Source organism: Sphaeramia orbicularis, chromosome 9, assembly GCF_902148855.1.
Source record: "Sphaeramia orbicularis chromosome 9, fSphaOr1.1, whole genome shotgun sequence".
In the NCBI taxonomy this organism is placed as follows: domain Eukaryota; kingdom Metazoa; phylum Chordata; class Actinopteri; order Kurtiformes; family Apogonidae; genus Sphaeramia; species Sphaeramia orbicularis.
The window spans coordinates 47,105,332-47,177,420 of record NC_043965.1 but is presented as its reverse complement, the minus strand read 5'-3'; the positions used below and the strand labels follow the sequence as shown (position 1 = coordinate 47,177,420).

The window sequence follows — 72,089 nt, the reverse complement described above, 5'->3', positions numbered from 1 at the left end:
AGCACAGACAGATACGATGAAGAAAAATTAAAAAGAAAATGGAGCTATTCATAACATACAAAATGCAATATATCAGGAAGAGTTTGACAGGATGTTTTCTAAAACATTCATGAGGACTCAAGCATGAACTAAAATGTTTCAGGAGGCCAAACGTTGCGGTTACTTTTACAGAACATGAATTTGGACATGTTCATTATGATGCACAGTGGGACAATCTGAATGAAGGTTCTTCATGTTTCTTACTGTTTTGACATGTTTGTATTCTTACACATTTATATGTTAGGGTTGTAAAAAAAATATACACAAATGTGTATTTTCCTTGATAACCATGCAGGTATACTCAAATCACACACAAATTGTAATATTGTCCATAATATTCACAATATGACTTCTTCACCAAATTGTTCAGAGCTTCAAGAGTTTAACAAATTAACAGTAAAACCATAATTAACGTTATAACGTCAACATGTGTAATGTGTGTGTGCAAGGTTTTTGAGTGCTTTTTGTACGATGCGGTTTTTATTTCTATATTCTGTACTCTGTTATATTTATTATCAATGTTGTACACTTTTCTTTGTATGTATTTGTTTTATTTATGTAAAGTATCTAAGTGCTATAGAAATCAAATGTATTATTATTATGATTATTATTGTTGTTATTAGGACCTGACTACTGGCCATGCAATGGTCTGCAAACACTCTATTGTATTTGCTTCATTTATTATTATTATTTTGGACATTCCTCTGCATTTTGGAGGGCCCAGACATGTGCAAAAAGTTTTTTTTTTTTTTTTTTTTCAAAATCATTAGTGGTGCCAAAGAAAAAGATACAGTATTTTACAATGGCCCCGAAAGACCACTACTCCTGGCAACACACTCTAAATGGAATGAAATCTGGCACACACTTATATCTCAGTGAGATCTACAAAAAAAGTCTATAGGCCGATGATGCCAGACCAACAGGAAGTCTGGCATTTAAATTTTGGTGATTTCTTCAAAGTGTATTTGATCAGACTCCTTCTAGGGGTTTAACTCAATGGATTCCAAACTTGGTCAGTTAAGTCTTAAGAGGTGGTAGATGAAAAGTTCCATAAAAATTTGGTGGGTGACCATCGACGCGGTCCGGGCGGGGTGGCATCTCGCCATGAAAAACAAAACTGTTATAACTCAGCCATTTTTCATTGTTATCATTATTGTTAGAAATGCATCTATTATAGTTATGATGTGTCCTCTATCCTTCTCAGTTATAAGAACCTGCATACCCAGTTTTCAGTTTGACTTGAAACAGCTGGAAAGAGTGATTTTAAGCATTCGTATATTCCTTATATGAATGCATATTTCCCATCATGAAATATATATTTACCTATATGTATGTATATTTCCCTATATGAATGTATATTCCTCTATATGAATGTATATTCCTCTATATGAATGTATATTTCCCTATATGAATGTATTCTCTATATGAATGTATTCTCTATATGCATCTTTGAATACTTAGAAAAGCGCTATATAAAACCAAAGTATTATTATTATTATTATTATTATTATTATTATTATTATTATTATTATTATTTCCCTATATGAATGTATATTTCCCTATATGAATGTATTCTCTATATGAATGTATATTTCTCTATATGAATGTGTGTTTCCTTATATAAATGTATATTTCCTTGTATGAATGTATATTTCTCTATATTAATGTATATTTCCCTATATGAATGTATAGTTCTCTATATGAATGTATAGTTCTCTATATGAATGTATGTTTCCCTATATGAATGTATTCTCTATATGAATGTATGTTTCCTTATATAAATGTATATTTCCTTATATGAATTTATTTTCTATATGAATGTATGCTGACTGGATTATGTTGAGTGCTTTTCGATTTGTGAAATGAAATTAAACTGGAGAGGTTAATACAGAATACCTGTGTGAATGACTGCAGCTTTCTTAAACTGAAAAAAGGTGTGAGTGTAGAGGAAAGTACTGCTGAAGCTTATGTATTTATGTATTTTTTTTCTTGTTGCTTTTATGCTTCTAATGAGCTGTTACATCTCAAGGGGCTTATCCTGCTATTGAAGGAAATAAATCTTGTATAATGTATGTTTGGAATTCAGAATGAGTTGAACTTCCTTTCACTACTGTGCAGAGGAGCAGTTTTTATTATAATCAGTCTGTTTTGGTCCAGGCCAAGGTGACAAAAAAACCCAGTACATTTAGCCTCACATGAACAGACATGGCATACAAACCAGCCATATGGTTATAGACAAGGATAGACTGATTAGTCCAAACATGTACCTATAAAGAGATGCCATCAGTAAATAAATGTCAGGATGAGTTTTATAGACACTGGCGTAGTACCCAGGGAGCATTTCCTGGGAAATGAGTGTGTTTGCAGGTTCCAGCACCGTCATAAATTATCGCTAAAGTTCAAAACAAAACCATTATTCTTGTAGAAAAAATCACAATCTTAATGGTTTTCTGTGGTTTGAACGGAGACATTTTTATATTAACAGATGTTTAATGTGATTTTCGTTGTTGTTGTTGTGGGAGTGTTTTTCCTTTAAGTACATCAGGATCCTTTTGGCAGTGGCAGAGGACATAAAGTGTAATCCTCTAATGACAGTCGGAGCGGCAGGGCTTGGCTCACACATGACTGTGAAGAGGTAGAAGCTCCAGCAGATCCTGTTAGCTTCCATTTGCTTACTGCTGCTGAGCCAGCAGACTGAGCCCAATGATAAGGGACCAGTATCCAGTCTAATCCTTCTGTTTCCCTGCCTTCTCTGTCTACTCTATCTCACAATAAACCACGACCAGTTGATCTGCCGTCGCCCCTGGCTGTGAGAAGAAGCCAATCAAATGTTCCTTTGGGTCCGATGTGATGCACCATTTATTGTCTTCCACATAATTCTTGTTTCTTACAGAAACGCAAGCGGCAAAAAAGTGTCAATGTCTTGATTTTTTTCCTCCTTCAGTCTGTTTTTTGCCGTCTCCCCTGGCTTCACAGAAGGTTTGGAAAAGACAGCTTTACTAAAGCCTTCCCTTGGTGTATCTGACATTATGTGGCAAAGCAGAGATCGCAATCGTAGCAACATCATCTGAACCCCCACACACTGCTGGGACCGGACCCATGCTGATGTTTTGAAGAAATAATACATACAGAATATGAAATGTTATGGGAATGTGGCATTCTTTATTTATGAGTTGTAGGTTATATGCAGCCAGGTTTATTTGGGACATTTTTTGGTGCTTTAATAAAGCGTCGTTATACCCTGGTATCTTCATGTCATCTCACTGTTAAATTCACCTTGAATAAAAATGAGCTGAGCTCTGCTAAAACACTTTAGAGAACATATTTTTGTTTCTCCTTTGAAAAAGTTTTTTCCCCTCTGTTTATTGTTCTTCATTTGACTGCTGCTACGAGCCGTTTCATGTGCATCAGCATTTGAATTTCCACTCAAAGGAGCACCTCCGTCTGAACCAGAAACTCTGCAGGAAGCTCTGCAGAGGAAGGCGAACGACCCAGAAACAGACCCACGCTGGTGTGTGTGTGCATGTGCGTGTGTGTGTGTGCGTGTGTGTGTGTGTGTGTGTGTGTGTGTGAGTGGGTAACAATGGAATGACGTACAGTGGATGATTTAATTCCAAGCTTTTTATTCATATTCATACAGTACAAAGAACTTAGGACAAAGACTCATTTGGAACATAAATGATGGACATTCCCAGGCAGTACTGTTGAGAATGAAAACACCTTCACCTGAAGCACAAAAGAACCGCTGGTGTTCCTGTGACACAAACAATTAAAAATATGATCATGTTCATGCATTGTATAAAAAAATAATTTTCAACAACAAATGAAATAAACTCAAATAATTACTGAAATCCTCAAAGCAGCTCAAGACGCACAATGTAGAAGAGAAAAACTTCAATTATCCAGATTCAGATTAAGAGGTGAAAGCATTCACATTACAAGACAAACAAAGACAGAAAGAATACTGTGAATGAGGCTGAAGACTGGAGATGGATGGGATGTTAGAAGTCCATCAGGTCAGTCCAGGTACAATAAATGTTTAATTCAGATTTTTTTATGTTTGCACTTAAGAAACAACCAGTGTTTTGTAGACATGCCCTGTCCACACAGCCTTTGTTTTACATCCTATCTCTGTCCACAGTCCAGTGGAGAAATGAGTCCAAACCATCTGTAAACCAGTGTTTCTGTTGGACGTCAAACTGCAGACGCTGTGGACGGTGATGAACGGAGCAGAAACCAAGACTTTAATCTGTCATGAAGGTGAGCAGCTACAAGTTCAGTTCAAAACTGAAGTTAGCTTAAGAGTTAGCTCAGGTCAACACTGGTCTGTTCATGATCCACTGGATCTGCTGCAGGTCTGATCTGTTCATGATCTACTGGATCTACTGCAGGACTGGTCTGTTCATGATCTACTGGATCTACTGCAGGACTGGTCTGTTCATGATCCACTGGATCTGCTGCAGGACTGGTCTGTTCATGATCTACTGGATCTACTGCAGGACTGGTCTGTTCATGATCCACTGGATCTGCTGCAGGACTGGTCTGTTCATGATCTACTGGATCTACTGCAGGACTGGTCTGTTCATGATCTACTGGATCTACTGCAGGACTGGTCTGTTCATGATCTACTGGATCTACTGCAGGTCTGGTGTGGTCATGATCTACTGGATCTACTGCAGGTCTGGTGTGGTCATGATCTACTGGATCTACTGCAGGTCTGGTGTGGTCGTGATCTACTGGATCTACTGCAGGTCTGGTGTGGTCGTGATCTACTGGATCTCCTGCAGGACTGATCTGTTTATGATCAGGTTATGCACTGGTTCATGCATCTAGCGTTTGACGTTTCAGGTGCAGTTCCATTACACAGACAATGGACTGTGGCACCACCCTTTTCTAATCTCTTTGTTCTCTCTACTCACACAGTCCTGAGTTGTTGTTTTTGTTTTGTTTTGTTTTTAAATATCTTTTTTGTGACTTAAAATACTCTTCATTTGAGGATGAGAGGGCCAAACATAGACAAAGTTATCCATTTTCAAATGGTCACATTAATGTGGATGGGGAATGATTATTTGTATTTGTCATCATTTTATTGTTGTAGTGTGGACAGATGTAGGTTGTTATATGAAGAACATAATATACAGAGTTCTTAAAAAAAAAAAAAAAAAATAGAGGAGGAATCCTTATTAACCCTTAAAGACCAACAACTATTTGTGTCTCAGTTTCCAAATGTTTTTTTTTCTCTTCCAAGTTATTTATCACCATTTATTATAATATTGTATGCTATATTTTTCAGTGAAAATCAGATATTTTCCTTATTGAATATTTTAATTTAATATATTTAATTAACTGATTATGTAGATGTCCAGAATAAATTCACAAGTTATTGGATCAAATCTGAAACAAATGAGGAAAAAGTGACTTTTTCAACAAAATGTATCATTAACTACATCCGCTGTCAATTGATAACATAAGACAAATTATTATTAGTTATTAAATTATTAATATAATATAAAGCATTAAATAAATAATATAATAATTCCCATATTTCATCATAAGTATAGTAGTCAGTAGTGCTAATTAGTAATAATAATAACAGTACAGATTTCTGAGATGAGTGTCAGGATGTTCTGGTGGGGTCAGTGTGACAGATCTGAAGGGTCTGGGGAGGACCAGAGCAGATGGTTTTCTGCTTGGGTGAGGGGCAACCCCCCACCCCCACCCCCTGACCACCACCACCGCCCTTGTCTCTGACCTGGTGTCATCCTTCACAGCTGAAGGCCAGTGATTTTTCACCCTGGAACAGAACCCCAGCAGGATGAGAGAACAGAGAACAGATGCATTTGACTTAGAACGGACTAGAGGCATTATTATGGTTCTAAGATGGTGGTAAGGCTGTTGAATAAAGGCTGTTGAATACTAAGGCTGTTGAATATTAAGGCTGTTGAATGGTAAGGCTGTTGAATGGTAATACTGTTGAATATTAAGGCTGTTGAATAAACGCTGTTGAATATTAAGGGTTTTGAATTGTAAGGCTGTTGAATGGTAAGACTGTTGAATATTAAGGCTGTTGAATGGTAATGCTGTTGAATATTAAGGGTTTTGAATGGTAATGCTGTTGAATATTCATGCTGTTGAATGATAAGACTGTTGAATATTAAGTCTGTTGAATGGTAATACTGTTGAATAAAGGCTGTTGAATACTAAGGCTGTTGAAAACTAAGGCTGTTGAATGGTAAGACTGTTGAATGGTAAGGCTGTTGAATTGTAAGGCTGTTGAATGCTAATGCTGTTGAATATTAAGGGTTTTGAATGGTAATGCTGTTGAATATTCATGCTGTTGAATGGTAAGGCTGTTGAATATTAAGTCTGTTGAATGGTAAGGCTGTTGAATGGTAATACTGTTGAATATTAACGCTGTTGAATAAACGCTGTTGAATGGTAAGGCTGTTGAATGGTAAGATTGTTGAATATTAAGGCTGTTGAATTGTAAGGCTGTTGAATGGTAAGACTGTTGAATATTAAGTCTGTTGAATGGTAATGCTGTTGAATATTAAGGCTGTTGAATAAAGGCTGTTGAATGGTAATGCTGTTGAATATTAAGGCTGTTGAATGGTAATGCTGTTGAATAAAGGCTGTTGAATGGTAATGCTGTTGAATATTAAGGGTTTTGAATGGTAATACTGTTGAATATTAAAGCTGTTGAATGGTAAGGCTGTTGAATATTTAGGCTGTTGAATGGTAATACTGTTAAATATTAAGGCTGTTGAATAAAGGCTGTTGAATGGTAATGCTGTTGAATATTAAGGCTGTTGAATGGTAATGCTGTTGAATGCCTCTGAGGGTGTTTTACTCTAAACTTGAACTTGTCGACACTAGAACTCAGTCTGATTTGCTTGTTGGATTTCCTCTACTCCCTTACACCTCAGAAACATCTTTACTCCACCGCACTTGTCTGATAGCTTTAGTTTATTTTAATTTGCAGTTTTTCATTCCTGTGAAAACCAGTAATTTACAAATAAACTGATTTTTAAGGTTTGAGAGAAATGCAAGGATTATAAATATTGCTTTATGGATTAACTGTAAAACTTTCTTGTTTTCTTAAATAAAGACTTTAACCCTTTAACATGTGGATTTATACACAGGTATATTTAAAAAACAAAAAAACACCTTATTTTTTCTTTCGAGCAGATGCTAAATTAAGTGGAGGTATATTTGACTATAGTACATAAAATAGAAATTTGGGTATTGATGCAAATGTGTGATAACAGTCATAATGGTCAATAGTAAATGGAGATTGTTTTATTATTGCTACTAAATTATTTTCAATGTCCTGACTAGATACGAATAAAATATGCCCGAACCATCACTGGGGGGAAACAGGCTATCTCAGATGAATCCGTAATGAGAAGAACTTCATGCAAATTTTTGACAGTGGACATTAAGGTATTATACAGATTTCATGAAAAGACTTTTTAGAGGTACACACGCTGAACCTGGCTTTTCCATGAGCATTGCACCAGATGCAGAGTGAATGCATACATGTACATAGTGTTACTGCCAGGTCTGCATTTGTAGGTTTTTCTGTCTCGCTGTTTATAATGTAAATGTTTGGGGTATCGTGTAATTTCAGTTTTGCTTTAATGTAGATGTTACTGTATTTTATGAAATAGTGCATGGACTCACCCTTGAACAACACCTTTCTGCACTGAAAGGACTCCAAGTGATTTACAATGAGTCACATTCAGCCATTGGAACAAACACACACATTCACACACCAGTCAAACAGGAACTGGTTCAAGGACGCGTTGACACATGATGAACCACCTGCTCCAGCTAGTGAGTAAAAGCCTCCATCTGTCTGTCCATCCATCCATCCGTCCATCCATCCGTCCATCCATCCATCTGTCCGTCCATCCATCCATCTATCCGTCCGACCATCCATCCATCTGTCCGTCCATCCATCTGTCCGTCCGTCCGTCCATCCATCTGTCCGTCCATCCATCCATCCATCCATCCATCCACCCATCCATCCACCCATCCGTCCATCCATTCGTCCATCCATCCATCGTCCATCCATCCATCTGTACATACATCCATCCCTCCATTCATCTATCCGTTCGTCCATCCATTAATTCATCTGTCCATCCGTCCGTCCGTCCATCCATCCATCCATCCGTCTGTCCATCCGTCCATCCATCCATCTGTCTGTCCATCCATCCGTACGTCCATCCGTCTGTCCATCCATCCATCCATCCCTCATCCGTCCATCCATCCATCCATCCATCCATCCATTCATGCTTCCATCCATACATCCATTCTCCATCCATCCATTCATCCATTCATCCATCCATCCGTACATGCATCCATCCATCTGTCCATCCATCCATCCGTCCGTCCATCCATTCATCCATCCATCCGTCCATCCGTCTGTCCATCCATTCATCTGTCCATCCGTCCGTCCATCCATCCATCCATCCATCCATCCATCCATCTGTCCATCCGTCCATCCGTCCGTCTGTCCATCCATCCATCCATAGTATCACTCCCCAAATATCAAATACAATAGAGAACAGGGAACATTTTACTGCAGACTGACTACTTTGATTTTTCCTACATTCACAGAATTAATCCTTGTTCTTCTAGTGAATTACAGCTGCAGCTATCTATTATGTACATAATGGATTAATCTATCAATTATTTTCTTCAATCTGATTAAATGATTACTGGAATAGTTGAAAAAAATAGTAAGAATGTGAAACAGACATGTGAAAATGACAAAAAACTTGTACAATAAACCAGAACCAGAAACAGCAACCACATAAAGTATAAAAGTAAAAGGAGATATAAAAAATAAATATAGAAAAAACAACAGTATAAAAGTATATATAAAATATTTCTACATATAAACAACACCAAACCAGTCCAATGACATCTATAAACAATCTGTCAGGTCACTCTTCAGCACATTTGGATCCAACTGACTAACTTAAACCAACTGAACATGGAACTAACATACAACTGTGTGTTGATCCTGCGTCACAATAAGCATCCGTATGAAACACAACAGTGGAACCAATGTTTAACAGCAAAGAAATTAAGGAAACGAAGAAGGAAAATTGTAACTGAATAATGCTTTTTTTTGTTTCAGCTCCATGGGGAGGTATTTTCACAGTATGTGCTTCCATTTTTTTTTTTTTACAATAAGGATCTCATTATTTCTTGCACTATTGAACCCAGATGAAGACGTCGTCCCACTCCCACGGTCAGCCTTATCAGTTTGTACTGTATGCATCCAGAGTTTACATCTAGGTTGCATCACAGTTTCAAAGGTTTGTTTCATGGACATGGGCGTTGGGAAAGTGTAAGTAAAGCTGCCTTAATTGGACCACTCGAAGGCATAAAAAATGAAAGAGTTTTTTCCTGGTATTGTTTACAAGAATTGTCACGTTAGAGAAACAATAGGACCGAACGATGATCTCATAGTCTGTGTACTGAAAAAGAGATGACTTTACCGCGGAAGGATCAAATATTTATGATGCATTTGGAATAAATCCCATCATGTAGTCGCCTCTGCAATTTCCTTTGAATGTGGAACAGTGTGTGTGTGTGTGCGTGCGTGCGTGCGTGCATGTGTGTGTGTGTGTGCGCATGCGTGTGTGCGTGCATGCGTGTATCCAAACCTCAGTAGTGGAAGTGACAGTGTGAGCAGAGTGAACTGTGTGTGTGGAAGTGTAAACTGCAGCAGACACACACACACACCTACACACACACACACACACACACCTACACACACACACGCACACACACACACACACACACACACACACATTTCAGACTTCATGTGTTGGATTGTGCCTGTATTTTGTAAGGTTTCTCTACTGACACCTAAAGGCTAGTGATAATATAATAGTGTTGGAATAAAAAATTTAAAATATCCTGACATAATTAGAAACGGAATACAGACACGGTGCATAAATCTTAGTGCACAAGTGCCAAACATGCGGCTCGGGGGCCAAATCTGGCCCGCCAAAGGTTTTATTCCGGCCCGTGGGATGAAAGTGCAAAAATGAACCTGAACAGTCCAGGTTGTCCAAATCATTTAGGTTCAGGTTCCACATAAAGACCAATGTGATCGACAGCAAAAATAACAACACAATAACCCATAAATAATGACAACTACAAATTTCTTGGTGAAAAATTATGTGGAAAAAATTTAAGTGAAAAAAAATAATTTTATAGTGTGCAAATATTAACATTTATGAAGTTATTTTTTCACAATAAAATGCAAATAAATACATAAATAAAAACAAAGATGAACAACCCGAAATGTGCAATTTGAACAATATTCTGCCTTTTACTAAATGTTTTGTGCATTTATGGATCCACTGTGATCAGGAGTTGTGTTAATAATAAATGATGTAATATTGTAGAAATTGTTCAAATTTTAGTTCCAAACTCCAAAATTTTATCAATATTCTGCCTGTTACCAAATGTTTATGTAACACTGTGTGTAAATGTACATGTATAAATAATAAATTGAGGCATAATATTGTTAAAATTGCACAAATTTTTCAAATTAAATTTCTGTTTTTTCAGGTTAATCGCATTTTTTTTTAGTAAAATGTAAATATTTTCATAATTTAATTGGGTTTTTTTGTACTAAAACAAAAAGAAAAACTTGGATTTGTCATTATTATAGGTTATTGAGTCATTATTTTACTGGTCTGGCCCACTTGAGTTGAAATTGGGCTAAATATGGAACTGAACCAAAATGAGTCTGACACCCCTGTCTTAGTGTGTGTGTGTGTGTTGGGGGGGGGGGGGGGGGGGGGCACAGACCTGTGGCCCCTCTGAATAACACCACTTTTTGCAGGGTCTTTGCCGCTGTTGCATTCGTATCTCACTTTCTCTCTATAAATAGGGAGCTTTCACCTTTCCTCACACCCTTTTCTCCTGTGTGCACTGTTAACCTGATGTAATCTGACAACTCTAAAGGTCCTCAGAATCTAGACATGAAATGATTAATCAGTTAATTGACTTGAACTGATTTAAAAAATTATTCGATTACAATTTTTATGAAGCTTCATTTCATTTTTACTGAAGCTTCATTTCCTTAATTTCTCTGCTGTTAAACATTGGTTCCACTGTTGTGTTTCACACGGATGCTTATTGTGATGCACATGATACCAGGATCAAAACACAATATTGTTTCTTGTATATTTTTGCGTATAATTTCATTTTATTGTTGTTGTTACTTCTGTTCATCTATAGATATTTTATATATGTTTATACTGTTGTTATTGTTGTTGATAGATAGATAGATAGATAGATAGATAGATAGATAGATAGATAGATAGATAGATAGATAGATAGATAGATAGATAGAAAAATTAAAAAAAAAATAAAAAAAAAAATATATATATATATATATATATATATATATATATATATATATATATATACCTTTACTTTTTTCCTTTTTGTGGTTGTTTCAGCTGGTTCTGAAATAAAGGACAAGTTGTTTTTCATTTTCAGATGTGTATTCCACATACATTCATTTACTTTCATTCAACTATTCAAATAATCATTTAATCAAATTGAATTAAATCAAATAATTGACAGACATAATCAGTATCTGCAGCTCTATTACAACCTGAAATGCTTAACATCTAAAATCCAATTATACTTGAAAAGAATCCATTGTCATAATATATTAACCAGATATATTAACCAGACTTAAACACATTTTGGTGATTGTGTTGCATGTGCTTTGTATAGAATGCTCATATTACCCATGTTTTTAAATCTGTGTTGGCTCTGAACCAGCGTAAGGCCAAAACCCAGCCAAGAAATAGAACACGGTGCCTGACTTTTCAAGTGTTTGAAGGTTAATTATTCAAGACTTCCCTCTCCACACAACAAGCCAAGAACAGCAGGGAGCCACGGTGTGCTGCAGCTTTTTCTTAATTCCCTCAGAGAGTGTCGGAAGTTTAAAACCAACGTTCGACATATAATTGAAATGCACATGCTGTCTGAAGTCTTGCACCTTCCAGCAGAAAGCAAATATAGGACAAACAGAACCTGAGATGCTCTGTTGACAAGGGAAGTAATCAGGGATATGATTTCAATCAACAGGACAAATCTGTCTTTTGATATTATCATTATGCATGCACCTGTCAATAATTTCCTACACTGCATTTGCTATTAAACAATTAATATGTATGTATGCATGTGTGTATATGTGTGTGTATGTATGTATGTATGTATGTATGTATGTATGTATGTATATATATATATATATATGTGTGTGTGTGTGTGTGTGTGTGTGTGTGTGTATGTATGTATGTATGTATGTATATATGTGTGTATGTCTGCATGTGTGTATGTGTGTGTATGTATGTATGTATATATGTATGTATGTATGTAAGTATGTGTGTATGTATGCATGTGTGTATGTGTGTGTATGTATGTATGTATATATGTATGTATGTATGTAAGTATGTGTGTACATACGCATGTGTGTGTGTGGGGGGGTATGTATGTATGTATGTATGTATGTATGTGTGTGTGTGTATGTATGTATGTATGCGCGTATGTGTGTATGCATGTGTGTATGTTTGTGTGTATATATGTATTTATCTATGTATGCATGTGTGTACGTGACTTTGTATGTATGTATGTATGTATGTGTGTGTAGGTATGTATATATGCATGTATGTGTGTATGTGTATGTATATATGTGTGTGTAGGTATGTATATATGTATGTATGTGTGTATATATATATATATATATATATATATATATATATATATATATATATATATATATAAATATGTGTGTGTGTGTGTGTGTGTGTGTGTGTGTGTGTGTGTGCAGGGTGGGGGGTCAACCCCCCTCTGGTTTTTACATCCCTATTTCTGCTGAATGAACACTGTCAATGATCCCAAACCAGTTGAAATACCAGTCAGGTTGTGACTGACTTGTCTTCCACCTATAGCCTACACTGTCTGCATTGACTTTCACCTGAACTGAACTGTCTGCGGTTTCAGAATCCACCAACGTCCCCATGCACATGAATAATATAATATGTAGAATAATTGCTGCTTGTGCTGCGCTAAACCCCTCCATGGCCATCAGACGAAGACCAGCACAGGCTGTTTGGGATGACAAACTGTCACCGTTCAAAAAAAACTGTTGTTGCTGAGGTATCAGACATCCCTTTGCTTCTGAAAGAGTTTGGAGAATATAAATGCCTCAGAGTCCAAGGAAACAATCACTGCAAAGTGTTTTCTTCCATCTCCACGCTCCCTGTGTCAACAGCAGAGTGTGAACGTGGTTTTAGTGCATGAATCACATCCTCACTGATGAGCCCAACAGAAGGAACATGTCCACACTCAACAGTCTTCTCTTCATCTCTGTTAATGGACCAGACGTGTGTTCGTTACCTGCTCAGAAGTTCCCTTTGACTCTTAGAACTGCTGCTATTGATTATTTTTGTAATCAGTTAATCTATCGATTATGTTCTTCAATGCGATTTGATTAAGTGATTATTTGAATCGGCAAAAAAAGAGTAAAAATGTGAAACAGACATTTGTAAAAATGACAAACAACTTGTCCTTTATTCCAGAACCAGAAACAACAACAACCACAAAAAACATAAAAGTAAAAGGATATATAAAAAAATATCTATAGATATAAGCGACACCAAACCAGTCCAATGACATCTGTAAACAATCTGTCAGGTCAGTTTTCAACACATTTGGATCCAACTTACTAACTTCTACCAACTGAACATGGAACTACCATACAACTGTGTGTTGATCCTAGTATCATGTGCATCACAATAAGTGTCCGTGTGAAACACAACAGTGGAACCAATGTTTAACAGCAGAGAAATTAAGGAAACGGAGCTTTGATTCAGGAACATTGAAATGAGATAAATTTTTATAGTCAATTTGAGTTGAGAAATCGATTAATCGTTGCAGCTCTAATGTCTCCATCTACTTCTTTTAACATCCTACCACTTTTAATTGTGCCTCATGGAACCTTATTTCAGAAAAATCTTTTCCTGCCAATAACTAGACAGAATAGTAGTTATTTTTGTCAGTTTAGTCGAGTCAAGAAAGTCAGGGTTTGTTGTAAAACTGAGGATGTATCACACTGAAAATGCAGAAATAGAAAGGCTGCACATCTACATTAGCTGCGTTTCCATAACCCTCAGAAATGCGGAAAAATGTAAATTTTGCAACAGAAAACTGATAATGGAAACACCAAAATGTCACAAATACTGTCAAAGATCGCAAAAAAGTTTTTACGCTCTCATGAGGCGGTTTTTGAGATGTTTGGATACAGAAGTATAGCACAGAAGTGTAATGGAAACACATGTTGCACATTTTCACCCATCTGTGCACGGTGGTTTTGCTCAGGCCAAACGTCCCCCTGTGACCCTGTACTCAGAACAGGTGGTTCTACACTAACAGTCAATAGCAACTTTGAGGTAGAAATGTCTGCATATTTCTACTTGTAGGGGGGCTGTAATTATTCATTGTGGATTTATCGATGACTCAGTGCTCGGGTAGTTGAGATAATGATGAGTTGTCATGTTGTCACGGTTCATTGCACATGGGTTGGTCTCTTTGCAAAAGTGGACCAAATACACATTGAGCAATACCCAGTGGGTAGGTGCACAATTTGAGGATTGGTTTTGAAGGTCTATATAAAGGCCCAAAAAAGCCCACCATTGTTAGTCCAGTGAACGGCATCATGCCACGTCTGTCACGTGAACAACGTCTCCGGGCACTGGGTATGGTGGAGGCTGGTTTGAGCTCCAGTGATATAGCCAGGCGTATGCATGGGCTGTTCCCAACCCACAATCACAAACCTGGTTGAACGCCACGACACCACAGGCTCTGTTGACGACAGACCGCGTCCAGGGTGAGAGAGAGAGAGAGACAACTCCTGACCAGGACCACTACTGTTGTGACTTTGTGTTTGGCAGGTGCCATTTTCTTTTGTTAACTTTTTTGTTTTGAAATTATTCTTGAAACTTTAAATTTTTGTTTCTGTATGCCAATATCCTAAACAAATGATTCATATGAAAAAATTACAGTTTAGGGTTTCAAAATAAAAAAGTATGTCGAAAAATATTGTCTCAAAGTTTTCATTGACTGTGAGTGCAGTTAGGATCAGACAATAGACACTGGCTTTTGTGGAGGAACTGCTTCCAGAGGGCAGGACAGGTCTGGTGCCACCAGAAGTTCAATAACATCACACAGTTCATTAAAGGTTATCCAGGTCATTTGGAAATTCTGGATCCACAACTCTTTGGTGAATTCCTGATGTACAATTCTATCCCATAAATCCATTCTGCGTGGCTGCTACCATAAATAAGGACTTTGCCTTTGGACGATTCTACGTTCCCTTCTTCTTTAGTTGAAGACAGTCACTGCAACAGTAGTAGTTGAACCCACACTAGAGTGGAAACACTATGGAGGTTTGGAAGGAAACTCAGTGAGTCCATCTTCCTTAAACGAGCGTCTTGCAAGAACTATACAGTATTTTATGAGAATTACACGAGATGGGACTTTACTAGAATCATGCATCAGAAGCCAAACACTCTTCAATGGAAACACCTACCTTGTGACCTGCTCTAAATACCTTGGTCTCTGGCTGGACTCGTCCCTCTCCTTCACCACCCACATTAAGCACCTGCAGTCAAAAGTCAAAGCTTACTTGAGCTTTCTGTACCGGAATAAGACCTCCTTCACCCGTTCAGCCAAACGCACACTTGTTAAAATGACCATCCTGCCCATATTTGATTATGGTGACACCATCTATAGGACGGCTTCTCATTCCACCCTCAGCAAACTTGACCCTCTCCACCATTCTGCAATCCGTTTCACCACAGGTGCTCCTTTCTCAACTCACCACTGTGACCTGTATAACCTAGTTAACTGGACCTCCCTCCACACCAGACAACTCCGCCACTGGTTCCAGCTCATTTACAAAACCTTACTCAGAAAACCCCCACTTTACCTCTCCTCCCTTCTGCACCTCTCCCATTCTACACTCAATCTTAGGTCCAGTAATCTCACCAAACTCACTATCCCCAAAGCCCGCACTGTTTTCGGTCGCAGCGCCTTCTGATTTACTGCAGCTAACAACTGCAACACTCTACAAAACACCTTCAAACTCACTGTCCTCACATCTGTCACTGTTTTTAAGCAAAACCTGGAGCAAATTTTAGTTGATTGTTGCACTTGTTGAGTATTTTGTCTTTTCCATGTCTCACTGTTATTGTTGTAATGTATTTATTTATTAACTGTTTGTTTCTGTAATTGTTTAACCTTGTTTTTACTTTTAGCCCCCTCACCCCCTACCATTCAAGGAGCCATTGCTCTTTGATCAGGCTGCATTTGTAAATAAGAATCTGTTCTTAACTTCTTGATTGGGTAAATAAAGGTTAAATTAAAAAAATAAAAACCTACAAGTAGCAATTGTACTCTGTTGAAATTGTAGAAATATCGCTTTTGCAGAAAACTGTAATGGAAACCCAGTTAGTAATGGAACTGATGCCATCCTTACTGTCTCTGTTTAGAACTGTTGAAGGTGTATCTGCAGTCATTTTCACTTCTGTCAACTCTCTTCACTTTAGTCTCAAAGAACAAGGTGAGATATGTTATCATTAGATATTGTTTATATTTTAAACTGACAGACATTGTGTGATTTATTGATGTGACAGCTCTCTGGTTTGTCTCACACCATCAATTGTCATTAAAATTTTTTTGAAGGTCGATCCCATGGTTCACAGAAAGAAAGAAGTAAAGGTGTTTTATTAAACAGGAAATAAATATGACAAGGGAATAAACAGAAAACCTGAGAGGAGAAAACATCAGAGTCCACAAGGTGACGAAGATCAGGGTGGTGAAAGTCTAGGTATGAGACGAAGGAAATGAAAATCAGTCTGTGAGTCTATGGACATCTGTGGTAGTCTGTGGAGCAGCAATGATCTGGCACTGCACTGGAGCAGAGGAGCCCCTTATATGGACCTGATGGAGATCTGCAACAGGTGTGGTGACAACAGGTGATAGTGATAATCAGTCTGAGGGAGTGGTCAGTGGCAACACAGGAGTACACCATGACTATAGATAGATAGATAGATAGATAGATAGATAGATAGATAGATAGATAAATAGATAGATAGATAGATAGATAGATATGACTTTATTTAACCCTTTCATGCATGAATTATGAGAACCTGTGTCAAGATTTTTTTTTTCTGGAGTGTTTTAATACCTCCTTAGGCATAAAAAAAAATTGCGATCGAGTTTTTTTTTTTGTGGAGTTACAAAAATGTCCATGCATTTAATTTTTTAAGTAAAGAAACACATATTTAAAACCCAATATCAGAAAGTAAAATGAAAACAATGAAATAAAAACATTTTTAAGGCTGCTAATTTGATGTTTTCTCACATTTTAACATACTCTAATGCTAGTTATTACCTCATATAATATGCAAAAAACAACTCTTTTTGTCTAACAAATAACTGATTTACACTTAAATATGTTACTGCAGATCAGGTTTATCAAGAACAGGAAAGTTATAGTAATGGTATGAATTGCAGTGTATTATGGGATGTTGCATAAGTGTCCACTGTGTTGGCTCATATGGAACTAAAACAACAAAACCTCGGAATATAGAAGAGAACAGCTGGAGAAGAACTGTCCACTGTAGAGACCGCAATGCGTGAAAGGGTTAAAAACACAAATGACTGAAAAATGAAATATAAGAGAGAAAAACAAAAAAATTGGTATTTCTATAAGTATTTACATAAATATAGAATTAAAATTAAACATTATTTACATACTAAAATTTTTTTGACTGAAGTTTTGAGTTTATGGCAGATTCATTCGTCTTTTTGGGCGCTTTAGTTCAGAGGAAATAAGTAAACTAGAAAAGCACTCGGAGAGCACAGACCTCCTCCATGGCAGATCAGCGCCCCTCTCCCCAAAAAAAATACCACCAAAATGCAATAATTTGTTCCTTGTGCCAGTATCAGTATTTCCTGAAAATTTCATCCAAATCCGTCAATAACTTTTTGAGTTATCTTAAGTTATCCTGTATGTGTGTCTCAGGATTCACACAAAGTCCGTTCAGAGCTGACTGCTGCAGTTTGTCATACTTATTTATTTTTGATCAAGAAACAGACTAGTGAAAATGACAAGTTGGTAGGACCAATATTTTGGGAGATGTTAGTAATTCTGGAATACAATAGCCTTATAATCACGTTGCTATGGCCAGAATACTTTGGCGGTGACTGCTGGACAAATGCATGAATACGTAACAGCATTACCACATCTAGAACCCATGGATCCCCACGGGTCAACGTGCTTGTTATATATAAGTATATATATAATGTATATTACTCATAAAACAACTGAATCTTTGCACACTATCGTACAGTGTTTCCCAACCTTTTTGAGCCATGGCACATATTTTACATTTGAAAAATCCCAAGGCATACCACCAAATGAAAATCTCACAAAAAGTATATTTATTGAAATATAATGCAAAACTAGTCTCAGTTTACTTACTCAACCTGGGCCTGTTTAGTTGAACACAAAGATGATATTCTTACAGGAATTGAGAAAGACACACACAAATCTTCTTCAACTGCCCCGAGTCACTCTTATTTTTTCGGGGGTGCACGAGCAAGTCTTTTGGAACAAGAAAGCTGAGAGGGGTGCATCAGTTACCCTTCAGACAAACCCCCTGATTGAGGTCTGTTGTATAAGAGTATGGGAGGCAAATCTCGCCCTCTCCAACCTGATACCTGGGGTTCGCGGGTAACTCATTAATCTGCGCATCACTACTGAGGGGGGCTTTATTAACAAAATGCACCGCATCAGGGCCGATTCATTCATTCATTCATTCATTTTCTGAACCCGCTTTATCCTCACTAGGGTCACGGGGGTCACTTGGAGCCTATCCCAGCTACATAGGGGCGAAGGCGGGGTACACCCTGGACAAGTGGCCAGTTCATCTCAGGGCTGAATATATAGAGACAAACAATCACTGTCACATTCACACCTATGGGCAATTTAGATTAACCAATTAACCTATCAGTGCATGTGTTTGGATGGTGGGAGGAAGCCTGAGTACCCACGGGAACCCACGCAGACACGGGGAGAACATGCAAACTCCACACAGAAAGGTCCCAACCCCCGTCGACTGGTGTTGAAATCGAACCCAGGGCCCAGGGCCGATTCACTTTCACTTTTATTTTCCAAAGGGAAACAACAGACTGTTGTTGTAGAGTGGATCATTGGTGCGTGTAATTGTATGTATCTATATCATGCTTACAGTACCAATCAGGGGAAATTAGATAATTTTCCATGGCACACCTGATGATTTCTCACAGCACACTTATGTGCCACGGCACACTGGTTGGGAAACACTGCTATAGTTAATTTAATGAAAGTGTGGCTTATATTTTATGTTATTTAGGAAAATGTTAATCTGCATAAATTTAATAGAATAGCTAATAATTACATAGTTAACTAATTCTAATAGTTATTGTCCAGTATAAATTAAGTAAAAATTAAATATGTGGTTTTATTCAGCCAATGTCACAGAATATGCTCACATTTTTATCATCTTACATTTTCTGTTGAATCCTGGAACAAACACTGTTGAACTTCAGGTCCAATGTGCACAAACAGAGCAGAATGTCCAGGCTTATTTTCAGGTCACATCTCCAGACCAGCAGACGGGGTCATTACTTTGGCACCAGTGTCAGGTCTAACCTACTCAAGTTCAGCCCAAAGCCAGCATTTGGGTTAAATTATTATTAAGAATTGTTAAGTTATTTTCCTGTGGGTGTAAATATACAAATGTTCTCAGAAAAAGAGAAGAGGTATGTATCTATGTGGGCGCTGGGGTCTCCATTCAGGGGAACAGACCATTGTTCTTCTATTTTCAGTGTTGTTATATTAAACTTTCTGTCAGAATATAAATGCTAAATTTCCTTTCTGACCAGACTGCAGCTGTGGTCCACACAGACAGAGGGAAACTATGTCTCAGACTTCGGAGCCAAAGGTTCCACTTCTTACCTACTGATTTAATACAGCAGGTTTTCTCCTTCATTTGCATCGTGGACATTATCGAAAAAAGCACCTCTGGGACTTCAGGGAGTTCAGACAGAAGCAGAACACCACTTTCCTTCTGACATCTTATGAATCTAAACAATAAAGCGTTATTATTTCTCTTCATGTCAGCGGTCCTGTTATTTAAACTGCAGTTGTTTCCTAATACACAACTAAAATACAGTCAAACACAGCAGTAGAATTCACTGAAAAGATGAAATCTATCCTGGAACCTGTAAACATATGACTCTGATTCAGTGTGTGATATCCATGCAGACAAACAACAGGTGCTGATGACCTGAAAAAGCACTCACTGCTTCCCCTTCCTTCTTAATACAAAGGTTAGAGATAAGCCTCATTCTGTGTTGCATATTAGACCATAAGGCAAATACTAACAAATGTTGCTTTGCGTCAGGATGTAGTGAAACAACCACTGCAAAGATTTAATGCAGTTTCAAACTCAGTACAGTAACATAACTATCTTTATAACCAAACAAGCCTTTACACAGGTAATAAAGAAATATAGCAGAAATGCAGAAGCAAATGTCTAAAGCAGGGGTCAGCAAACTTTACTATTTAAAGAGATACAGATACAGAAAAACTCAACTGTCTGGAGCCAAAACATACCCTTATATCTTAAAGTGGTCAAGTGGTGACTGGTTAACAAGCTCTTTAAGATTAGTCTGTACAGAATATGTGGAGAAGAAATCAAAGTTTCAGTGCATTTACAGAACTAAAGAAAACTGGGATATTTGTCATCATTTTCATTTTGCAGCAAATATTAACTGGTATGTGAAGAATGAATGAAGAATACAGACGGATACCTTCGGTGTCATGAAATTAAAAAATAGTCTACGACTACTACAACTACTACTACTACTATTATTACTACTACTACCACTACTACTACTACTACTACAACTACTACTACTATTATTATTATTATTACTACTACTACTACTACTGCTACTATTACTACTACTACAACTACTAACACTACTACTATTATTACTACTACTACTTCTATTACTACTACTACAACAACTGCTACTACTACACTGAACAAAAATATAAATGCACCACTTTTGTTTTTGCTCCCATTTTTCATGAGCTGAACTCAAAGATCTAAAACTTTTTCTGTGTACACACAAGGTTTATTTCTCTCAAATATTGTTCACAAATCTGTCTAAATTTGTGTTAGTGAACACTTCTTCTTTGCTGAGATAATCCATCCACCTCACAGGTGTGGCATATCAAGATGCTGATTAGACAGCAGGATTTTTGCACAGGTGTGCCTTAGGCTGGCCACAATAAAAGGCCACCCCAAAATGTGCAGTTTTATCACACAGCACAGTACCACAGATGTCACAAGTTTTGAGGGAATATGCAATTGGCATGCTGACTTCAGGAATCTCCACCAGAGCTTTTGCCTGTGAACTGAATGTTCATTTCTCTACCATAAGCCATCTCCAAAGCTGTTTCAGAGAATTCATGAAGAAGACTGTGCGAGGAAAATGGTGGTCACACCAAATACTGACTGGTTTTCTGACGCCCCCCCGGACCTCCCGATACAGTAAAAGTGCACATTTTAGAGTGGCCTTTTATTGTGGCCAGCCTAAGTCACACCTGTGCAATAATCCTGCTGTCTAATCAGCATCTTGATATGCCACACCTGTGAGGTGGATGGATTATCTCAGCAAAGGACAAAGGAGAAGTGTTCACTAACACAGATTTAGACAAATTTATGAACAATATTTGAGAGAAATAGGCCTTTTGTGTACATAGAAAAAGTTTTAGATCTTTGAGTTCAGCTCATGAAAAATGGGAGCAAAAACAAAAGTGATGCATTTATATTTTTGTTCAGTGTACTACTAACACTATTACTATTATTACTACTACTACTACTCTATTACTACTACTACTGCTACTATTACAACTGCTACTACTACAGCTACTACCGCTTCTTTTACTGCTGCTACTACTACTACTACTACTACTACTATTACTACTACTACTACTTTTATTATTACTACTACTACTACTGCTACTACTACTACTACTACTACTACTACTACTACTACTACTGTTATTACTACTACTATTACAACTACTACTACTACTACTACTGTTATTACTACTACTATTACAACTACTACTACTACTGCTACCACTACTACTACTACTACTACTACTACCCCTACTACTATTTTTTAATTCATTTGGAGTGTAGTCTACATTTTTACAAATGCATAATATCAGAATCACTTTATGGTTGTGACAATAATAGCAAAGTTACAAAATAAATAAATAAATAAAAGAGAAAAAAATTGTGTTATTCATTTCATGACAAAGCCTCATTGAGCCACTGGAAAAGCACCCAAGAGCCATATGTGGCCCGGAGCCACAGGTTTTATATATATATATATATATATATATATATATATATATCCCTGCGATGAACTGGCCACTTGTCCAGGGTGTACCCCACCTTCGCCCCTATGTAGCTGGGATAGGCTCCATGCGACCCCCGTGACCCTAGTCAGGATAAAGCGCGTTCAGAAAATGAATAAATGAATAAATACATAAATAAATGTGTGTGTGTGTGTGTGTGTATATATATATATATATATATATATATATATATATATATATATATATATATATATATATATACACACACACACATATATACATGAACTAATATTGGGAATAATTTGTGTCATATGTTGTTTCATCTAACAGTCCAAGTGTTCATGGGTAGTGGGTTACTGGCATCAGAAAGGCCTGCTATGGGACTGATGGTGGGAATAAAACACTGTTTTGCTTTTATTGCAAATAACTTGCATCATACATTTTCAATGACTCACTGGGGTCAGTAGAAATGTCCTCAGTTCTTTGGTCAGAATAACAAAACAAATAAAGCAAACACTACCAACACACACACAGCCAAATATAGACTGTATAGAAGGAAATAAAGGACACATAAAAATACTAGTAAAAGAGAAACCTCTAACTATCACTGTCTTACTGGGGATAATGACACTGTTGAACATAAAGACTGAATCATTTTCAGAGCAAAACTTAAAACCTATTTGTTCAGAATGGCCTTTGACACTTAGTACTGCATTACTTTGTTTTAATAGGAGAATACACTGTATTGTTGTTATTGTTATTTATTTGTGATGTTTTATCTTTATTCTTTGATTGTACAGCACTTTGTTCAGCTTTGGTTATTGTAAAGTGCTTTGGTAGTAAAAACAATTATTGATTGATTGATTGATTGATTGATTGATTGGTTGATTTTGTTTTCAGACACATTCCTCCTTTTATTCTTATTTATACACATCAGTACTCACCTTTGATCAGGTACAATGATGACATACTGAGCCCCAGTTTCACTTCATCTTTGCAGTTTTCTATGTTTTGATCTAAAAACCTTTGAATTTACTCTGAGCTTTTAGATTAAGATTAATTAGATTAGATTAAGATTCCTTATGTGCCAGTATACAGATCACATGTATAGACATGCACCACACACACCGATATTGACCTTCTGCATTGAACCCATCACTAGAACATGTAAGAACCAAGGTTATAATAGTTTTAGATTAGTTTGAATAGTTTAATTTTATTTAGTTTTGACATTTTTTTTTCTCTAATTCAATTAGTTTTAATTCGTTTTTAGAGCAGGTTTGCTAGTTTTTATTAGATTTCGTTATTTTCTAAATGCTTAGTTTTAGTTTAGTTTTTTTTTTTTTAATTTTTTGTACCTTTTCTCTTCTTCTCCATCGTATTCAAATAAATCCCAGACAGGACTCTGCTGCTTTCTCCCAACTTTAGTCTCCATGTTTCCAGGTAGAGTGGGGACCAGAAGACGACTGGAAACCACAAGTGACGGATCCTTAAATATCATATGGTTCCAGCAGATAAAATTGGTTCAGGGAAATAAATCAATTTTATATCAATCCAACATTGACAAAGACGAAAACGAAGGGAATTTTATCCATCATTTTTATCAATTTTAGTTAGTTTTGTAAGCACACAATACAGTTTCAGTTAGTTATCATTTTTTTTCTTTTAATTATAGTTTTTATTTATTTCAGTTAACGAAAATATTTTTACAATTTTAGTTTTCATCATTTCGTTAGTTTTCGTTAACGATAATAACCTTGGTAGGAACATACCACACTCTCCAGACCAGTAGCAGTGGACTGATATATCAAGCAATATGAAAACCTTTACACAGTGGCGGCACCAGGATTTTAAAAGTGGGGGGGGCCACTGGAGGGCAAAGAAAATGTTGGGGGGGTGGACAAAAAAAATTAACGCTTTGCGCTTTAGCGGCTGCTACATACATATATATATAATGTATAGCCTATCCGTTACACTTTATATAGAGGGCAATTTTAGGTTAAATCAGGTAATACTTAATGTATTCAAGGTATTTGTTAAAAACTACAGCATGAACAACTCAGACTTTCTGCTATGATTATTTAATAGGTACAATCTACTTTCACATATTTCTTTAAACACATCAGAAAAACATGCAGCAAACAAACAGCAGTGCCAATGTATGCAAGTTAATAAATGTTGACAACAGAATAAAACTAATAGCCTAACCAACTAATCAAACAAAACATATGTATAAATGGCTTCCACTACATGCACATGTATATAATCACTGACAACATCTGTAGGCTTAGGTACAGTTCCATACCGACCGCTATAATCTTCTAGCAGAAATTTAAACTGAGTGATAAAACAGACCTGAAGAGTTAACAAAACTATTTGTAATTAATAGGTGGGTTCAAAACAGAAAAAAAACGGTCCTTATGCTACTCGTGCTAATTCTTTGCTTTACATTTCTTATGTAGAAGAAAGATGAATGCAATACAAGCAGAGGTATTAATCCATTCCAGAACTGAAGGCACACATGTCATTATGAACCTAGAACTATATTATTCATAAGAAACCACCTCTGCATGTCTGCCTGGTTGGATTAGAAGTGGATCAAAATGTGTTATGTATGCTTTCATTGACGGATTTTTCATATTTCTTCGTTGCCCGAATTTTCCCAAAGATTTGCCCAAATCTGGGTGAGGGGGCAACTGGGGGGGCAAAGGTTGTGACTGGGGGGGCATTTGGCCCCCCATGCCCCCTCTTGGTGCCGCCACTGCCTTTACGAGATTAGTAAATGAAATACAGGACAATACAGGATTTACACTGAAAAATACAAAATACACAGAACAATATTACAATAAAGTTGGGAAAGACAAAAAAATAATTTGGAAGTTGTGACAAAAATAGCTGTGGGTCTTTAAGGGTTAAATTGACTTTACCATGTTAATCGCTTCAGGTTTTATCGGTTTTTGAATTCATTCACTGGTTTAATCACCACTGTTTAGGTATTTTCCTCAGTTGTACAACAAATATGTCTCAATACATCCTCAGATTCTGCAGTAATCTGAGGATGTATTGAGACTACAGAATTTTCTTTCCTGTACATATGTGATTTTACTTTTGGTGTTCAGGGTAATTTTTTTTTTTTTTTTAATTCTTTTTCTTATTTTCATTGTGGGTTTGGTTCTTGTACACCTTGTTAAAAAAAAAAAGAAAGAAAGAAAGAAAAAAGAAAAATGCTAAGTGTGGCTCTGAATTAAGGGTTTTTTTTGTTTTTGTTTTTGTTTTTTTTGACAGGACAGTGACTGTTATATTTTTCTGTCAGATTTGTAATGCCTGAATTGGTGAGTTTGTCTTAGTTGTGCCATACTTTTCAAAAATACATAAATATATATATATATATATATATATATATATATATATATATATATATATATATATATATATACATCCTCAGATTAAATGATGCAATATAAATCTGTGTCCTGTTATGATAAACTCCGCCCATTACGGCAATATTGCATCATATCGTAACTTCCGGGTTCGTCATCACGTCACCCGGCACTGTCTACACACAGCACCAACTGCACACACTTACTGTCAAAGTTATCCCAACACACCGGGTAACTTTACATTTGCTATGGCAGAACAGGCTGTCGTTGACAAAATGAGCGAACTACACGTGGACGAGGGAAAAAAGGTGAACATTTCTATTTAACAAACGGCTATGTTTAACTCAGTTAGCTAGTTAGCAGCTAGCTTAGCCGGTGCTCTCATACTGTCATGTTGCCGTCAGCATTGTGGTGCTAACGTTGAGGCTAGTTAGCATTTATCACAAAACGATATATTCTCGCTTATGTTGCTGTTTTCAGTCAGATAGAAAATGTTTTTGCCTTTGTTTTATTCTGTTTAGATGTATCCATTCTGATAGATTTGCCTTTGTATGTGAGCAAACAACTTAATAAGTGTTTGTTTAGGAGGCAGTGCTATGCCAAACTTCCTCAGTTAAAGGTTTATTTGCTTATATATAAGGTTACACACATGATGGAGCAACATTCAGGATGTTCTATAAAACCTTTGACTTTAATTCTACATATGCGACACCGCAGGAAACTTTAACTTCCATTTAGAACTATATGACTGACTGATAATATGAAGGAGCTTTACTGATTTTCATGTAATGATTTTTTGCATAGGGGGGAAATGGAGGTGGTAAAGATGGAAAGAAGAAGGCTAAAGGTGCTGCAGTAGAGTCTGGAGGCAGGGCGGAGGTGAGTTGCTAAATTTATTACCAGTAAGCATGTAGGTGCTATTAATGAACATCCTATTCATTTCTGGTTTTGCAAGACCATGAATCATGTCATTCTGCAGTCATCTTGCATGTTTGCTGCCCACGAGTGTCATGGTTGTGGTTTTTGGTGTAATCTTGTAAACACTGCAAAGACTAACAAATACAGTTAATAAATGAGGAGAAATGATGGCACAGTATTACTTACAAGCAAAATGAACATCAGTGTCAAAAATGAAAGTTTCACCTATCATTTCTCATATAGGCCCAGTTTTTAGCTTAAGAACTCTATTTTATAGAACTGTTTACAAAATATAAGTATCACTTGTAGAAAAAAAGATATAACTAATTATGCTAAGTTATACTTCTGACATGGGGAGGGGTGTGTGTGACAAATTCACAGGGCCCAGCATTTGTGTGTCCAGTGGATACAGGTTAGAAGGTGTGAAAATTTCGTGTAAGATCCACTGTATAATAGAAGACCAGAACCCGGGAGTTGGACATTGAAAGTAAAGTTTTACTTTCATTTCACCCCAACGTTAGTTACGTTAGTTAGGACCACACCCCCACGTATATAACTGCCACCCGACAAAAAAAAAAAAACATCCCCCCTTCTGTTTTTTTTGACAAACCGAACCCTGCATATAAATGCACTATTAACTTTAATAATATTTTGTCTTGCTTGTATTAGTGATATTTTAAGTCTGTGAATCTGTAGGAACTAATTATTCAGCAGTACAAGAATATAGAAAGGTTATGTTCAATCCAATTATTAGTCAAATACACTCTGCTATTAGCTGTATATATCACTTCAGTTGTAATATGTATGTTCAATAAAAGTTTATTAGCATATTTGTAGTGTTTTAGTTCCAGCAAAGTCTTTTATTCTGATCCTGAACAAAGTGACAAACTGCTGTCCCCGTGTTACAACATATTAGTGTTCATAAAAACTTATCATTGAAACACTTTTATCCAGTATTGATCACAATTGAAGTTTATCATCATACCTAAAGCCCTGTGTTTCATTTAGGATCAGTTTCTTACGAGAGCAGCATGTTTTGTTCATGTGTGTCACACAGCAGTAATTTAAATGTTTTTACCCCAAAATTGTATTTCTGTAAATTGTAACTTGTGTCATATGAAAGTACTTACTGAGACCTATTCATACATGTATTAAATATGGAGATAAGTTATTTAATTTTCAACACAGAGCTTACTGAACATGAAAAGTGTCTCTGTGTCACTGCTTGATCTCGCCCTTACATTGTTGCATTAAAATCCAGCCTTGTGGTTTTGGTGTCAGTTCCAGTGTTGTGAGTGTAGCTCCAACGTGTCTGTGTGTTGTCACTGTTTGCATAGAGAAATCTAAATAGAAGGCTTTGGCACCACTTCACTTACTTACAAGGTCCATGGAGAAAGGGTAAGAGTGGGTACAGATCAAGAACTCCAGCAGTACTTGTCGTTCACTCTGCTTCAATCTAAATATAGACCAATGCATCTGGGCTAGTGGACCTCATCAGGACATTTATAACCAGCTGTATTTAAACGAAACATAAAAAGAATACAAGGAAACAACCAATCCTGTGTATTATCCAGATGCTGACCATCCACTATGGTGCATGTGCATATGAATCCATGGCTCATGGCCAATCATGTTAGCAGAGGTACAGCAGGAGTGTTCAGTTCATTTAATTAAACTAGCCACTCCCCTTGTCTTCCTGTGTTGGTCAATATTTAGAGTGAAATTAAGTTCCTCTATACGACAAGTGCTGCTGCAGGTCTTGACCTGTGTGTAGATAAATCTCCCGCTTACATCCTTTTTATTGTTGTCTTGTTTTTGGCTGTTGTTTCTCCACGCAGCTCTCTCCACCGCCTCAGTACATTGATGAAAGGCTTGATTTATATGCAAAGCTTAAAGCTGAGCATGAAGCCCTGATGGCAGAGAGGGCAGAAAAGGAGAGTAAACCCATCAAGGTGACCCTCCCTGATGGGAAAGTGGTAGACGCTGAGTCCTGGAAAACCACACCGTACCAGATCGCCTGTGGAATCAGGTCAGTCTAGCCATGTATGTTCTGTCCGTGTGAAGTGGAAGAACTAAATCTCAACAGGATTAAGCTCAATGTTTACAAATCAGTTATAAGGTTTATTTATGTGCAATGACTTGGAAAGATTCAGAAACACTTTGACAAAAAGGTGAAAAGCGTGATACAGCAAATTTCAGATAGAACTGTTATTGAAAAAAATGTAAACTGAGATCTTGGAATTATTTGTTTTCATCGTAGACTAAAGATAAAATATATATTAACATAAGACTAATTCATATCCACTTTATATCTTGTGATTTTTTTTTTGTGATAACTGATGAAAGTCTTCACTAGTAAGACTGAGAAATGTAACATTCAAACACATTTGACTCAACTGTTCTGGGTCTTATAGTATTTTTCATCTGATTTATGAGTCATTTTTAGTACATCAGCGTGTAAACTTTCATGTTTAATATTTTCTGACCCGTCCAGTCAAGGACTCGCAGACAACACTGTGATTGCCAAAGTGAACAACAGTGTGTGGGACCTGGACCGACCTCTGGAAGACGACTGTAGCCTTCAGTTGCTCAAATTTGACGATGAGGAGGCTCAAGCTGTAAGTGATTGAAATGCCAGAAATGACAAAGCATTACAGTTTTCATTTATTAAATGTTTGAGTACTTAAAGCTGCATTTAACTTTCCTAAACAATTTTATAAAATTACCTTACTTTAACAAAGGCCTTGAGGAACAATGCAGATTATGAATCCCCTTTGATATTAAATAGATAAAGAGATCAATGATCATTAAGATGTTTCCTTTGGATCACTACCATTATCAAAAACTCCTGCACACATCATTATAAAGCATGGTATAACAGTAGGGTAGGGGCCAAGGATGAATGAATTATGAAGCACATTGAGTTTAAAAAAAAAAAAAAAAGTGCACATGCTGGATTTTGTGACCTTCACAGACTTTTCTGACAAACCTTTTAAACAAACAAACAACATTCTTCAGTGACATTCCAACCTTTGCTTGTAACAGTTTCACGGTTGGTGTTTAAAGCTGCGTATGACTTTCGTCACCAATTTTTCATCAAATCTGTAAAACCTCAGTCAGAGCCTAAGTATCACGAATCCATAAGTCTTTCCGTGATTACGCACCTTAATCTCTTCCCTCATGGTGAACAATTTCAAAGTGTACTCCACCATAAATAATCCATTTGTTTACAAACAGTGCCAGTAGGTCACTCAGGCATTTTCGGAAATTTGTAGTGACGTGCATTGTTGGAAGTGGAGCTCCACGCGGCTGCAATAGCAAGAGGCAATGAAGCCGTTTCTGTGTTTGTTGCCGCTGTGGCCATAATGCGGCTGCATGGAGCTCCGCTTCCCACAATGCACATTGCGACAAATTTCTAAAAATGCGTGAGTGAACTACCGGCTCTGTTTGTAAACAAATGGATTATTTATGGTGGAGTACACTTTGAAAATTGCTTACCGTGAGGGAAGAGATTAAGGTGCGTAATCACGGAAAGACTTATGGATTCGTGATACTTAGGCTATGACTGAGGTTTTACAGATTTGATGAAAAATTGGTGACAAAAGTTATACGCAGCTTTAAACACCAACCGTGAAACTGTTACAAGCAAAGGTTGGAATGTCACTGAAGAATGTTATTTGTTTGTTTAAAAGGTTTGTCAGAAAAGTCTGTGAAGGTCACAAAATCCAGCATGTGCACTTTTTTTTTTTTTTTAAACTGAATGTGCTTCATAATTCATTCATCCTTGGCCCATGCCCTACTCTTATACCATGTGTATAATGATGTGTGCTGGAGTTTTTGATAATACTAGTGATCTAAAGGAAACATCTTAATGATCATTGATCTCTTTATCTATTTAATATCAAAGGGGATTCATAATCTGCATTGTTCCTCACGGCCTTTGTTAAAGTAAGGTAATTTTATAAAATTGTTCAGGACATTTAGTGTTTATTAATCGGTGCTAAACATCTTGCAGACTTAATTTAATCTTATCTGCATGGAGTTGGAACAGGCCATCCTGAGCCTGCAAGGTTAAAGTGATGGATGAGAGGTTTACAATCAATAATAAACCTCAGAGCTTAGAGATTCCCAAAGCATCCCGACCACAAAAACACTAAGAGGAGACGGGAGAATATAAAACATTGCTGTAATAATAATGTAGTGCTGTAAAAATAGTGGGAACTGGTCTCCCAAGAATAATGAGACTTGTCCCTAAAATAAAAGGCCAATTTCAGTTTTACTGCCTCTTGAGATGCTGAATATTTTACGTGCGTAATTTTCTTACCCTAGTACTATTTGTCAGTAGAATTCTTTGCATGTTTTTGTCGCATATTTGAAGTAGTTTTGTGTTGTCAACATTGAGGAGCTGTGATTAAGAGTGCTTCAGTAGCTTTAAAAAGGTCTGAATGAATGCAACATCCACAAACACTGACAACCTGGATTTTTCAGCATGTTGATAAATGTAGATAGTTTGACTCTATTTCTGTTATTGCTACAAGGCGAATGATCATGTGACTATTTTTCAGGTTTACTGGCACTCCAGTGCACACATCCTGGGTGAAGCCATGGAGCGGGTGTACGGGGGCTGTCTCTGCTACGGCCCCCCCATCGAGAACGGCTTCTATTATGACATGTACCTGGACAATAATGAGTAAGTCTTGACTATCACACTCTAAAAACATAATCAAATTGTAAAAGTTGTTAGTTATAGACTACATTATTTTACATAGCCAGTAATTCTTTTCGAGTTATTATTTTTTGTACTTGTCAGATCTGTCAGAGCAACTGTGTCATTTTCTATCAAGCTAATTCTCAGACGATGCCAGGTTTTTGTTTAGGTTTAAGCTTGGTCAGGCATTCTCTGGTTTTATTGAGGTTTTATAGATAGATAGATAGATAGATAGATAGATAGATAGATAGATAGATAGATAGATAGATATGACTTTATTTAAAAAACCACATGACTGAAAAATGAAATATAAGAGAAAAACACGACATTTGGTATTTCTGTAAGTGTTTATATAAATATAGAATTAAAATTAAATATTATTTACATATTAACATTTTTTAAACTGAAGTTTTGAGGTTATGGCAGATTTGTTTGTCTTTTGGGGCGCTTTAGTTCAGGGAACATAAATTTAAAAAAAAAAAACAAAAACCCAACAACAACACTGCAGATGTAAAGATGCTTAAATGACCAAACAGTCCTGCCAGTAGGGGGTGCTAAAGGATGCAGGGGACGTATCTTCTATTGTCTGTTCATCATCTTCAGTCTCCACCACTCCTGTGACTCCTCTGCTGACAGAACATACATCAAACTAGATCCTGTTGCTGATTTTATTGGAACGTCAAGATGAGAAGTAGACTGACTTAAAACAGCTCTAGTTTTATGACCATCTAACATCAATCAGTCACCGTGAAGGGGCTACCGGCACGCCAACAATATTCTAGTGGTTTTATTCCAGCGGTGGAAGTTGGTGTGTCTTATTTGATTTAGTATGAAAATGAGTTTAGTGTACAGTTGATGTGGTTTATTGTGTAGACTGGTGGCGTTATTTAGGTGTGTATTTGTAGCTGCCAGTTTGGTGTTTGGTTTTTAGACCAGTAGCCCATCCCATCCCAAACAGGTGGAGCTGACGCTAATGCTATCAAACTGGACTTTTATAGGGTGTGGATTTGAAATGGCATCTTTTTGTGTCTGCCTAGCATCGTCGAACGCCTCAAACTAAAACCATTGAAACACAGAACAGAAATCCAAAGAGACTGAAACTTTGAAAGCATGTTCAAGACACTTTTTTTTGTCATGTACAACTTTTTGTCTTGACCTTTCTCTCAAACACTTGCATTTCTGTCAGCTTCAGGCTGCAGGAGAGCACGAGCAGCGCTGTCTAATTAATTCCACAACCTCCTTAATGAAGTCGTTTTATGCTAATGGAATTCTTGCAGAATGTGTTTTGCAAGGAGATTTTGACATTGCTCAAGCCCTAAAGCCAAGGACTTGTAATAGTTTGCCCATGCTTGGCAAAGGTTATCGGTTTGTGGCCCTAACAAATACACTGCTAAACAAAAAGTCTAGTCACATGACTAAATGTCTGGTTCTGTCTGGAAGGCCCTTTGGAAACTTTAGGAGTCCAAGGCTATGTTCAGACAGCAGGTCTTAATGCACAGTTCAGATTTTTTGGTGAAATCCAATTTTTTTTGTGTGTGCGCGTTCATATTAGCTACACATTAAATGCAACTCCTATCAGTTTTGAGTATGAACTGAATGCGACCCTGAAGTGAGCTGCATGTGCAAAAGTAGTAAATATGTTTTTCCCACCACTCCTCATCCTGGGACGCAGAATTTTGACGTTTGTTGCATTTTCAATGACATAAAGGTTGGATAAATGCGACCTGGCTGTTCAGACTGAAGTTGCATTGCAAAATATCAGATACATATCAGATTTAGGACCCCATATGAAAGTGTCCTGGGTCGGATTTGAAAAAATCAGATTTGTGCTGTTCAAATTGTCTTTAACAGATCGGATACAGGTCACATATGGGCAAAAAAAAATTGGGTTTGGGCCACATTTGCCCGCAGTCTGAACATAAGCTAAATGTAGAATTACAGGTAAGGAAGGAATATGTTTAATTTGGTTGCAATGTTGTGGTTTTGTTTTGTCCAGGGGAGTATCAAGTAATGACTTTCCCTGCCTGGAGAACTTGTGCAAGAAAATTATCAAGGAGAAGCAACCATTTGAAAGGCTGGAGATAAAGAAGGAGACGCTGCTGGAAATGTTCAAGGTATCTCAAAAGCACAAAAAGTGCACAAGAACACACAGAGGTGTATTGTGCAGAACAGCAGCATGTGAACCCATTTATTCTCTTTGACAGTACAACAAATTCAAGTGTCGCATCCTGAATGAAAAGGTCACCACCCCCACTACTACAGTTTACAGGTGAGTCCAAGCCGTGAACCTACATTAAAACTCATTTATGTCTTTATATTTGTGCTCCAGATTATTTCTTCTATTTGTGCCACAGATGCTCCTTACCAAGAATATAAAAGCATAAGTACAAAGGTTCAAAGCACCGCTGAAAGCAATCCAGGTGTTTTTTAGGGTTACAAGTGTGAAGGGTTAGTTTTCTCTGTTAGTTCTTTGGAATCAAGGCAGGTATATATAACTCTGTCAGTCACCATTTAATTCACTGTATACTGTTGTTGTAGTGTTTCCACCTGTGATCTATTGTGTTATTGCTTTATTAGAATAGAATAGCCTTTATTGTCATTGTGCTACTCCAGTCTTATTAATAAAATGGTGCTTTAATAAAACACCAGTACTACAGAAATAAGAATAGAATGAATATAAAATGACAAAAACTAAAATAAGATAAGAAAATAGAATATAAATTTTACAATTTTACAAAGTAACATTGAAATAGAGCTAAGTAGAATAAAAAAATTAAAATGGACAAAATATGAATAGACACAAATTTACAGTGTGACGGTATGCATGTATATATATTTTAACAGTATGTATTGCCCTTGAATAACAGTATGTACATCTGTGTAAGCCAAGCCTATACAAAAATAGTGCATTTATATTTTGTTAAATATTTGAATAAATATTGCATTGTTATTGCAGAATAGAAGATTATTGCATCTGTGTATCTCGATCCTGATTTAGGTCTTTCATCTGTGATGCAGGACTCTACTGTCAGCTAAATACTGTTAAAAATACTTCACCACCCTGGTTGTTGCATTGGGTGACATGTTTCTTCTTTAGGAAACTGAGAAGAACCATTGTTTTTAACAAAGTGTCTCCAAAGTTTAATAATAACCATTTTTGCATCTGCAGAACCAACAGAGCAGGCTGTGGTCTGCTGAGCAGAACTTGTCTTCATTATAAAAAGGTAAGGTTGTTAAGATAGAACCATACTGTTAAAAACAAGTGCTGCCTTCTGTAGTAGGAGATACAAACATATAGGAATATTAAACACCACTGCCTGCATGAACCACACTGGAGCTTCTCCTGCATCTACCAGGGCCTCAGCTGCATCACTGCTCCTTCCCTTTGATGTTAGTCAGAAAAGGCAGATGTAGTTTTCCCTCTGTGTCCTGCAAATAATACATGGCATTACTTTCTTTGCAATATCTCAGCTAACCCTAATCCAAACCCCCTGACCCTGACCCTGACTCTAACCCTTATCCTAAGGGCTCATTTATGCTCTACATTAAAGACGCACATGGATATGGATTGGGCGTTCTGGCCGTCCTCTGCATACATTCCTTACGTAATTCTGTCCATTTTCCGGGAGTTTGCAGATGCGAACCAAGACGGACAATACGGAGCAGTACCACCGGGAACCGTGGAAGCAGTGTTGAAATTTGAAGAGAATAATTTCCATAAATAGCAGAACTTTTCAAAGAGCAACTGTGCGAGTTAGTGAAAAACTACCAACATATTTATGATAACTACCCTTCTGAATACCAACATTAGTATCCACATTAGTAAAACCTCCGCTGTCATCACCATGTTTTTTATTATTGACTTCCTTCTCAAAAAACTTTACTCTTCTTTGTGGTATTCGGCCAGTATGTTAATTCAGAGCCACGCCCTCTGGTGGATTGATTGAGAAACGCTCATTCCAACGCATTGGATGCACGGAAGTATGAAGGCAGTGACACATGACAACGTTAGAACCGGACAAACCTATTTACATACATAAAGCGACCATAAATGAGGCTTCACTCTGACCCTAAACTGCTGCAGTCATTCCTGTCAGAGTGAAAGAGGGAGTTCTTTGATCCATTTTAAACCGGATTTCTCTCTGATGCCTCAGCTGAGTTGTCCTGCTCAGATATGTGGGACTGCAGAGGCACAGGAAGGCCTCCATCCTTTTGTCTTCTAAACACATGAATCAGTATTTGTTTCATTTCTACCCAAGGGCTTAGTGAGTGGACTAGACTGTACAGAGACGTCCTTATATCCTTGTTATGAAAACAAAAGCTCCATGTTAGCAGTCCACTCAAACCAGCACACACACACACACACACACACACACACGCACACACTGTCTCTCCCTGGTGTTTCCCATCATACAGTGAATATTTAAAATTGGGGCTAAGTCCTGAAACTTAATATAATAGTATCTCCAAAAAATGAAACGTTGCCATGCAGGGGACTGACATGGAATAAAATCTAATATTAATAATAAGATAAGATTCTTTATTTGTCTGTTTATAGATCACACATCGGCTAAAATTTGCTTAGAGGTCTTATTTATGTCTTTGTGCATAAGAAATCAATATAAGTGGATCCCCAAAGGAACTTTGTGTTGGTAAAGGCAGGTTTTGCAAATTTACAGGATTTCAGTTCTGTTGCAACATGTTGATGGTCATATGAACTATGTTTTCAGCTCAAAAATGTCCAATTTCATCACAATTAATGCAATATTTTCATGTCACAAATGGCCAAGTCATATTTTAACTGAATTTACCTGAAAAACAAATATTCTATTCTATTCCCCAATTTTTTTTTACAAGACTATATACTACATATCACATTTTATTTTTACAGGTTGCAATATGGAGTATGGTGCTGATCCATCCAGCTTATGTTACGCCAACACATACATTAAGAATGTCACATGTCACTTTTTAAATCAACAGTTTTCTAATAGTAAGCATTTTTATAAAGAAATAACAATTCTATATTGTTATTTACTCTTTAGTATGATGATAAGCTATACAATAAATAATTCTGATACTAGTTTTTGCACAGGGATCATTTGTGGAAACGGTGACATGGCTGCTGAGCATCAGTATGATGGGATCTGTAACAACCATGTCACATTCGTCCACTGCCACGTTTTGTTTTTGTGTCAGCTGTTATTGTTTTAGATCCACAATACTAACATTTATGAATAAGAGTATAATTAACAATAGTAAGTCTATAAGTTCATTACTAATAAAGTACTGGTACTGACCAGATCATCATGGGTAATGTCACGTCCGTCCACCAGCAAAAGTTTTCACATACACGTGCTATTCAAAATCCAATATTTCTGGAAATATAGCTTCCACTGTCAAATAATATCTGTAGTCTGTGCACAAATGCATTAGCATTATTTTCAACACAGTTCTATGTATTTCTTACAACTTTTTTTTGACAAAAATGGCCACTCATTTGACCCCCTAAGTAAATTTTAGCGGACATGTAGACATGCAGCACACACTGAAACTGAACTTCTGCATTGAATCCATCACTAGAACATGCAGGAACATACACACTCTGCAGACTAGGAGCAGTGGGCTGACATATCAAGTTCCCGGGGAATGAACGGGGGGTTAAGTGCCTTGTTCAAGGGTGCATCAGCTAACAACTATCTGCCAGTCTGGGGAATCAAACTGCCAACCCTTTGGTCACAAGCCAGCTCTGCCACGGCTGCTCCAAAAATATCTTTTTGGAGTTGTAAAGTTAAAAACTGTCACATGTTAAACCTCATGAATTCTGATTATTATTATTATTATTATTATGAATTTCGATGCTTTTGAAAACTGTTAAAATAAATGTTATGTAATTAGAAACTTGCTGTGAATTTCAGGTGTGGACCCTTGATTGACTTGTGCCGGGGACCCCATGTTCGACACACTGGAAAAATCAAGGCCCTCAAGGTCCACAAGGTGAGTCTTGTGTCTGCTCTTTACAGAACCTACTGTGGACCCGTGCTGAGTGATCATTTATTTAAGTTCTGTACACTGCGGCCTGAATGTGTTTGTAGAACCCAGATACCTTACACTTCATTCCCAAGGGATTAGGTGGAAAAAATGATGAAAAGGCAAATGTTCTTTTTCTGTGGTGTGTTAGAATTCGTCTACATACTGGGAAGGAAAGGCGGACATGGAAACTCTCCAGAGGGTCTACGGGATCTCCTTCCCTGACCCCAAAATGCTCAAAGAGTGGGAGAAGTTCCAGGAGGAGGCCAAGAACAGAGATCACCGCAAACTAGGCCGGGTATGAACTCAGATGGGAGGGGATAAAGTCAATGTCTTCTACTGGGTTTATTTTCATATTTAAGCACTTACTTAATGAATAAGGGTCATAATGAAGGACTGGAGATAATTTTAGTTAATGATCGTCAGTCAGTCAACTTCAGCCCACTCAGTGAGGGTTGGACAATCTGGACCTGCTCCTGGGTTTGTTCTGAGTCACAAAGTGGGCTGACTATTTTAAAAACACCACAGAGTATTACTGGACCAGATCAAATGAAAGTGGACATCAGTGTCAAAAATGAAAGTTTCACAGTCTGTCATTTCTCAGATAGGCTATTTTTTTTAGCTTAAGAACTCTATTTTATGGAACTGTTCACAAAATTTCAGTATCATATAACTGATTATGTAAAGTTATATTTCTGACATATATATATAAATGCACTATTAACTTTAATACTAATATTTTTTCTTACTTATATCAGTGATATTTTAAGTCTGAATCTGTAGGAACTAATTATTCAACATTACAAGAATATAGAAAGGTTATGTTCAATCCAGTTATTAGTCAAATACACTCCGCTATTAGCTGTATATATCACTTCAGTTGTAATATGTATGTTCAATAAAAGTTTATTAGCATATTTGTAGTGTTTTAGTTCCAGTAAAGTCTTTTATTCTGATACTGAACAAAGTGACAAACTGCTGTCCTCATGTCACAACATAATATTGTTCATAAAAATGTATCTTTTAAATATTTTTATCCAATATTGATCACAGTTGTAGTTTAACATCAGAGCTAAAGCCCTATGTTTCATTTAGGATCAGTTTCTGATGAGAACAGCTTGTTTTGTACATTTGTGTAAAGTGATAAAAAAAGATGTTCATTTTGAGTCCCTGTGTAACGCAGCAATAATTTAAGTATTTTTACCCCAAAATTGTATTTATGTAAATTGTAACTGGGACCTGTTCATACATGTATTAAACATGGAGATAAGTTACTTAGTTTTCAACACAGAGACTATTGAACAGGACATGTGTCACTGTGTGTTGATCCTGGTGTCATGTGCATCACAATAAGTGTCCGTGTGAAACACAACAGTGGAACCAATGTTTAGCAGCAGAGAAATTAATGAAACAAAGCTTTGATTCAGGAAAATTGTAATTAAATATTTTTTCCCATTGTTTTTAGCCAATTAATTGATTAATCGGTTAATCGTTTCAGCTCTAGTTGACATTTCACATTGGGAATGTACAACTTCTGATTTGTCACAGCTGAGTTTACTTTGTGATGAAGAGCTATGAGGTTGAGGGGAAAACATGCTTTGTGTTCCAAGTATGAGATTAGTTAATTATTCCTCCACATGTTACATGATGTTGTACTATATTATTTATTTACTATTGACAGTTGAATGATGGAATAGATTTTTTACAATATTTGAAGAAATACTGACAATGCCAAACTAAAGTGTGCACTTTCTGTCTTCGTTTTATTTTTAAGGGGATAATGACTGCATCATCTCGTTGAAAATAATTATTTTCTTGTTGACAGTTGAGGACACACACCTGGAGCGGCTGCACATTTAATCAGAACAATGACAAGGGTGGAGGTGTGGGTTTAAAAGCATAGCTCCATAAGTCCTGGGTGCATTAAATGACACATGCTTCATCACCTCCTGCTTAAACCAGTCTGACCTGTACAGTCCACATCTTCATTTTAAAAACCTGTTGTTCTCCTTCAGGAACAGGATCTGTTCTTCTTTCATGACCTGAGTCCAGGGAGCTGCTTCTTCCTGCCTAAGGGGGCTTTCATCTACAACACACTGATAGAGTTCATCAGAGTAAGTGGAACCAGACACAAGAAGCACATTTTACAAGACAGAAACACTAAACCTGTAGAGAAGGGAAGAACAGATCTGTACCTTCGATGAGTCTGTGCATTAATGATGTCGTCATGTATTTTTAAGATGTATTTTAAATGCTGCTTTCATTTTCATTTATAAGTTAAGTGGTAAAAGTGAATCCCTGGCTGCACATGAAACATGCTGATGTTGTACAAGTATTAATGTCTGTTGGACTGAAAGGCTGAATGAGTTCTCTGCTCCAACTGCAATAAAGAACAACACAAACTGACACATTTACTTTATACTCATTAAGTTTTACATTTTTCGGAGTTGGCCACATAAGAGAAAGACAGTATTTAATCAGTGATGGCAAAATTATTTATGAATTTCAATGAACATAATTCTGTCTGCTTATTGTCACTAAATTGAAACCTCAAATGTAGGTAAATAATGGGCCATATTAAGGTAATTGCATGCAGCACCTGCTTATTTATGATTCTAAAAATATAATTTATAACAGTTACAGTTTGGTTTTCAGGAGGGAACCACAAAACAGTGCAGACTGGAAACTACTGGTCTTTTATGTGATCACATAGATTTGTCTGCAGGTTGTAATAGTAAGTTTCATATCTCCCTGTACAAGAAACAAAACATTTGAGGAAATCCAAATATTTAATGGCAATGGCTACTGCCACAGTACTGTGGCACAAAATATGGGTTTGTCTGTTGCCACAGAGCCAATAAAATGATCTGAATTCTGCGCTCTGTGTGTTGTCCCAGTGACTGATTTCTATTCACCATAAACTCAGGCAAATTCCTCATATGAGGCAAAACAGTCGCCATGTTTCATGTTGTTTGCCTGCATGCTGAAACTGAAAGTGTGAATAGGCGCACAAACCAGCCGCTGGTAACTGGTACCTTAGCCTTTTCTTGGAACTGGAAAAGGCATATGGCATATGGGATGCTTATTGCCACAGTACTGTGTCAGCAGGGGGACAGGTTACCAGGCTACACTAAGCTAAGGAGGGCACTGATTGGCTCTGTGGAAATAGACAAATGAGAAAGTAGTCCCACAGCACTGTGGCAATAGACACTTTGATATTTAAAATGTAATGTTCTGCAACTTCCTAACTTTAAATGGTAAATTAACTATTTTATTTATTATTTATTTCTTATTCCATCAGTTGTAGAATTTAAGACTGATCTCAAACAAAACCATCAAAGCTTATTAAAGAACAATGGAAAACAAAGTGAAAACATTTGTACTTTTACCTTTAATTTTCATAAATGAGCTTTATAATACACCAAAGGCAGGTGTGCAGCCGTGGAAACATTCTTAGGTTTGTTTTTCCTCAGTGTCTCCATTTACATACAGAGTAGTGGGAGCTTTGGGATACACTTCGTGTTTATCAGCCAGTCCCCAGGTGTTGACACAAATGATTTCAAAGGCAGTATTTGTAATCAGCATAATAAAAGCAACTTCTTCTGTGTTTTTGTCAGAGTGAATACAGGAAAAGGGGTTTCCAGGAGGTGGTGACCCCCAACATCTACAACAGTAAACTATGGCAGACGTCCGGCCACTGGCAGCATTACAGTGACAACATGTTCTCCTTCGAGGTGGAGAAGGAGACGTTTGCTCTCAAACCCATGAACTGTCCTGGACACTGGTGAGCACTGCTGTTCTCTTCTGTTGGAAAAGTCCAGTTTTAAAGTAGAAAACTGAACCTCTGCCTTCACAGCGGCTCCACGATACTGGAAGAAAAATGACATTGCAATAGATTTTCTCTGTGATAAATATTGCTGTTTACATAAAAATGGGAACCTTCTCAGTCAATGCAACATTTGTAAAAGCATCTGAAATCCAATTTTGAGGTAGAGATCTACATTTAAAAAATTAGGAAAGAAAATTATAATTTTATCTAAAATAAAAGAGCCTCTGAGGGAAAGACTGGAAAAACATATTGACAATATAACTGAGCAGGAAAGGATGTACAGTCTCGATTTCATGATTCATCACCATTTCTATCGTTATTTTTTACAATTTTCAGAAAAAAGCAGAAACTCCATTCACTGACTTAACCCTTAAAGACCCAAACATCCACCTTTAACCTAAACCACCTACTGATGGGACTGTTTAATACCTGTTGATTCACTAATCAATGCATGTCAATAATTGATGTAAAATACAGTTTGTCATCTTTTCATGGTCATCAGATATGACTCATTTGGATGTTCAGAGGCTCTGTAGTTACCGTGGAAACACAGTCATCTTCTACAACATTGATTCACCATTAAAACCCATTGTTACCGCTGGGGCTGTTGGTACACGTAACACCCATGGAGTTGGATCAATGACAGTGGATAAAATGAACAAAATGAATTTAAAAAACTCATAATGTGAAAAAATAAGCAAAAAATGCCCTAAAATAATGTAAAAAAAAAAAAAAAAAAGAAAAAAAAAAAAGAAAAAAATACAATAAGTAACAAAGTGAACAAAAAAAGCCAAAGTGATCAATAAAATGAACAAATATGAATAAAATAATAACATGAATAAAATAAACCACAAACTGAACAGAATTGAAGAAGAAATAATAGAATATGCAACAAAATGAACAGAATGAATAAAAATGAACAAGTTTATAAAAAAATAACAAAATAAGGTTGGAGACATTTGGTTTATGTTCAGTCAATGATAGATTATTTTGAAAAAGTCACTTTTTCTTTATTTTTTCTGGTTTGATTTAATAACCTTTGAATTTGCTCTGAGCTTTTATGAACATCTACATGATCAGTGAATGAAATATAGGAAATACTTTTCATAGAAAAAATGCACAGGACAGACAAAAAAGTGATAGAAAAATTCTGTGATACACGCTGAGACAAAAGATGGAGTCACTGGATTCTGGAATGAGAAGATTTTACTTGCAAGGAGTCAAGTACATACAGCGAGATGCAGTAGTTGACTGACTAACACCAGGAAGTTTAAGATCTTATAAAAGAACATGAATATTACAACCATTGGTCCAAGTGTACAACCATATTGACGTTGATCAAGTTCACCATTGGCTTAGGTATCCAGAACACGGTGATGCATGGGTTCAGTAACCGCGTTTGTACTCTTCTCCCACCTACACTATAGCCTGATCTCCTCAAGGGCAACAGGCCGCTCTGGTCCCAAACTGGATGGAAAACAAGCAGACAGCAAAGAAATGGATATGTCTGGACATTCTTACAGAATATGTCATCATAACCCATCCATGACTCGTGGTCTGGACACTTGGTGTTTACAGAAAATAGTCTAATATTTTTCTAACAAAAAGTTATTTGGAAATTGTGACAAAAATAGTTGTGGGTTTTTAGCTTACTGGCCAATAGGCTGTAAGCTATTGTCATCATGCAGCCTCCGGCAGCGGAGTCTGTCGTCGTCTGTCGTCGTCTGTCGTCGTCTGTCGTCGTCTGTCGTCGTCTGTCGTCGTCTGTCGTCGTCTGTTGTCTGTCTGTTACAAAAATTTCAATCGTCTTCTTCTCCGAAACTACAATTACAATTGACTTCAAACTTGGTATACAGCTTCTTTATGATGATGTCAACAAAAGTTGGTGAAATTATTTGGATCTGGCACTGATTCTGGATTTGGTGCGACTTTGAAAAATTTCCCCAGTATAAGAGATAGGAAGTGCCGGTAAGCTACAGGGCCATTGGTCCTATTTTTAAGGGTTAATTTGATGTCTTGCCTGATGCTATTTAGACTTCTGCCATATTTTTGGGATAAAATGAACAAAAAAAAAACACTAGTTATTTGTGTGATACTCATCAGCTAAAAATATTCCTTATGACAGCCTTTTCTGTGATCTTACTGTTGTGCATGTGTCCTATAGTGTGTAGAAAAAAACGTATAGACAGTGGGCAGCTCGTAACAGTGACTTTAAATCACTGAGAATCTGAATCCTTTATTAATCCCAGGGGGTAATTATTGGGTGTTACAGTCTCTCCATTCAAGTAGAATAAAAAGTAGCAAGAAAGAAATGATCAATACAACAGAAAAAGAAAAATATATACATATAGAAAGCTCTAAATTTACAAACATGTATATACTGTATGTATATACCAAATATACATATTAAAAGACTCTAAGACACAAAGTTGGAACAGCAATTTGTACAATATGTACGTGACAATATATTATCAATAAGGTAATTAAAGAAATATACATAATAAGTGTGTAAAATATAGTTATGTGTAATTCTAATGATGTGGTTATAAGGTGGAGTTAAAATACATGATGATAACACTAAATAAATAACACTGTAACAAATGATGCATAATTTTCCTCCGTTAGTATAATATTTCCTCTAATATGGATAAAAAAGGTTTTGTCTTATCACCATGGGAACAACCATCAAGCAGTGTTTTAAGACACTCCAGCAGCTTCAGAATAGATTGCACAGAGATTTTGTTATCAGTCGTTGCTCAGTCAGTGTGAAACGACTTGACATTTTGCTGCTACAATAGTTTATCATCCAGTTCAGTTCCAGTTGTAATGAACTGATGCTCCTGCCATGTTTTCAGTTGTTGAATGACCCAATTGAATTGAGTACTGACTGCTGCAATGCAGTATAAAGACACACTGCAGCTCTTAACTCCTTTAACTGTCCTCGTCTCTGAGCCGTCCACGTTGGGGGGGGGTCCTCCAGAGATAGAATAGAATAAAATAGAATAGCCTTTATTGCCATTGTGCTACTCCAGTCAGTGCAACAATAATAACAAAACACCAGTACTACAGAAATAAGAATAGAGCAAATACATATAAAATGACAAGACAATTTTACAAAGTAACATAAGAATAGAGTTAAATAGAATAAAAAATAAATATGAATAGACATAATATTGACAGTATGTATATCAATGAACAATATAAACAGTATTAACAGTATGTATTACATATGAAACAGTTGTCAACCCACCCCAGCAAAACTATTGGTTGAATTTATACCTAATTGGTTTTATAGTTTGTCAGGGACCCAGAATAGATGTGATTACATTTTGGGAAAAGTAGGTCAAAGTTCAAATATTTTATGTATTTTTAAAATCTTTTTTTTTCCCCCATTTACTTATAATGGGTGATATGTGTCTATGCTGACATCAGCACATGCATAGACATGATGACATCAGCTGGATCAATGCCAAATAAGCTACAATACGTGTGAGGGGCGGGGTTTGTTGTGCCTGGCACCACTTGTTATCTATGTAACAGTATATATCGGCTAAAATTTGCTTAGAGATCTTATTTATGCCTTTGTGCATAAGAAATCAATAGAAGTGAATCCCCAAAGGAACTTTGTGTTGGTAAATGCAAGTTTTGCAAATTTACAGGATTTCAGTTCTGTTGCAACATGTTGATGGTCATATGAACTATGTTTTCAGGTCAAAAATGTCCAGTTTTATCACAATTAATGCTGTATTTTCATGTCACAAATGGTCAAGTTACACTTTAACTGAATTTACCTGAAAAACAAATATTCTATTCTTTTAGATTCCCCAGTTTTTCTTACAAGATTATATACTACATATCACGTTTTATTTTTACAGGTTCAATATGGAGTATGGTGCTGATCCATCCTGCTTGTTACGCCAATACATACATTGAGAATGTCACACGTCACTTTTTAAATCAACAGTTTTCTATTAATAAGCATTTTTATGAAGAAATAACAATTCCATAATGTTATTTACTCTTTAGTATGATGAAAAGCTATACAATAAATAATTTTGATCCTAGTTTTTGCACAGGGATCATTTGTGGAAACGGTGACATGGCTGCCGAGCATCAGTATGATGGGATCCGTAACAACCATGTCACATCTGTCCACTGCCACATTTTGTGTTTTTGTGTCAGCTGTTATTGTTTTAGATCCACAATACTAACATTTATGAATAAGAGGAGAATTAGCAATAGTAAGTATATAAGTTTATTACTAATAAAGTACTGGTACTGACCAGAGCATCATGGGTAATGTCACGTCTGTCCACTGTCACGTCTGTCCACCAGCAAAAGTTTTCACATACACGTGCTATTCAAAATCCAATATTTCTAGAAATATAGCTTCCACTGTCAAATAATATCAGTAGTCTGTGCACAAATGCATTAGCATTATTTCAACACAGTTCTCTGCATTTCTTACAACTTTTTTTTGACAAAAATGGCCACTCATTTGACCCCCTAAGTAAATTTTAGCCAATATATATATCTATGAACAATATTAACAGTATGTATTACCCATTAATAACAGTATGTATATCTATGTAAACAGTATGTATACCTATGAACCAAGTCTATATAAAAATAGAGCATTTGTTTTTGATAAATATTGCATTGTTTTTGCAGAATAAAAGATTATTACAGGATCATACCGTCGCAGGCTGCAGACACACTGACAGTTCAGTCAAATGTCAGATTCAGTTCATTAGGATTTGAATCTGTTGTAATACCGCTAACTTCTCGGTGGTGTTTGTTGTTTTTTTTTCCTGTGTCTTTTGGGTTACAGTCTGATGTTCGATCACCGGCCTCGCTCCTGGAGGGAGTTGCCCCTCCGCATGGCCGACTTTGGCGTCCTCCACAGGAACGAGCTGTCTGGAGCTCTGACTGGACTCACCCGTGTCCGTCGCTTCCAGCAGGATGACGCTCACATCTTCTGCACTATGGACCAGGTTATGACCAGCACTGACGCACTGACATTAGGCATCTACACAGCATCAATAAAACATTTAGTCAGTTAACAAATTCAACTGGAGATTTGGTTTTGGTTGTAAACGCTTATATTTTAAGGTTTTGATGAACCCTGAAAAACCCAAACATTCACCACTGACCTAAACCTTCTACTAATGTAAATGTTAAATCCTTGTTGATCCACTAAGCCCATTAATACATGTCAGTAATTGGTGTAAAATACAGTTTGTCATCTCTTCATGGTCATCAGATATGACCTATTTGGACGTTCAGAGGCTCCATAGTTACCGTGGGAACACCGTCATCTTCTACAACATTTGAGTTTGTTTCCATGACCTTAAAAGTCTGATACTGTTAAAAATCAGACAATTGTGATAATCAGATCTGACGCTTTTACATGCACTTCAGAAATGTGATCATCGTAAACCGTGGTTTAGACGCTCCAGTCTATTATCAGATTTCTTTCAGAGTTCGTATGTACATAGTTTTTGTAGAATTAAACTTCTTGTTATTGTCTTCAACTCACGTCACAACTTCAGTTTTCTATGTTTTTCATAGTTTTTCCACATGTTCAGATGTAACAGAACTAAATAAATCAGATTAACCTGTACATGCACTAAGACATGGGAGTATTAGGGACAAATCCAGGTGTGTTAATCTGATTTATTATAATCAGATTACTGCTGTTATCTGATCAAACACATCAGGTTATACTGTTTATGATCAATAATAATCTTATAGCTAAAGAAACTGGATAATGATGGGAGTATTAGTGTGAATGTGAATGGACTTAGTGATTCACCAATAAAACTCATGGAGTTGGATAAATGGCAGTGGATGGACACACTGGGTTTATGTACAATTGATGAGAAATTTGACTGAAAAAGTCACTTTTTTCCAGTTTTGGCTAACTTCTGGCTGAAGGGATATTATAATTGTTTTGTCGTCTGTCCATTCAATGATATAATCACATTATCTGAAAAATGCATTGACATATCTGCACCACATTTATACTGTGGATGCATCTTGGCATGGAGCAGAGAAATATTAAAAACAGATGACCTTGACTCTACTTTTTCACGGTCAAATGGCCTTGTACAGTTCAAGGTTGTAATAGTTTTGGATTTTTTATTATAGTTTAGTCTTATTTAGTTATAACTTTTTTTTTCTCTAATTCAGTTAGTTTTGATTAGTTTTTAGAGCAGGTTTGCTAGTTTTTATTAGTTTTGATTTTTTTCTAAATGCTTAGTTTTAGTATTAGCTGTAGTTTTTTCATATCTTTTATCTTCCTCGCCATTGTATTCAAATAAATCCCAGACAGGACTCTGCTGCTTTCTCCCAACTTTAATCTCTATGTTGTCAGGTAGAGTGGGGACCAGAAGATAACTCTAAATGACAAGTGACGGATTGTGAAGTGCCATATGGTGCAACCAGCTGAAATTGCTCAAGCAAAATAAATCGATTTCATATCAGTCCGACATTGACAAAAACGAAAACGCTGGGAATTTTATCCATAATTTTATATGTTTTAGTTTTGTAAGCACACAATAGTTTCAGTTAGTTATCATTTTTTTTCTTTTAACTATAGTTCTTATTTATTTCAGTTAACAAAAATGTTTTTTCTATTCTAGTTTTCGTCATTTCGTTGGATTTCGTTAACGATAATAACCTTGGTACAGTTATAATATCTGAGTACTTTCAATATAAATGTGTATGTAATATGTTTTACACAAAGACAATCTAATCTGAATTATAAGGCAGTAACTTTCAACAGGATCTTACACTATATTTGGCCGAGGGGAATTAAAAGTGCGCAGCACGTTATGTTTTCTGTTTAGATGTAATAATTTTTGAGTTGAGTTGAGTTGCTTTATTTCCTCGACATAACAGAGCAGCTGTGTTTGGACATGCTAACACACTAAAAGCCTCTGCATTGACATAAATGCTGCTGCCACTACATTAAACACATCTATAACCACAACTAAAACAAAATGGACCATTAGTCGCACATGGGACGTAAACTGTGATGTTCGTCTCAGATCTCCATTTCCTTCTGTTTACATGCAAATGCCAAAACTGAAATCTCCATTTTGGCCAAAGGTTTTAGAAGCCATCGTTTTCGGTGGGCGTGGCCATCATTGTCGTGTAAACGATAGTAACAAATGCAAAGAAAAACCTCAGTTTTGCCAGATGCAGGCTACATGTAAATGAAGCCTCAGTCTCTGACCCGAATGACAATCTAGGTCCAAAGGCATTGGATGCACATTCAGGAACAGTCAGGAAACAAAGCTGCTGTAAAAACACCCTTTGCCTGGTCTGTTTTGTTCTAGTCTGGTCTGGTCTGGTCTGGTCTATTCTGTTCTGTTTTGGTCTGTTTTGGTCGGGTCTGTTCTGTTCTGTTCTGTTTTGGTCTGGTCTGGCCTGGTCTGTTCTGTTTTGTCTGGTCTGTCCTGGTCCGACTCTGGTCTATTGTGGTCTGCTTTGCTCTGGTCTGGTCTGTCCTGGTCTGCTTTGCTCTGGTCTCGTCAGTTCTGGTCTGTTCTGTTTTCTTCTGGTTCTGTTTCTGTAATCACATCTGGAGGATGACCCGACCCAGCTCCAACCATCCACCACTCAACAGCTCCATCTTCAAATGACATGTCTAATGGTCATTAAACGTGTTGTAATGTAACTGGTTGAAACCTGCACACATGCTGTAAGTAGCTCCAAAATATTGAAGGTACCACGTGAAGAAAATCCTTCAAAGTCAGTTCAACAGTGTAAAGACACAAACACAGGCTGCACACACATTGGGTTTTGTGAGCAGAATCCTTTAGCTGTGTTTAAATGAGTCCATCACAGCGGAGTATATCGGATGAGTTCAGCTGATGTCTGTCACACACTGAAGCCCGATGGCGCTTTTACCGAACAAAAGCACTGCCAGTATCGATGCACATAAAACAGAGCTCTGGAAGACGCAGGATATTTGTTAATTAATGAGTTTTAATGTAGTGACACAGTCAACCTGCAGCCAAGGTCCAACTGATGGGATTGTTCCTCTTGTCAGTAATGGCAGCGGAGTAGATGGTCAGTTATTTAACAGCACTTTGGACACATTATTTCACTGTCCACTCTTCATTTTCACTGCAGCTCCATCAAGTGCTTGGCAGGGATATGCTTTTATCTCATACCTTCATCATCAACGGCTGTTTCCATCAGTGGTTTTATGCCCATTTTGAAATATAGCATAAGTAAAGGTTGATGGGGGGGAGGTGACACCTGTTATTGCAAAAAAAAAAAAAAAAAAAAAAAAAAAAACAGTTTTAAAGCTCACAGCTTGTGTTTAAAATGAATGTAAGAGAGGATGAGATGAAGGTGAAGTAGGGGCTTAATGAACATGACGGAGAAGAAGAGGAGTGTGTTCCTGTCATCCTCCTTCATATTCCTCCTTCTAGTTCTTTCTCTGTTTCATACAGAACGGAAATTCACTGGAATCGTACAGAAATAAGTGGAAGCTGTTGGTGTTAAATGTCAGATACAAAACCAAGAACCAGGTTTATCTGACTGAGACAAACCAAGAATCTGACCTTTTCAATGATAACGTGTGTTGAGTAGACGGAATGGATGTAATGGAAGGAGTCATGTCTGGACCCATGGAGGAGGAGGAGGAGGAGGAGGAGGAGGAGCTTCTTCTTCTTCTGCTTCTCCTTCTGCTGCTGCTTCTTCTTCTTCTGCTTCTTCTTGTGGTTCTGCTGCTTCTGCTTCTTCCCCTTCTGCTGCTTCTTCTTCTGCTTCTTCTGCTGCTGCTTCTTCCGGTTCTTCTGCTGCTGTTGCTTCTTCTTCTTCTGCTTCTTCTGCTGCTGCTTCTCTTTCTGGTTCTTCTGCTGCTGCTGCTTCTTCTGCTTCTTCTTCTGGTTCTTCTGCTGCTGCTGCTGCTTCTTCTGCTTCCCCTTCTGCTTTTAGCTTCTGTTGCTTTTTCTCCTCCTCCTCCTCCTTCCTGTCATGTTGTATTTGCATTTTTCAGATATATAATTTGCACCATTCCAAAAGTTTTGTTCAGATCTTCTTGAATATGCGAAAACACATCTTGCTTCTCCATCTGTCTCAGAGGAGCTGTTTATTTCACTGATTAAATAATGCAAACATTAAAATCATGATACTTTATCTACAATAAGATGAGACGTTTATCTTCAAATTAAATGTATCTTCTGATTACATCATATAATTTAAATATTCATTAAAACTGAAAGGAACACAGATGAAATCAGTCATTACAGCAGATATTAAACTTGCAGCCGGCTCCAGACAGATGATTAGAGTTCTCTTCTATTTTTGTTGCGTACCCCAGATCGAGGAGGAGATCAAAGGTTGCCTGAACTTCCTGCGGACCGTGTACGACGTGTTTGGTTTCAGCTTCAAACTCAACCTGTCCACCAGGCCAGAGAAGTTCCTGGGGGAGCCTGAAATCTGGGACCAAGCAGAGAAGGTAACGACAATGTGTGTTTGTTTGTTTGCTTCTATTGGTGAATGTGCACGATGCAGATATAATCCAGATGGAGACTCTGAAGCACCTCTGCCCCCTGCAAATAGAAGGAGTGTGACTTTCAGATAGAACCAGCATTTATATTGAAACAAATGAGTCTTATTCTGCAGCGGAGAATGTGCTCAGTTCTCCAGAGAATCCACATCAGTGTGATCAGTCTGCCTCGGCTGTCAGATCTAAATCACTCTCCATGGACTGACTCTACATTTAACATCCTGGTGACATCGTAGCTCTAGTTCTTAAATGGTTGATGTTTAAAATGAGCTTAAACAAAGTAATGACAAGAGGAACCGAGCAATAAACACATGAATATCACTCAGTTTAACTCGGTGTTTTACAGCATCACATCAAAGCCACAAGGGTCTGATCTCTCTAGGGTCCACTTTACATTTAACTGATGGATTTGTGCAATCAATTTGAAGTGACAGATGAGAAAAAAAATGCAACAAGTTTATGGGTTTGTTTTACAAGCAGCACAAATGTGTGAAACAGGCTTTTTTTTTTTTTTTTAGCCTAACAAACCTTTAATAGCTCCTTCTAAATGGTTGAAAAGATGGATTCAGACACAGCAGGCAAACTTTTTTTTATATTACTATTACTTATTATTTATTACCTCACCCGCCAAAGGGGAGGCAAGGGGTACTGTTATTGGTTTGGTTTGTTTAACACTTTAGCAGTAAAACTATTGGTTCAATTCATATCAAATTGGGTTTATAGATTGCCAGTGACCCAGAATAGATATGATTACATTTTGGGAAAGTAGGTCAAAGTTCAAATTTTTAATGAATTTTTAAAATCTTTTTTCCCATTTGCTTATAATGGGTGAAATTTCATGTCTATAAAAACATACATTTTGTTTCAATTTACATCAAACTTGGCACATGTATAGAGGCGATTGATATGCTGACACGCATACACATGCTGACATAAATTGGATCGATGCCAAAATAAGCTATAATATGTGCGAGAGGAGGGGTTTGTTGTGCCTGGCACCACTTGTCTCCTTTTTAATATCAACCACAGTAGCTGCTTAGCTACTGTTGAGTATATTTTTCCATATTGTTTTCAACCATTATCTGCCCCATATTGAGGCACTTATTGAACCAATGATCACCCTGGTACTTTATCAGCCAACGTAGGTATCGGCTTCTAAAATGTGTTTTGTATGTAGGGGTGGCCATGGCTCAGGATGTAAAGCAGGTCGTCCAATAACTGAAGGGTTGACGGTTCGAATCTGTCCTAGTCAGTCCGTTGTGTCCTTGGGGAAGACACTTCACCCTCCTTGCCTCCAGTGCCACTTACATGTATGACTCATGTGTATAAATGCATATGAATGTTTGGTGGTGTGGCTACACATGTAGAGTGTGAGTGGCCAAAAAAGCGCTATAGGAATCGAATCAAAGATAATGTGATAAAGGACTGAGAGACTAACATAGGAACTATTTTGATGTTTATAATGAAAATTTCTCTGTGAAGGGGGATAGAAAACAAAATAAGAAACCAAAACTAACAATGGTATCGGCATCGGCTATAAATATATAATAATAATAATAATGACAGTGCATCCCTACGCACATTTATAAAACTGGTCTTGACAATAGATCATAGTTCTTTCTGTTTTTTTCTTTCAAAAAACACTTTAAAGACTAAGTGGTTTTTAGGTCTATATATGACCATGCCATGAGAATAAAGGCATTTAAATGCTTAAAGAGAGTGCCTTGGAGTTTTCTTCCTGTTTGTCATGTTTCTTTTTTGAGTTTAAAACAGTCACTGAAGAAGTAATCAGTACAAACTGACTTGAATTCACTCACTGTCCTTTAAAGACTAATGTTGAAGTGAATATTAGTGATGTGGGAATGTTTGGAGTGCTGACAGTCTGAACACAGGCAGCTTTTTTCTTGTTTTATTGATGTTAGTTAAACAGAACTTTATGTTATGAAAAGTAGGTGTATTTTTGATGCTTTGGGTAAAAACATAAAACTAGTGTGGATAACATAAGGTCAATCGTATTATAATAAATAGGTTTATTTTTATCTTAAATCAGCCCGTTTCCTAGAAGGAGAAGAGTCTCTTATAAAAAGATGAAATACCAATAAGTAAAATGAGCAGGGTAAAATGAAAAGACTCCTTAATGTTGTCTTTTTGTTTTGAAATTAATGATTTTTTTTTTTTTCTTAATAAGCCCTGTTTGGTGTCTGTCGTTGCTTTCATATTCTGTTGTCTGATCTTCATTTTCCCTTCATTTTCAAGCGCCTGTTGGAACAAGAACATCACTGATAATTATGTTATTTTTAACATGTTTAATTATGAGTCACTTGAAGAGAAATAGGAACTGTTTGAATATAATAAGGTCTCTGCTGAGGACAGTAAAGACCGCTGCTTATTCCAGTCTCTTATTTAGCTTAGTCCAAGGATGTCAAACTCATGTTAGTTCAGGTTCCACATTCAGCCCAGTATGAGCTAAAACAGGTCATATCAGTCACGTAAGAACAGTGAAAAAAAGTACAAATACATCATAAAAATGTTTACATCTACAAAGTTTCATTAAAAATGTGAATAACTTGAACAACCTGAAATTTCTTAAGAAACATATGTGTAGTTTTAACAATATTCTGTTTCGGTTTATCATTTACCCGTACATTATAACTTACAGATCACAGTGGATCTACAAATGCACAAAACATTTAATAACAGGCAAATATTGGTGCAATTATATGATTTATATTAAGACACTTCAGGTTCGTGTCATTTTCATTTTTAAAGAAACATTGTAGACGTAAACATTTTTATATAGTTTTACTTTTTTTTTTTTTAACACTATAACAAAGAAAATTAGTATTTGTCATTATTTACAGATTATTCTGATAGTATTTTACTGGTCTGATCCACTTTAGATCATACTGGTCTGAATGTGGAACCTGAACTAACATGAGTTTGATATCATTGACTGTTCTCTCTTCATTGTAATTTTTGCATTTCATAAATCTATCCCAGGGCTGGATTAGACCCTTTAGCGGGCCGGTTTTGGCCTGCGGGCCATATGTTTCACACCTGTGGCTTGGTCACAGTCATCGCATTAGTACTTGTATCCGACAACTGGCAAATAATATACAGAATTAGAAACAACATGACAAATGAGGTGGACTTGTTTCCGCAGTTGGACTTGTTTCCGCAGTTGGACTTGTTTCAGCAGTTGGACTTGACCTTGGTGCTGAGTATTAGATTAATCTGCATCCACAAAGGTGGAAAATTATAAGCAGACAAAAAGAATGAAAAAGAATGAATTGTAAACAGGATAGTTACTGGAACAGAACAGTATGTTTCCTTCACCTCATTAACTCACCAGAAAGCATAACATATTGAGACCTGGACATTTGTCAGTTCAGTGATTAGTTCAAGACAAATGTCCCGTGTCCCCTCGATCACATATTTACAATGTGATAAAACAGTCACAGATGTGTTTGTTTTAACAGCAACTGGAGAACAGCCTGAACGACTTTGGGGAGAAGTGGGTTCTTAACCCAGGTGACGGAGCGTTCTACGGACCAAAGGTAAACCACTGCAGCGCTGCTTTACCTCCACTGTCCAGCAGGGGGATGGCTGCAGCCTCATCTGTTCTGTCCTTTATCCACAGATCGACATTCAGATCAAGGACGCTATCGGTCGATATCATCAGTGCGCAACCATTCAGCTGGATTTCCAACTGCCAATCCGCTTCAATCTCACCTTTGTCAGGTAACTGTCCTCCTCTGTCTTTAAACAGGATGTTGTCCTCAATCAAGCAACTGTTATTTATATTGCACCACATATACCACTACGTCTTAACAAGTCAGATATATTGGGGGGGGGGCATGGATGCACAGCAAATGGAACTATAACTGTTAAAAACTAGAACTGCTGTTACTTCAAATTTGTGAAGAGTCTGTTCACAAAGTCTGTTCATAAAGAAGAGTGGAAGTCTCTCAGTGTCAAAGAACATCTGAAAAAGGCCTGCACAGATGACCGTCACCATGAAGAGGTGACGCTCCCACCTGATATGCCACCAACTTGACATGAGCCCACTGAGGCGGACTGAGGTAGAGAAAGTCATGCACAGAACAAGGGCCGCATCAGCCCCAGGTCCCACCAGAGTACCATACAGGCTGTACTAAACTGCACCAGACGTCCTGCGTTTCCTCTGGAGGCTGATGAGAGTTGTGTGGGAAAAGGAGGAGATACCAACATCCTGCCGACAAGCCGGAGGGATCCTTATCCTTATCCTCATCTGAGATCGGCCACTTCCGCCAAATCAGCCGTCTGAACATCAAAGGAAAAATCCTCTTCAGCATGGTCGCTCAAAGGCCGGTAGGATACCTGCAAAGAAACCAGCTGATTGACACATCAGTCCAGAAAGCAGGCATCTAAGGCTTCTCCAGTTGCGTGAAACACTCCAGTGTCATCTGCCACCAGATTCAGGTCACCAAGGAGGGATCAGACTTTCATGTGGTTTTCCTGGATCTTGCGCACGCCTTTGGCTCAGTTCCTCACAACCTGCTATGGACAGCCTTTGACTTCTTCAGGGTCTCAGCAGCTCTCATAACCCTTGTCAAGGCCTGCTTCCAGGACATCCAGCTCTGCTTGACAACGGCAGAATACACCACAGCATGGCAACTCCTGGAAGAGGGAATCATGGCCAGCCACTTTCTCCAGGCTTGTCTTCACCATGGCCATGGGGGTGATCATTCGGGCATCTCATTGGGTGGTTGGAGAGCTGGGAATAAGACCTGGATCGAGGCTGCCGCCTGTCAGAGCCTACATGGATGACCTCACAACAACCAAGGCCTACACTGTGCGACTGCTGCATCAGCTGCAGCGAAACATCGAGCTGGCTCACATGAAGCTCAAGCCAAGCAAGTCCAGAAGCCTTTCCATCATTAAGGGGATACTGTCAGACCATCACTTTCACACTGGTGATGAGAGTATTCCAACTGTCTCAAAGAAGCCTGTGAAGAGCCGAGGTCCATGGTATGATGCTTCCCTCAAAGACAAAGAGCAAGTAGATCAGCTCAGGAAGGAGGTAACCAGCAGCCTAGAGAACATGAACAGAACCCTGCTTCCTGGTAAGCTGAAGCTCTGGTGCATGCAGGTCAGACTTTCTCCATGCCTCATGTTGTCACTAACCCAGTATGAAGTTCCAGTCTGTAAGGTGGGTGCAGCACGGGAGAGGTGGTCTTGGTCTTAGGAGCAGCACACCAGCCTGGAACAAGGCCTGTCTGTGCCAGAGACGCAAGCTTGTGGGGCAGGAAGTACAACGGCAAGAGGAAGCAGACAGGTGCGCAAAAGCCATTGCACACATGAAGCAAGGGCAGTGGGTAACGTGGGAAGGAGTGGAAAAGAGAAAGATTTCATGGCATCAGCCATAGGATATGGAGGCATTCAGCGCAAGCTTCACCATCAAGGCCACCTATGATCTCCTACCATTTCCCAAGAATATCAGCCTATGGTATGGTGAAGACCCCACATGCTCACTCTGCCCATCTCCACCTACACTCACACACATGCTAGTGGACTGCAAAACCAGCCTCACCTAAGGCCGGTACACCTGAAGGCACAACCAGTGTCTAGCAGTAGTGCTGGAAACACGACGGATGAGCGTCAACGCCCTTCCACCCAAAAAGGGGAGTCAGTGGCTGTGGATGAAGAGAAGTGAGTAGACTGTATCTAGGGGGTGAACCTGGGATGCTGGGATTCACTGCTGTACCCTCTGGAGGTGTCATGGGCCTATCAGGGAAACACCGAAGGAAGGCGTCCACTTGAGAACCCAGTGGACGCCCTCACTGTCTTGATTCTCCCACAGTGTCTTGGTGGTGTCTCAAGTATGCAAGAAGGGATATTAACATCTAGTCCTACACATCAGACCAATAAGTAGTACAAATACCCATAACTGTTAATACTACTACTCCAAATACAAGTACTTTTTGTATTTCCTGTCTTGTCTTCAGTTCTATGTGTGATGGTGTTATGAAGTACTGAGTTCTTTTTTTTTTTTTTTTTTGCGATCAAATTTTTATTTTAATTTTCATTTAACAAATTAAATCGAACAGAGGTATTTCAGGTTATACAACATTACTGGAATGGATTCTCAGAGCAAGAATACCAACAGTGAGCAAAAGACATAAGAACGTGTCATGAGATACCAAAGAACACAGTGACAGTATAAAGATAAAAAAGAAAAAGTAAGGTTAATTACACACACAAAAAATAAAAATGCATACATAACCTACAAGAATACACACAAAATACGCAAAACATACGGACACACAAACGTATATAGACAAGACAGAAAAGTACTGAGTTCTTGATTTTGTCCCACAAGAGCTGAATTTCAACAAAGACAAATGTCATCACTGTAATGACAGGATTTAAATGTAGCTAGAAATAATTCCCAAATACTAAAAGTAAGGGTTAAAATAACACTGGATGACCTAGGCTGCGCTAAGTCTGCAGTATGTTTATGAGCACTTGAGCTTGATGGTATCACATGTACATCTTGTTCACGTGGACTAGACGTGGCTCTGATGGTGGAGAAACACTAACGATTAAAACACTGAAATGTGCAGGTTCAGGAAATCAGTGACTGAATACAACATGTTCAAGTATTAACATGACTGCAGAGGTTACAGGAGTTCATAGACACTCTTCTTTTAATTCTGTATTTGTAACAGAAATGTTTTTAAGATTACATTAATTCTAGGGTGTTTTTTCTGATATCCTCATGTTAAAATGCCACGTTATCCACATTTTAAAGGTGATATTTAAAAAAAAAAAAGTTCAAAACTAAATCCAGACGGTCTTAAAGGCTAAAGATACAAAAGGCACAGCAAAAGATTTGAACATGTTCAAAGCAAGAAGATGGAGACAAGAATCCAAGGTGTCAAATAAATCAAAAAAAGAAGAATGATAAAAAGAGAAAGAAAGCAGTAAAAGACATGACACAAATAAAAGCAATAAAAGAATAAAAGCAATAAAAAGGTGACATCACATAAATAAAAGCAAATAAAAGGCAATAAAATAAAAGGATAAAAAGAATAATAAAGGCATGACATCACATAAGTCTATAAAAATGGGTTTGAAGAAGTGATTTAAACACACAGTATCAAACATTTCCACAAGAAAATGTCTAAATGAACCAGGCCTATGTTTTATATATTGGTGTTGACTTGTGCACTTAAATTATATCAAAGGACCTTTTAACCACAGAATTATAATGATGACACACAACAATATTTTACACTTATTCATGTGTATTTCTTTAATTGTCATATTGATAATATTTGTCCAGTGTATATTGTACAAATTGCTTGTTCTATTTGTGTTTTAATAGAATGTTTTAATATGTATATTTAGGTATTCATATATATATTTAGAGCTATATATACAGTATATGGATGGATGGATGGATGGATGGATAATTTCTTCTCTGATACTTTTTCTTATACTTGCATGGACCAGCTCTAACACACTTTTCCTTTGGGATTACTGAAGTATTGTGAATCCGACTGTTACCAAAACTGATGAGATTTCATATCAGGAGCAGTTTCCAGTGTCACTATGGTAACTGTATCCGTCCTCTGTGTTGTAGCCACGACGGAGACGACAAGAAGCGTCCTGTGATCATCCACAGAGCCATCCTGGGGTCAGTGGAGAGGATGATCGCCATCCTGACCGAAAACTACGGAGGCAAATGGTTAGTGTGGCTTTGTTCAGGATAGATGTGTGTGTGTGTGTGTGTGTGTGTGTCTGTGTGTAAGTGTGTGTGTCTGTGTGTGCATCTGGAGTCAATATTTACACAGGTTTCCCACAGAATGTGCCCGACCTGCTCTTTCTGATTCTAAACACATGTTTTGTGTTCCAGGCCTCTGTGGTTGTCCCCTCGCCAAGTCATGGTGGTACCAGTGGGACCAACCTGTGACGAGTACGCCCACAAGGTAACGCCCACTTCAGCTGATCCTTTACCTCTGCTTCATAGTATCAGATGGACACGAAATACATGTGGTCCTGATGTGGGTAGAAAGTCCCATCTAATGTTGGAATTTTTAATCACATTTGTAACCATGGTTACAGACGTGGAATTTGGACGAGAGCTGTTTTACATCAGTTTCCACAAGACAGTCGTCCAGTAAATCTGTTCTCAGATCAGCTGCTCAGGTTACACATCATGTCAAATCCTTAGGGCTTTTACACATTGGAGGCATTTTTTCATGGGATTTATTCACGTGTCATTTTTGAACCGCTGTTAATGTCACGCAGAACACAAATACAGGATGACGCAAAAAAACGGGAACTTTTTAACAATCCACTAAAACCAGGTGTGATGGAAGAAAAATATTTTATTCATAGTAATTGAAACCTTAAAACATGCCATTTAAGAAACAATGATGGAATTTTCATTTTTTAAAAAGTTACTTCCTGTAGATGGCGTCCTCCTGTACGAATGCATTCTTGAAATCTGCTGTTGAGATTCCTCATTGACCGCTGCAACATCTCAGCTGGGATACTGTGAATTTCATCCTGAATTCTCTGTTTTAACTCATCCAGAGTTCTTGGTCGAGTCGTGTACACTTTACTCTTGAGATAGCCCCACAAGAAAAAATCACAAACAGACAAATCTGGCGATCTAGGGGGCCAGGGAACGTTACCGAATCTTGAGATCACACAGTTACCGAACAATTCTCGCACAGCCGCCAATGGTTACTAAAATGGGGGTGTGTTTACTTGCTCAAGGTCACTGTCTCGCAGTGCTGCCACTTGCTCATGTCTGCCAATACGCACTTCAAAAATTCCCATTTTTTTGGGTCACCCTGTAATTTTTAAAAAATGAAAATTCCATCATTGTTTCTTAAATGGCATGTTTTAAGGTTTCAATTAGTATGAATAAAATATTTTTCTTCCATCACTCTTGGTTTTATTGGATTGTTAAAAAGTTCCTGTTTTTTTGTGTCACCCTGTATTACCCAACAAAGAGGTGGAGCTGAGTTTTCTGAGTCTAGCACCTCCAATAAACCATTCACACTGGAAAACACACACACACACACGTGACAACAATGATGGATGGAGCCATGGACGTGTATGAAATGAAAAAGGACACAAATGGAAAAACAGTGAGGTGGACACATGAGGCTCAGAATGATGTGGAATCCCTTCTTGTTTCTGCAGAATGAACTGATCCAGTGTCATATTTCAACTGTCACTGATGCTTATTTGTCTCCCTGACTATGGGATGTGTTCGTTCATACGTGTTGAGGCTTTCATAGTTTAATCACCGTCCAGTTTATTCATGTTATTTTAAACAAAATGATGATGATGGTTGGTGCTCAATTGGATTCTTAGTGATAAATCAGTGTTCATGAAGTTTAATCGTGTGTGTGTGAGCCTAAAATGCACATCCACATATAAAAGGTCCCAATGCTGTTGTAAAAGTACATAAACATGTCCATAAACATGTCCATAAACATGTCCATAAACATGTCTATAAACATGTCCACCGATGCCTCGTCCACAGCAGCTCATGGTCTGGTTAAAATGGGAGGGGGTGTGGTTAATGGGGCAAAACAAAGCTGAGATTAGGTGAGTCTCATTAAGATACTATGAATATTACTGTCTAAGAACCCTGAAACTAACAACCCATGGGTCATTAGCTTATATTAGCTCATTAGCGCTCACCTTTGACAGTGAAGAGTTTGTGTTCACCTACTAAGCAGCTTTGTAAACTCATTCAGATTAAAGACACACACACTCGTCTGTAATGGTGTGTGTTTTCAGGGTGTGAAATACTGCAGCTGGTGTCTAAACGCTGCCGTGGAACATATGTTTGTCGTCTTCTGAGAGGTCGTCCAGATATTTGCGGATATAAATGAACCCTAAATCAACTCATGTAGAGTCACAATAACAACTGGTGCCAGGCACAACAAACCCCGCCCCTTGCACGTATTGTAACTTATTTTGGCATCGATCCAGCTGATGTCATCATGTCTGTGTGTGTGCATAGACATAGACAGTATAGACACATTTCACCCATTATAAGGAAATGGGGAAAAAAAAAAAGATTTGAAAAATTCTTTAAAAAATTGAACTTTGTCCCACTTTCCCAAAATATAATCACATTTATTCTGGGTCACTGGCAATCTATAAACCCAATGTGGAAGGAATCAGGGTTGTATAATATTCAGAATTAAATCGAGAATGACCCCTAGATTCCAATTCAGTTCTTGAATTTGAATTGAAATTGCAAACAGGACGCTAAATTGTAATTCAAATTGCAGGAAGTAGAATTGGAATTCCATGAAATTCAAAGAAATTCATGAAATACAATTAAAGTGTATTTAACAATGAAGCTTTACTGTATATATTACATATGATTACAACATGAACTTCATACAGATATTATTGTATGGACTTTATCGACCCAATACTTTTTTTATATTAAACAGGCCTTTTTTTTTTTTTTACCACAATTTAACATTGAAAACATACTCTGTTATATACAGCATATATATATATATATATATATATATATATATATATATATATATATATATATATATATATATATTTCAAATTGTGGTAAATGATAGGACAGCACTTCATTTCCTCTGCACCCATTCAGAGGATATTTAGTGTTGCAGGTCACATATTCAGACCAGAAGGACGCCACATCAGTGACAAAACATTAGAGGAACAGCTGACCATTAAATGTAACAGGGTTACCCTATAAAGTACTTTAATAAATGATAATTGCATTTACCAAAACATTGTTTCATTTGATTACTTCGAAATGAAGATATTGCTAATTACTCAACATTAAGGGAATGTCTGTGTACTGTTAGTGTCTGTACTTCCATTTGGAAGAAAAATGTTCAAAGTATCACATTCTCACTGATATGTGATGAGGATGAATTTCTCTGAATTGCAATGAATTCAATTCCACTTCCTGTAATTCCAATTCAACATCCTGTAGGGGGGAGTCAATTCAAATTAATTTATTGAATTGAATTAAATTCTGAATTTTGTACAACCCCGGTATAAATTCAACCAAAAGTTTTGCTGCTTAAATGTAAACAAACAAAGAAACAAGCTGAACCAAAATCAACACCCCCTGCCTCCCCTTTGGGGGGCGGGGTAAAACTAAGGAAATGACATTTTTCATCTAAATGCCTCATATGTGTCTTTGAGTCAGTTATTTATCTGTGGTCTTTTCGACTTTCCCTCCACTATTAAGGAGAGTGCTGTTGCCATAGTAACAGGTCATTACTTTTGAAACATGTATGTTAACTACATCCATCTCCACCCATCAGTGAACAAAAGCCTGGATTTGACACAATCCACAACTGTTAGTTTTCCAGATTTGGTCTGCAGGGATTCTATTATGGGATGGTTTTAGGGATGTAACAATATGAAAATTTCATATCATGGTTATTGTGACCAAAATTATCACGGTTATCATTATTATTGTGGTATTGTTGAAATTGTACTCAGAATGTTCAAAAAGTACTAATACACACACTGAAATAATTTAACCAAGTTGTATTTTGAAAAAAAAAAACAAAAAAAACAAAGCAAAAAAAAAACCAAATAAAATAATTGGTACAATGTACCTTCTGTTGCAGAAACATTCAAATATTAACCCTTAGTGGTCTGAGCCTAATTTGTCTGTTTTTCAGTCCTTTTGATTTTGCCTTTATATATTATATAAACAAATGTTTACTATAGCCATGTTTAGTATCTTTTTTTTCTGCACAACTTCATTTATATCATCTGTCGGTTATTGTTTTCACTTTATCCTACTATATCAACACAAAAGGACAAAAAACACAAAAAAATGTTTAAATCCGATTTGAAAACTGTATGTAATTTATTGCATAAATAACACAAAGATGCTTAATGAACCTTTTCAAAGACTTTAAAAGTGAATATTCGTTCCAAATATTAGGTATAGAAAATTGAAATTGTAATCAATTAAAACTATACTCAGATATTTGACATAAAAGCAGATCTTTACGTAGGTGTTTTCTCCTGAAGAACGTGGTAATCAAACACGGTTATCATGATAATTAGAATTTAAACGGTAATACTAACCGTCTGCAATTTTACCACGGTTTATCGTTATACCGGTAATCGTTACATCCCTAGATTGTTGTACCTGTTTTTCAGAGTGTGTCCTCCACAGACCTTTCATGGTCATGGTCGTCTACGGGCTGATGGGACATGGATGATCTGTCAGATTAGTGCGGTACATTTGGATCCTAAACCTACTGGATTCATTTGTCCATCATTTCAATTCAAATATCATTAATGACTGATCTCTCATCTACTCAGTGTCTAGACCTAATTATGGGATGTTTGTGTGGTTCCCGTGGTAGGTCCAGCAGCAGTTCCACCTCAGCGGCTTCATGAGCGACTGTGGACGTGGACGCCGGCTGCACCCTCAACAAAAAGATCCGGAACGCCCAGTTGTCCCAGTACAACTTCATCCTGGGTGGGTTGGACTCCGTCGTCCTCTTCATCTGCTCCTCGCTGTCCGTCTACATCAGGGGTGTCAGACTCAGTTTAGTTCAGGGGCCACATTCAGCCTAATATGATACAAACTGAACTGGGCCGGACCAGTAAAATAATACAAATAACAGGATAAGAACTTATAAATAATGTCAACGCCAAAGTTTTCTGTATGTTTTTGAGTGAAAAAAGTAAAATTATGTAATGAGAATGTTTACTTCTGCGAACTGTACTTGAGCATAACATGAACAAATATGAACAACCTGAAAGTGTTATGAAAAATAAGTGCAATATTAACAATATTATGCCTTAATTTATCATTTATACATGTGCATCACAACTTTCAGATCACAGTGGATCTACAAACACACACAAAAAAAAAAAAAAAAATTAATAACAGGCAGAATATTGTTAAAATTCCACATTTCAGACATTTTTGTAAAAGGCCAGTCTGTAAAGTAACCATTTTTGTGTAATTTAATATTTTTTACACTAAAACAAAGGGGAATATTTGCAGTTTTCATTATTTATAGGTTATTATGTTAGTATTTTACTGGTCATATCCACTTTAGATTGAATTGACCTAAAATGATTTTAACACCATTGAGTGTTAATATCTTTGGTGTCATTTTTGCATTTTTACAAATTCATCCCAGGGGCCGGATTGGACCCTTTAGCGGGCCGGTTTTGACCCCCAGGCCGCATGTTTGACACCTGCGGTCTACATATTGATCTTTTTTTTTTTTTTCCTTCCATGTTTTTCACTCTGAACAGTGGTGGGAGAGAAGGAGAAGACCAGTAACACCGTCAACGTCCGCACCCGGGACAACAAAGTCCACGGCGAGCGCAGCGTGGACGAGTGCATCCAGCGTCTGAAGGAGCTCAAGACGTCCAGAAATGGCAACGCAGAGGAGGACTTCTGAGACGCCAGCAGTACCGCCGACATCCAAAGGGTTCAAACTGTTTCCATGAAGGACAAACGTGCTTTCACATGTTGGTTCAGACAATAATGCAATAATGAAGCCTTATCAGGTGTCTTCTGTGGTCTCTGTCCATCAGTTCATTTAAGTGTAATCGAAGCCTTTGTGAATCTGCTGCGTCAATATTACAAATGGAATGGAACGTCTCTAGACCTTCACATACAATGAAGTTTCAGCTAATGGGTCACAGTTTGGATCATCGTCTCAACTCTTTCTATTGGTTTTTCATGTCTTCAGGGAATTGTACAAGTTACAATTTTGATAATTAAACTTCTATTCTTAGTTCTTGTGTCCTGCTTTTTTTTTTTTTTTTAATCACATACTGTGTGTTTTGTGCATTGATGCCATATTTGTACTTTTGTTTCTAGATTTACCAACTTTTCAGACCCAAGCTACTTTTTTTAAAAAGCACCTAGAACAGTGTTTTTCAAACTTGGGGTCCGGACCCCATGTGGGGTCGCCTGAAATTTCTAGTAATTGATAAAAATAAACAGTTATTAATAAAAATATATGGTGAGTTGACAGAGACAATCCCAATCCATAACAGACATGACAAACTGTGAGTCTGAAACTGAAGCACTGTGGTTCTGTTTATCTGTCAAATGTTCATTGTGGTCAGTTTCAGATGCTGCAGCTCTTTCATAATTCATAGTTTGAGTTCTTGTTTGTTCAGTTTTAATTGTCAGCCTTGTAAATCCAAGCTGGACTGACTGTACATATCCTGACCAAGGAAAATCCAACTCTCACTTTGAGCAGTAATCTACACCTGGCTTTTCTGCCTCCATCCATAATAATATGCATTATATAAACTAAATGTCATCTAAAATTAATGTTTATTTGCAACATAGTATAGCAAACTATTACATGATCAAAAACATTGATTTGAACAAAAAATGTCTCCCTTTTGAATGTCTGGGGTCGCCAGAAATTTGTAATGTTAAAATAGGGTCACAAGCCAAAAAAGGTTGGAAACCACTGGCCTAGAAACTAATCTCCTTTAAAAATGCACATTTAAAAATTAGCTGGAATCGTCATGAGATGTTATCAGATGGTCCAAACAGACTTTTGGAGACTCCGACATGTAAACACGTATCATTTGTCTAAAACAAATTACTGGATATAACTCAGTCCTGTTGACATTGACAGTTTTCTCTAGTGTCTCTTTTTGGTTCATTTCCATTGTTTATGTACAGTCCCTGACAAAAGTCCTGTCGTTTATCAAAGTTGTCGGAACAACAAATAAGTTGATTTGTAGTTGATCAATTGGAATCAGAAATGGCTCATATGACAGTCAGAATCCTCTAGATCACAGGTGTCAAACATGCGGCCCGCCACAGGTTCCAGTCCGGCCCTTGGGGTGAATTTGGGGTGAATTGGGATTGGGCCTTAACCTCAGTCCAGAGTGTCTCTTTTGGGTCACTTTAGCCGGTCCCCAAGCCCAGATAAAGGAGGACGGTTGGAACTGGGACATTAAATAAAACTAGAACTGACAGAGCATAGTTCATTTGAGTTGTAAACATATTTAGACTGTTTTTATTCTCCCTTTTTGTCTCTAACACTGTTATTCCTCTGTCCTACATCGTTCTTTACAATAAATATGAACATTTACAATTATGTAAATTAGGTGATGATGTCATTTTGTAACTTTTAGGACAGAAAACAGATCCTTTAATACTGGGGAGTTGGAAACAGTGGTCCCTTTTCCACAGCACTTCTGTTAGGAGAATAATTTGTCTTTCTTCCAGAGCGATGTCTGTAAATGAAATGGTGGATCATTTTGGTCCCTCTTTAATCGTGGCTCTGAAACACGTCTGGAGGTAGAAACAGAGCCCTGATAAAGGTGGAATCATGATTCTGGAACACTGTGTAAAAGGAACACCTTCTGTTCTGCAACCAAGGTGTGATGTTTTAATGATGGTGACCCCCGCACCAGAGAGACAGCGGGCGCGTATGAATATGATATGTGTATGATATGCGTCTCCGTGCCAGGGCTGCTGCGGTCACTTTCACCCCTGGCACGAAGCTGCTGCAGAATCAGTGTCAGTGCTTTCATATGCGCCCGCTGTCTCTGCCGCACTGGGGGGTTTAAAAATGAGTGCGGTCCGTGTACAGTAAACAAACATATCAACGTGACCAGAAAGACGTGGAACTGGGGAGACGCCGACAACCGCGAGCTGTTGTCACTTCGGGTGGAGGACTCTATCCATGGTAACATTTGTGGAACGGTGAAAGACGGACTCTGCAACACCGCTATGCTTGGGTTATTTTCCAACATGGAAGTTATACGTCACATTATACACTGTGCTGCGTCCGCGCCCCTTTGATTCCAGAACGCAGGTCCGCTGTGTACAAGTCCAGCCTGTCTCACCTCTGTTACTGCTTTGTCTTGGCTGTGGAAATCAGTCAATGGTGGAAAAAAGGTGGGATCACCATCCTGGGTCATTCCATCCCAAATCAACCAGATTTCAGAAAGTGCCCCACATGACCCCCTCAGAAAATTCAGAAAAAATTCACACTTGTTCACCTACCAGATAAACAAACACATCCTAAATTTTAATGTCATATCTGTAATAGTTTAGGAGATACAGCCCTTTGAAAATTAATGTTTTGGGCTTTTTTATTTTGCAAATTTGCTTTTCGGCCAACTTTGAGGAGTTATATCTCCTTAGGTATTCAAGCCACACTGCTGAAACTTACTGTGTGGGCTGAAATCCCCCTGAAAAGACCATATTTTTCATCAAAATAATTGTAAGTGCCTTCATGTTTGGTCCATGAGGCCTTGAAATCAGGCAAAAGGCTAATTCTTCAAATAGTCCTCTCTCTTTCAGGCTTGCACTGTGCCAGAATGGATGAATGGAGAGACCTCTTTTTTTTTTTTTTTTTTTTTTTTTTTGCATGGATTCTTATGGTCAAGATGCAACAATCTACTGCAGAAAGACTACATTTACATGAAAAGTGTTGCTGTGAAGCAATGAATAAAATGGGTCGATTTCAATTTTTCACAAAAATACTCTTTATTTGAGCACCCACATTACCAGCCTGGCCAGCCTAGTCTTTCTGTGACATTCATCCTTTCAGATCAATCCAACAACACATTTTTCCTCCATGATGAATAAGTTTGTTTAGAATTATGAATAGAATTCCCAAAATTAGGCTGGCCAGCATCATAAAAATTCTGGGAAATCTTAGCTCCATGTATGTCATTGACCCTGGTGAAATGGGGTCAACTGACCAGCTCCATCCAATTTCCCAGAAGTCTCTACTACAGGCATCAACCTGAGCCAGTTCTGGGAAATCTATAATTATTCTATCTGAACCATCATGCAGTTCCACACCCTAGTTCAAATATCTCAAGTATTAGCATAACTTGTGCAATAATCAATGCCATTATACTGTTTAAAATGCCATTTACACCTATGTTTGTATACAGTTTGAAGAAAATATAGTCATGCAGTAAAAGAAAATATGAAAAATAGAACCAGTTCTATCCCAAAGCTAAAATTTTGTGCACAACATCTTGAAATATATATGAGGACATGGTAAAAATTTCAAAATTTTCATTAACTGGCCACATGGTAATTTGGGTGCTCAAATAAAGAGTATTTTTGTGAAAAATTGAAATCGACACTTTTCATGTAAATGTAGTCTTTTTGCAGTATATTGTTGCATCTGGACCATAAGAATCCACGCAAAAAAAAAAAATGAGGTCTCTCCATTCATCTATTCTGTCACAGTGCAAGCCTGAAGAGAGAGGACAATTGGAAGAATTAGCCTTTTGGCCTGATTTCAAGGCCTCATGGACCAAACATGAAGGCATCTACACTTATTTTGATGCAAAATATGGTCTTTTCAGGGGGATTTCACCCCAGACAGTAAGTTTCAGCAGTGTGGCTTGAATACCTAAGGAGATAGAGCTCCTCAAAGGTGGCTGAAAAGCAAATTTGCAAAATCAAAAAAAACAAAACAAAACATTAATTTTCAAAGGGCTGTATCTCCTAAAGTATTTACAGATATGACATTAAAATTGTGGATGTGTTCTTTTATCTGGTAGGTGAACAAGTGTGAATTTTTTCAGAATTTTCTGAGGGGGTCATGTGGGGACCATTGGTTGAATTGCCGTGGAATGACCCTCCTTCCTTTTCTGAACTGACGTCTGACTGACTGAGGTGAGGAGGACTCGTTTTACTAACCCTGTTTCCCCCTCTCCTCTCCTCTCCTCACATCATTAACACTTTCATGCATTTGTGGACAGATAGTTTCAGTTCACTTTCCAAAGGGTTTTAAAGGCAATATTCTCCAAACCACATGGGGGCAGCGTCTATAGACCCTCAGCAATACAGTGAAAAAAAGGATCATCTTAGTTTTACAATCTGGACTGCTGTGTGATCTCATAAAGCACAGGTGTCAAACATGTGGCCCAGGGGCCAAATCCGGCCCACCAAAGGGTCCAGTCCGGCCCTTATGATGAATTTGTGGAATGCAAAAATTACACTAAGATATGAACAATCCTTTTAGTTCAGGTTCCACATTCAGACCAATTCAATCTCCAGTGGGTCAGACCAGTCAAATACTAACATAATAACATATAAATAATGACAACTCCAAATGTTTCTCTTTGTAAATGTAAATATTTCATGTATTTACACTAAAACAAAGTATAATTTCGCAAAAAAACATGAATAACCTGAACAAATATGAACAACCTGAAATGTCGTTAGGGAAGTAAGTACAATTTTAACAAGATTCTGCCTGTTATTAAATGTTTTGTGTTTGTAGATCCACTGTGATCTGTAAGTTATAATGTACATGTGTAAATGATAAACTGAGGCAGAATATTGTTAAAATTACACTTATTTTTTCAGTTTGTTCATGTTATTCACATTGTTTGAAAGGATAGTTTGTAGATATAAACCTTTTCATAATGTAAATTTACTTTTTTTCGCTCTGAAACATAGAGAAAAATTTGGAGTTGACATTATTTATATGTTATTATGTTATATTGTTATATATTATATATTATTTTACTGGCCCTGCCCACTTCATATCAAATTTAGTTGAATGTGGCCCCTGAACTCAAATGAGTTTGACACCCCTGTCCTAAAGTTAACCTCCTAAGACCCAGCTGTGGGTTTACTGTCCGTGTTTGGACAAGAGTTTCACAGCTTTATACAAAAAACAAAACAAAACAAAACAAAAAACTGTCCACCAACAATGCATCTGAAAAAACTGTTGCATCATGACATTTCCAATATAGGCAATTATTTCATTAAAATAAGCCAAAACTTTGTACTTTCCTGGGTCTCAGGAGGTTAAATATCTTCTTAAAACCATATAAACAAAACAAAACAAAAACAAAAAAAATTAAAAATGCATTTCAACTTCAGCCTAATTTTGAGTAATAAATCAATCTAAAAAAAAAAATCTAGATACTTTTTTTTCATAATTCATACATGAAAGGGTTAATGGGACAGTTTTCTCATCCCTCTGCTGTTTATGCATTGAAATAAACGCCTGTAAAATATTAAAACTGTAGACAAAGTGTTACAGGTTTTGTATCGCTATGTTAGTGTTGATTTGACAAGTCATCCAGACGATGAATGTGTGGATCAGACATGATGGTTTGATAATGATGTAAAAGTGGAATGTTGATTATTGGACTCTTGACATTTGACAGGATGTAAGAAATTCTGTGACTTAAAGGTAAATAGAAAAAAAAAAGAAAAGCATCTTAAGGATTCTTTCACCACTGGACTGTTGCAGTTTTTACGACCTGGTTGGACATTTTAGCACCAAAGACACGAGTTCACAGGCTGAGGTTGAACTTCTGTGGTTGATCACGCATTTCTAAAGCAGTCAGTGTTTATTCAAGTCCACCTTAAGAAAAACTGTCAAAGAAAAGTGTCACAGTTCAGTCATTTATCTGCCCCGGTGGTTCTTGTTCCTGAAACAAAAAAACATGGCATTTACTTTAGTTTATTTTTGCACAGATAAAAGAAAAAAGAAACATAAGAAAGATAAAGGAAAACCAGTACAGTGCAGGGAGAAGTAAAAAGCCCAACAGGCTTATCTGAAGCCTCCACCTCAAGAAAACAAAAAGAAAAACATTTATATAAGTAACATATAAAACACATGAGTTCATTGAAAGAATACGCACAGTTTAACAATAAGGAGAACTTATCGTACATGCGCATATAAATAAAAACAGTCATTTAAGTCAGGGAGTTTACAGTAATTAAATAATTTAAAAAATAATAATAATAGTAATTAAACAGTTATTTACCATATAGCCAAAGTTGTTCCATAACTTGACATCCCTAAATCTTATAGAAAATTGTCCTCTACTAGTTTAAAGGTTTGGAGGATGGAGATTTGTGGATTGCCGAGTTAAATAAGAACAAACCTGTCAATTTGCCATAAAATAGCTCTTAAAGAAATGATATTTTGCTTTTTTGAAATGGAATTATGCATTTTCAAACATTTCCCTGTGGTCTACCTAAAAGGTAAATGCTCTGTTTGGGTCTGAATTCTTCATTAATTCAACTCCACAGGTCCATCTTCAACCCTATTTCTGACTAATGACACCAGAAAGGTGGTTTTGAGCGCTGGCCCTTTAAATGCAAATGAGACATTTCAGGCTCCGCCCCCTCCAGGTTATTGGCTGTGCTGCTTTGTCTCATTCAACCGACAACTGAACATTTTAGGTAATGGGCTCGAAGTTTGGACGTATTTTCAGTCTGGACTACAACCGCTGCTGCTGACAAACAGTTATGGTGTACTCTGCAACATTAGTACAAATATGGTCAAGACTTCAGACAAACATTTTCTCAATGTAACTAGTTACAGACGTAATAAATTAAGCAGGAATTAAAACAGGTTGTAGAAATCCATTCGATTTTTGCCCAAATGAATATAAAGACAGCTTTGCAGCACAGGAGGGTTCAAATTCACTTTCAAATACACAAATAAATGAACCAAAGACTAATAAAAGTTGGGTTTAGATAAATATGACCCCTTTAAAATGCTGAGGAAAATTTCCTTTGCTTGATCATATTTAACCCTTTCATGCATGAATTATGAAAAAAAGTACCTAGGTTTTTTTTTTTTAGATAGATTTTATTACCAAAATTAAGCTAAAGTTGAAATGCATTTTCAATTATTATTATTATTTATTATTATTATTATATTATTATTATATATTTACTTTTTTTTTTTTTTAATAGGGTTTTATTAAGAAGATATTTAACCTCCTGAGACCCAGGAAAGTACACGTTTTGGCTTTTTTTTAGCTAAATAATTACCTATATTGGAAACATCATGATGCAAGAGTTTTTTCAGATGCATGTTTTTATGATTGTCCTTTGAGGTGGACTGTTGTTTTTGTTTTTTTTTTGCTTTTTTTGTATAAAGCTGTGAAACTTTTGTCCACAACACAGACAGAAAACCCACAGCTGGGTCTTAGGACGTTAACTTTATGAGATCACAGAGCAGTCCAAACTCTAAACTAAGATGATCCTTTTTTTCATTGTACTGTTTAGGTCACAGGTGTCAAACATGTGGCCTGGGGGCCAAATCCGGCCCACC

At 37.2% G+C, this 72,089-nt stretch overlaps 1 protein-coding gene and 1 long non-coding RNA gene across 2 annotated transcripts; both read left to right on the top strand.

Moving 5' to 3' along the window:
- Positions 1 to 26,125: 26,125 nt before the first annotated feature.
- Positions 26,126 to 64,789, top strand: tars1 (threonyl-tRNA synthetase 1). The gene is given in 20 exon segments (XM_030142570.1): positions 26,126 to 26,285; positions 26,782 to 26,856; positions 28,734 to 28,924; positions 29,390 to 29,513; positions 31,461 to 31,585; positions 33,600 to 33,717; positions 33,808 to 33,872; positions 37,522 to 37,600; positions 37,785 to 37,931; positions 39,649 to 39,747; positions 41,251 to 41,417; positions 46,294 to 46,456; positions 50,803 to 50,940; positions 54,471 to 54,548; positions 54,632 to 54,732; positions 58,619 to 58,723; positions 58,892 to 58,964; positions 63,396 to 63,434; positions 63,436 to 63,511; positions 64,303 to 64,789. Coding segments are annotated over 20 exon segments (2,172 nt in total). The 5' UTR covers positions 26,126 to 26,225; the 3' UTR covers positions 64,452 to 64,789.
- On the top strand, positions 61,654 to 62,919 carry LOC115425205 (uncharacterized). The gene is made up of 3 exons (XR_003936199.1): positions 61,654 to 61,846; positions 62,558 to 62,559; positions 62,910 to 62,919. It is a non-coding gene; the product is annotated as an uncharacterized LOC115425205 (long non-coding RNA).
- Positions 64,790 to 72,089: the final 7,300 nt, after the last annotated feature.